Genomic DNA, 71,338 nt, shown 5'->3' on the forward strand with positions numbered 1-71,338 from the left:
TTCTGAGGATATCTCCCAGATGCAAGGTGCCCCTACAGGCAACTGTGGCTGGTTTGACAGTGCCAAGTGCCTCCTGCAAACTGACATCAGGAACCTGGCCTGGTGACTTTTGTTTCTCTGGGGAAAGGCCATTGTATAGGTCCAGGGCCCGGTGGCCCGGAGTGGCCAGCTGCCTGCTGAAATTCCAAACGGATCAGGATACCTCTCAGACCGAAGGTACCTCCACAGGCAACAGTGGCTGGTTTGACAGTGCCAAGTGCCTCCTGCAAACTGACATCAGGAACCTGGCCTGGTGACTTTTGTTTCTCGGGGGAAAGGCCATGCTTCATATCTTGGACCCTTAGGCCCAGAGTGACCGGCTGCCTGCTGAAATTCCAAACGGATCAGGATGCCGCCCAGATTCAAGGTGCCCCCACAGACACCTGTGGCTGGTTTGACAGTGCCAAGTGCCTCCTGCAAACTGACATCAGGAACCTGGCCTGGTGACTTTTGTTTCTCTGTGGAGAGGCCACAGTTCGTGCCCAGCGCCGGTCGCCCGTAGTGGACGGCTGCCTCCTGAAATTCCAAACGGTTGAGGATACATCCCAGATGAAATGTGCTCCCACAGGCAACAGTGGCTGGTTTGACAGTGCCAAGTGCCTCCTGCAAACTGACATCAGCAACCTGGCCTGGTGACTTTTGTTTCTCTGGGGAAAGGCCATGGTTCAAGCCCAGTGCCCGGTGGCTAGGAGTGGCCGGCTGCCTGCTGAAATTCCGCACAGATGAGGATACCACCTAGAAGCAAATGCCCCCACAGGCACCAGTGGCTGGTTTGACAGTGCCAAGTGCCTCCTGCAAACTGACATCAGGAACCTGGCCTGCTGACTTTTGTTTCTCAGGGGAAAGGCCATCGTTCCTCTCTAGGGCCCGGTGGCCCCGAGTGGCCGGCTGCCTGCTGAAATTCGAAACGGATCAGGATACATCTCAGACCGAAGGTACCTCCACAGGCAACAGTGGCTGGTTTGAGAGTGCCAAGTGCCTCCTGCAAACTGACATCAGGAACCTGGCCTGGTGACTTTTGTTTCTCTGTGGAAAGGCCATGCTTCATATCCTGGACCCTTAGGCCCGGAGTGGCCAGCTGCCTGCTGAAATTCCGCACGGATCAGGATACTTCCCAGATGCAAGGTGCCCCCACAGGCATCTGTGGCTGGTTTGACAGTGCCAAGTGCCTCCTGCAAACTGACATCAGGAACCTGGCATGTTGACTTTTGTTTCTCTGTGGAAAGGCCATCATTGCTATCCAGGGCCGGGTGGCCTGAATTGGCCGGCTGCCTGCTGAAATTCCGCACGGATCGGGATACCGTCTAGATGAAGGGAGCCCCCACAGGCAACAGTGGCTGGTTTGACAGTGCCAAGTGCCTCCTGCAAACTGACATCAGCAACCTGGCCTGGTGACTTTTGTTTCTCTGGGGACAGGCCATTGTATATGTCCAGGGCCTGGATGCGCTGAATGGCCGTCCGCCTGCTGAAATTCCACACTGCTGAGGATATCTCCCAGATGCAAGGTGCCCCCACAGGCAACTGTGGCTGGTTTGACAGTGCCAAGTGCCTCCTGCAAACTGACATCAGGAACCTGGCCTGGTGACTTTTGTTTCTCAGGGGAAAGGCCATCGTTCGTGTCCAGGGCCGGGTGGCCCGGCCTGCTCGGCTGCCTGCTGAAATTCCGCACGGATCAGGATGCCTCCCAGATGGAATGTGCCCCCACAGGCAACTGTGGCTGGTTTGACAGTGCCAAGTGCCTCCTGCAAACTGACATCAGGAACCTGGCCTGGTGACTTTTGTTTCTCTGGGGAAAGGTCATAGATCGTCTCCAGAGCCTAGCGGCCCTGTGTGCCCTTCTGCCTGCTGAATTACTGTACGGATCAGGATGCCGCCCAGATGCAAGGTGCCCCTACAGGCAACTGTGGCTGGTTTGAGAGTGCCAAGTGCCTCCTGCAAACTGACATCAGGAACCTGGCCTGCTGACTTTTGTTTCTCAGGGGAAAGGCCATTGTATATGTCCAGGGCCGGGAGGCCCTGAGTGGCCCTCCGCCTGCTGAAATTCCGCATGGCTGAGGATATCTCCCAGATGCAAGGTGCCCCCACAGGGAATTGTGGCTGGTTTGACAGTGCCAAATGGCTCCTGCAAACTGACATCAGGAACCTGGCCTGGTGACTTTTGTTTCTCTGGGGAAAGGCCATAGTTCGCGTCCATGGTCTTGCGGCCCGGCGTGCCTGGCTGCCTGCTGAAATTCCGCACGGATCAGGATGCCTCCCAGATGGAAAGTGCCCCCACAGGCAACTGTGGCTGGTTTGACAGTGCCAAGTGCCTCCTGCAAACTGACATCAGGAACCTGGCCTGGTGACTTTTGTTTCTCTGTGGAGAGGCCATAGTTCGTGCCCAGCGCCGGTCGCCCGTAGTGGACGGCTGCCTCCTGAAATTCCAAATGGTTGAGGATACATCCCAGATGAAATGTGCTCCCACAGGCAACAGTGGCTGGTTTGACAGTGCCAAGTGCCTCCTGCAAACTGACATCAGCAACCTGGCCTGGTGACTTTTGTTTCTCGGGGGAAAGGCCATGTTTCACATCCTGGACCCGAAGGCCCGGAGTGGCCAGCTGCCTGCTGAAATTCCGCACGGATCAGGATACCGCCTAGATGAAGGGAGCCCCCACAGGCAACAGTGGCTGGTTTGACAGTGCCAAGTGCCTCCTGCAAACTGACATCAGGAACCTGGCCTGGTGACTTTTGTTTCTCTGGGGACAGGCCATTGTATATGTACAGGGCCTGGATGCCCTGAATGGCCGTCCGCCTGCTGAAATTCCGCACAGATGAGGATATCTCCCAGATGCAAGGTGCCCCCACAGGCATCTGTGGCTGGTTTGACAGTGCCAAGTGCCTCCTGCAAACTGACATCAGGAACCTGGCCTGGTGACTTTTGTTTCTCTGGGGAAAGGCCATTGTACACGTCCAGGGCCCGGTGGCCCGGAGTGGCCAGCTGCCTGCTGAAATTCCAAACGGATCAGGATACCTCTCAGACCGAAGGTACCTCCACAGGCAACAGTGGCTGGTTTGACAGTGCCAAGTGCCTCCTGCAAACTGACATCAGCAACCTGGCCTGGTGACTTTTGTTTCTCGGGGGAAAGGCCATGCTTCATATCCTGGACCCTTAGGCCCAGAGTGACCGGCTGCCTGCTGAAATTCCGAACGGATCAGGATGCCGCCCAGATTCAAGGTGCCCCCACAGACACCTGTGGCTGGTTTGACAGTGCCAAGTGCCTCCTGCAAACTGACATCAGGAACCTGGCCTGGTGACTTTTGTTTCTCTGTGGAGAGGCCATAGTTCGTGCCCAGCGCCGGTCGCCCGTAGTGGACGGCTGCCTCCTGAAATTCCAAACGGTTGAGGATACATCCCAGATGAAATGTGCTCCCACAGGCAACAGTGGCTGGTTTGACAGTGCCAAGTGCCTCCTGCAAACTGACATCAGGAACCTGGCCTGGTGACTTTTGTTTCTCAGGGGAAAGGCCATCGTTCGTGTCCAGGGCCGGGTGGCCCGGCCTGCTCGGCTGCCTGCTGAAATTCCGCACGGATCAGGATGCCTCCCAGATGGAAAGTGCCCCCACAGGCAACTGTGGCTGGTTTGACAGTGCCAAGTGCCTCCTGCAAACTGACATCAGGAACCTGGCTTGGTGACTTTTGTTTCTCTGGGGAAAGGCCATTGTACATGTCCAGGGCCCGGTGGCCCGGAGTGGCCGGCTGCCTGGTTAAATTCCGCATGAATCAGGATAGCCTCCAGATGACAGGAGACCCCACAGGCAACTGTGGCTGGTTTGACAGTGCCAAGTGCCTCCTGCAAACTGACATCAGGAACCTGGCCTGGTGACTTTTGTTTCTCTGTGGAGAGGCCATAGTTCGTGCCCAGCGCCGGTCGCCCGTAGTGCACGGCTGCCTCCTGAAATTCCAAACGGTTGAGGGTACATCCCAGATGAAATGTGCTCCCACAGGCAACAGTGGCTGGATTGACAGTGCCAAGTGCCTCCTGCAAACTGACATCAGCAACCTGGCCTGGTGACTTTTGTTTCTCTGGGGAAAGGCCATGGTTCACATCCTGGACCCGAAGGCCCGGAGTGGCCGGCTGCCTGCTGAAATTCCGCACGGATCAGGATACCTTCCAGATGCAAGGTGCCCCCAAAGGCATCTGTGGCTGGTTTGACAGTGCCAAGTGCCTCCTGAACTGACATCAGGAACCTTACCTTGTGACTTTTGTTTCTGAGGGGAAAGGCTATCGTTCCTCTCTAGGGCCCGGAAGCCCGGAGTGTCCGGCTGCCTGCTGAAATCCGAAACGGATCAGGATACCTCTCAGACCGAAGGTACCTCCACAGGCAACTGTGGCTGGTTTGACAGTGCCAAGTGCCTCCTGCAAACTGACATCAGGAACCTGGCATGGTGACTTTTGTTTCTCTGTGGAAAGGCCATGCTTCATATCCTGGACCCTTAGGCCCGGAGTGGCCAGCTGCCTGCTGAAATTCCGCACGGATCAGGATACTTCCCAGATGCAAGGTGCCCCCACAGGCATCTGTGGCTGGTTTGACAGTGCCAAGTGCCTCCTGCAAACTGACATCAGGAATCTGGCATGGTGACTTTTGTTTTCTGGGGAAAGGCCATCGTTGCTATCCAGGGCTGGGTGGCCTTGATTTGCCGGCTGCCTGCTGAAATTCCGCACGGATCAGGATGCCTCCCAGATGGAAAGTGCCCCCACAGGCAACAGTGGCTGGTTTGACAGTGCCAAGTGCCTCCTGCAAACTGACATCAGGAACCTGGCCTTGTGACTTTTGTTTCTCTGTGGAAAGGCCATGCTTCATATCCTGGACCCTTAGGCCCGGAGTGGCCACCTGCCTGCTGAAATTCCGAATGGATCAGGATGCCGCCCAGATGCAAGGTACACCTACAGGCAACTGTGGCTGGTTTGACAGTGCCAAGTGCCTCCTGCAAACTAACATCAGGAACCTGGCCTGGTGACTTTTGTTTCTCTGGGGAAAGGTCATGGTTCATGTCCAGGGCCCGGTGGCCCGGGGTGGCCGGCTGCCTGGTTAAATTCCGCATGAATCAGGATAGCCCCCAGATGACAGGAGACCCCACAGGCAACAGTGGCTGGTTTGACAGTGCCAAGTGCCTCCTGCAAACTGACATCAGGAACCTGACATGGTGACTTTTGTTTCTCTGGGGAAAGGCCATCGTTGCTACCCAGGGCCGGGTGGCCTGGATTTGCCGGCTGCCTGCTGAAATTCCGCACGGATCAGGATACCGCTGAGATGAAGGGAGCCCTCACAGGCAACAGTGGCTGGTTTGACAGTGCCAAGTGCCTCCTGCAAACTGACATCAGGAACCTGGCCTGGTGACTTTTGTTTCTCAGGGGACAGGCCATTGTATTTGTACAGGGCCTGGATGCCCTGAATGGCCGTCCGCCTGCTGAAATTCCACACGGCTGAGGATATCTCCCAGATGCAAGGTGCCCCTACAGGCAACTGTGGCTGGTTTGACAGTACCAAGTGCCTCCTGCAAACTGACATCAGGAACCTGGCCTGGTGACTTTTGTTTCTCAGGGGAAAGGCCATCGTTCGTGTCCAGGGCCGGGTGGCCCGGCCTGCTCGGCTGCCTGCTGAAATTCCGCACGGATCAGGATGCCTCCCAGATGGAATGTGCCCCCACAGGCAACTGTGGCTGGTTTGACAGTGCCAAGTGCCTCCTGCAAACTGACATCGGGAACCTGGCTTGGTGACTTTTGTTTCTCTGGGGAAAGGCCATTGTACATGTCCAGGGCCCGGTGGCCCGGAGTGGCCAGCTGCCTGCTGAAATTCCAAACGGATCAGGATACCTCTCAGACCGAAGGTACCTCCACAGGCAACAGTGGCTGGTTTGACAGTGCCAAGTGCCTCCTGCAAACTGACATCAGGAACCTGGCCTGGTGACTTTTGTTTCTCTGGGGACAGGCCATTGTATATGTACAAGGCCTGGATGCTCTGAATGGCCGTCCGCCTGCTGAAATTCCACACGGCTGAGGATATCTCCCAGATGTAAGGTGCCCCTACAGGCATCTGTGGCTGGTTTGACAGTGCCAAGTGCCTCCTGCAAACTGACATCAGGAACCTGGCATGGTGACTTTTGTTTCTCTGGGGAAAGGCCATGCTTCATATCCTGGACCCTTAGGCCCGGAGTGGCCACCTGCCTGCTGAAATTCCGAATGGATCAGGATGCCGCCCAGATGGAAGGTACACCTACAGGCAACTGTGGCTGGTTTGACAGAGCCAAGTGCCTCCTGCAAACTGACATCAGGAACCTGGCCTGGTGACTTTTGTTTCTCTGGGGAAAGGCCATTGTATATGTACAGGGCCTGGATGCTCTGAATGGCCGTCCGCCTGCTGAAATTCCACACAGCTGAGGATATCTCCCAGATGCAAGGTGCCCCTACAGGCAGCTGTGGCTGGTTTGACAGTGCCAAGTGCCTCCTGCAAACTGACATCAGCAACCTGGCCTGGTGACTTTTGTTTCTCTGGGGAAAGGCCATCGTTCGTGTCCAGGGCCGGGTGGCCCGGCCTGCTCGGCTGCCTGCTGAAATTCTGCACGGATCAGGATGCCTCCAAGATGGAATGTGCCCCCACAGGCAACTGTGGCTGGTTTGACAGTGCCAAGTGCCTCCTGCAAACTGCCATCAGGAACCTGGCCTTGTGACTTTTGTTTCTCTGTGGAAAGGCCATTGTACATGTCCAGGGCCCGGTGGCCCGGAGTGGCCGGCTGCCTGGTTAAATTCCGCATGAATCAGGATAGCCTCCAGATGACAGGAGACCCCACAGGCAACAGTGGCTGGTTTGACAGTGCCAAGTGCCTCCTGCAAACTGACATCAGCAACCTGGCATGGTGACTTTTGTTTCTCTGTGGAAAGGCCATGCTTCATATCCTGGACCCTTAGGCCCGGAGTGGCCACCTGCCTGCTGAAATTCCGAATGGATCAGGATGCCGCCCAGATGCAAGGTACACCTACAGGCAACAGTGGCTGGTTTGACAGAGCCAAGTGCCTCCTGCAAACTGACATCAGGAACCTGGCCTGGTGACTTTGTTTCTCTGGGGAAAGGTCATGGTTCATGTCCAGGCCCCGGTGGCCCGTGGTGGCCGGCTGCCTGCTGAAATTCCGCACGGATCAGGATACCGCCGAGATGAAGGGAGCCCCCACAGGCAACAGTGGCTGGTTTGACAGTGCCAAGTGCCTCCTGCAAACTGACATCAGGAACCTGGCATGGTGACATTTGTTTCTCAGGGGAAAGGCCATCGTTGCTATCCAGGGCCTGGTGGCCTTGATTTGCCGGCTGCCTGCTGAAATTCCGCACGGATCAGGATACCGCCTAGATGAAGGGAGCCCCCACAGGCAACAGTGGCTGGTTTGACAGTGCCAAGTGCCTCCTGCAAACTGACATCAGGAACCTGGCCTGGTGACTTTTGTTTCTCTGGGGACAGGCCATTGTATATGTACAGGGCCTGGATGCCCTGAATGGCCGTCCGCCTGCTGAAATTCACAATTCTGAGGATATCTCCCAGATGCAAGGTGCCCCTACAGGCAACTGTGGCTGGTTTGACAGTGCCAAGTGCCTCCTGCAAACTGACATCAGGAACCTGGCCTGGTGACTTTTGTTTCTCTGGGGAAAGGCCATTGTATAGGTCCAGGGCCCGGTGGCCCGGAGTGGCCAGCTGCCTGCTGAAATTCCAAACGGATCAGGATACCTCTCAGACCGAAGGTACCTCCACAGGCAACAGTGGCTGGTTTGACAGTGCCAAGTGCCTCCTGCAAACTGACATCAGGAACCTGGCCTGGTGACTTTTGTTTCTCGGGGGAAAGGCCATGCTTCATATCTTGGACCCTTAGGCCCAGAGTGACCGGCTGCCTGCTGAAATTCCAAACGGATCAGGATGCCGCCCAGATTCAAGGTGCCCCCACAGACACCTGTGGCTGGTTTGACAGTGCCAAGTGCCTCCTGCAAACTGACATCAGGAACCTGGCCTGGTGACTTTTGTTTCTCTGTGGAGAGGCCACAGTTCGTGCCCAGCGCCGGTCGCCCGTAGTGGACGGCTGCCTCCTGAAATTCCAAACGGTTGAGGATACATCCCAAATGAAATGTGCTCCCACAGGCAACAGTGGCTGGTTTGACAGTGCCAAGTGCCTCCTGCAAACTGACATCAGCAACCTGGCCTGGTGACTTTTGTTTCTCTGGGGAAAGGCCATGGTTCACATCCTGGACCCGAAGGCCCGGAGTGGCCGGCTGCCTGCTGAAATTCCGCATGGATCAGGATACCTCCCAGATGCAAGGTGCCCCCAAAGGCATCTGTGGCTGGTTTGACAGTGCCAAGTGCCTCCTGCAAACTGACATCAGGAACCTGACCTGGTGACTTTTGTTTCTCAGGGGAAAGGCCATCGTTCCTCTCTAGGGCCCGGTGGCCCAGAGTGGCCGGCTGCCTGCTGAAATTCGAAACGGATCAGGATACCTCTCAGACCGAAGGTACCTCCACAGGCAACAGTGGCTGGTTTGACAGTGCCAAGTGCCTCCTGCAAACTGACATCAGGAACCTGGCCTGGTGACTTTTGTTTCTCAGGGGAAAGGCCATGCTTCATATCCTGGACCCTTAGGCCCGGAGTGGCCAGCTGCCTGCTGAAATTCCGCACGGATCAGGATACTTCCCAGATGCAAGGTGCCCCCACAGGCATCTGTGGCTGGTTTGACAGTGCCAAGTGCCTCCTGCAAACTGACATCAGGAACCTGGCCTGGTGACTTTTGTTTCTCAGGGGAAAGGTCATAGATCGTCTCCAGAGCCTAGCGGCCCTGTGTGCCCTTCTGCCTGCTGAAATACTGTACGGATCAGGATGCCGCCCAGATGCAAGGTGCCCCTACAGGCAACTGTGGCTGGTTTAGAGTGCCAAGTGCCTCCTGCAAACTGACATCAGGAACCTGGCCTGGTGACTTTTGTTTCTCTGGGGAATGGCCATTGTATATGTCCAGGGCCTGGAGGCCCTGAGTGGCCCTCCACCTGCTGAAATTCCGCATGGCTGAGGATATCTCCCAGATGCAAGGTGCCCCCACAGGGAATTGTGGCTGGTTTGACAGTGCCAAATGGCTCCTGCAAACTGACATCAGGAACCTGGCCTGGTGACTTTTGTTTCTCGGGGGAAAGGCCATAGTTCGCGTCCATGGTCTTGCGGCCCGGCGTGCCTGGCTGCCTGCTGAAATTCCGCACGGATCAGGATGCCTCCCAGATGGAAAGTGCCCCCACAGGCAACTGTGGCTGGTTTGACAGTGCCAAATGGCTCCTGCAAACTGACATCAGGAACCTGGCCTGGTGACTTTTGTTTCTCTGTGGAGAGGCCATAGTTCGTGCCCAGCGCCGGTCGCCCGTAGTGGACGGCTGCCTCCTGAAATTCCAAACGGTTGAGGATACATCCCAGATGAAATGTGCTCCCACAGGCAACAGTGGCTGGTTTGACAGTGCCAAGTGCCTCCTGCAAACTGACATCAGCAACCTGGCCTGGTGACTTTTGTTTCTCTGGGGAAAGGCCATGGTTCACATCCTGGACCCAAAGGCCCGGAGTGGCCGGCTGCCTGCTGAAATTCCGCACGGATCAGGATACCTCCCAGATGCAAGGTGCCCCAAAGGCATCTGTGGCTGGTTTGACAGTGCCAAGTGCCTCCTGCAAACTGACATCAGGAACCTGACCTGGTGACTTTTGTTTCTCAGGGGAAAGGCCATCGTTCCTCTCTAGGGCCCGGTGGCCCAGAGTGGCCGGCTGCCTGCTGAAATTCGAAACGGATCAGGATACCTCTCAGACCGAAGGTACCTCCACAGGCAACAGTGGCTGGTTTGACAGTGCCAAGTGCCTCCTGCAAACTGACATCAGGAACCTGGCCTGGTGACTTTTGTTTCTCTGTGGAAAGGCCATGCTTCATATCCTGGACCCTTAGGCCCGGAGTGGCCAGCTGCCTGCTGAAATTCCTCACGGATCAGGATACTTCCCAGATGCAAGGTGCCCCCACAGACACCTGTGGCTGGTTTGACAGTGCCAAGTGCCTCCTGCAAACTGACATCAGGAACCTGGCCTGGTGACTTTTGTTTCTCTGGGGACAGGCCATTGTATATGTACAGGGCCTGGATGCTCTGAATGGCCGTCCGCCTGCTGAAATTCCACACGGCTGAGGATATCTCCCAGATGCAAGGTGCCCCTACAGGCAACTGTGGCTGGTTTGACAGTGCCAAGTGCCTCCTGCAAACTGACATCAGGAACCTGGCCTGGTGACTTTTGTTTCTCAGGGGAAAGGCCATCGTTCGTGTCCAGGGCCGGGTGGCCCGGCCTGCTCGGCTGCCTGCTGAAATTCTGCACGGATCAGGATGCCTCCCAGATGGAAAGTGCCCCCACAGGCAGCTGTGGCTGGTTTGACAGTGCCAAGTGCCTCCTGCAAACTGACATCAGGAACCTGGCTTGGTGACTTTTGTTTCTCTGGGGAAAGGCCATTGTACATGTCCAGTGCCCGGTGGCCCGGAGTGGCCGGCTGCCTGGTTAAATTCCGCATGAATCAGGATAGCCTCCAGATGACAGGAGACCCCACAGGCAACAGTGGCTGGTTTGACAGTGCCAAGTGCCTCCTGCAAACTGACATCAGGAACCTGGCCTGGTGACTTTTGTTTCTCTGGGGACAGGCCATTGTATATGTACAGGGCCTGGATGCCCTGAATGGCCGTCCGCCTGCTGAAATTCCACAATTCTGAGGATATCTCCCAGATGCAAGGTGCCCCTACAGGCAACTGTGGCTGGTTTGACAGTGCCAAGTGCCTCCTGCAAACTGACATCAGGAACCTGGCCTGGTGACTTTTGTTTCTCTGGGGAAAGGCCATTGTATACGTCCAGGGCCCGGTGGCCCGGAGTGGCCAGCTGCCTGCTGAAATTCCAAACGGATCAGGATACCTCTCAGACCGAAGGTACCTCCACAGGCAACAGTGGCTGGTTTGACAGTGCCAAGTGCCTCCTGCAAACTGACATCAGGAACCTGGCCTGGTGACTTTTGTTTCTCGGGGGAAAGGCCATGCTTCATATCCTGGACCCTTAGGCCCAGAGTGACCGGCTGCCTGCTGAAATTCCGCAAGGATCAGGATGCCGCCCAGATTCAAGGTGCCTCCACAGACACCTGTGGCTGGTTTGACAGTGCCTAGTGCCTCCTGCAAACTGACATCAGGAACCTGGCCTGGTGACTTTTGTTTCTCTGTGGAGAGGCCATAGTTCGTGCCCAGCGCCGGTCGCCCGTAGTGGACGGCTGCCTCCTGAAATTCCAAACGGTTGAGGATACATCCCAGATGAAATGTGCTCCCACAGGCAACAGTGGCTGGTTTGACAGTGCCAAGTGCCTCCTGCAAACTGACATCAGCAACCTGACCTGGTGACTTTTGTTTCTCAGGGGAAAGGCCATGGTTCACATCCTGGACCCGAAGGCCCGGAGTGGCCGGCTGCCTGCTGAAATTCCGCACGGATCAGGATACCTCCCAGATGCAAGGTGCCCCCACAGGCATCTGTGGCTGGTTTGACAGTGCCAAATGCCTCCTGCAAACTGACATCAGGAACCTGGCCTGGTAACTTTTGTTTCTCAGGGGAAAGGCCATCGTTCGTGTCCAGGGCCGGGTGGCCCGGCCTGCTCGGCTGCCTGCTGAAATTCCGCACGGATCAGGATGCCTCCCAGATGGAATGTGCCCCCACAGGCAACTGTGGCTGGTTTGACAGTGCCAAGTGCCTCCTGCAAACTGACATCAGGAACCTGGCTTGGTGACTTTTGTTTCTCTGGGGAAAGGCCATTGTACATGTCCAGGGCCCGGTGGCCCGGAGTGGCCGGCTGCCTAGTTAAATTCCGCATGAATCAGGATAGCCTCCAGATGACAGGAGACCCCACAGGCAACAGTGGCTGGTTTGACAGTGCCAAGTGCCTCCTGCAAACTGACATCAGGAACCTGGCATGGTGACTTTTGTTTCTCTGTGGAAAGGCCATGCTTCATATCCTGGACCCTTAGGCCCGGAATGGCCACCTGCCTGCTGAAATTCCGAATGGATCAGGATGCCGCCCAGATGCAAGGTACACCTACAGGCAACTGTGGCTGGTTTGACAGAGCCAAGTGCCTCCTGCAAACTGACATCAGGAACCTGGCCTGGTGACTTTTGTTTCTCGGGGGAAAGGTCATGGTTCATGTCCAGGGCCCGGTGGCCCGTGGTGGCCGGCTGCCTGCTGAAATTCCGCATGAATCAGGATAGCCTCCAGATGACAGGAGACCCCACAGGCAACAGTGGCTGGTTTGACAGTGCCAAGTGCCTCCTGCAAACTGACATCAGGAACCTGGCATGGTGACTTTTGTTTCTCAGGGGAAAGGCCATCGTTGCTATCCAGGGCCTGGTGGCCTTGATTTGCCGGCTGCCTGCTGAAATTCCGCACGGATCAGGATACCGCCTAGATGAAGGGAGCCCCCACAGGCAACAGTGGCTGGTTTGACAGTGCCAAGTGCCTCCTGCAAACTGACATCAGGAACCTGGCCTGGTGACTTTTGTTTCTCTGGGGACAGGCCATTGTATATGTACAGGGCCTGGATGCCCTGAATGGCCGTCCGCCTGCTGAAATTCCACAAATCTGAGGATATCTCCCAGATGCAAGGTGCCCCTACAGGCAACTGTGGCTGGTTTGACAGTGCCAAGTGCCTCCTGCAAACTGACATCAGGAACCTGGCCTGGTGACTTTTGTTTCTCTGGGGAAAGGCCATTGTACACGTCCAGGGCCCGGTGGCCCGGAGTGGCCAGCTGCCTGCTGAAATTCCAAACGGATCAGGATACCTCTCAGACCGAAGGTACCTCCACAGGCAACAGTGCCTGGTTTGACAGTGCCAAGTGCCTCCTGCAAACTGACATCAGGAACCTGGCCTGGTGACTTTTGTTTCTCGGGGGAAAGGCCATGCTTCATATCCTGGACCCTTAGGCCCAGAGTGACCGGCTGCCTGCTGAAATTCCGAACGGATCAGGATGCCGCCCAGATTCAAGGTGCCCCCACAGACACCTGTGGCTGGTTTGACAGTGCCAAGTGCCTCCTGCAAACTGACATCAGGAACCTGGCCTGGTGACTTTTGTTTCTCTGTGGAGAGGCCATAGTTCGTGCCCAGCGCCGGTCGCCCGTAGTGGACGGCTGCCTCCTGAAATTCCAAACGGTTGAGGATACATCCCAGATGAAATGTGCTCCCACAGGCAACAGTGGCTGGTTTGACAGTGCCAAGTGCCTCCTGCAAACTGACATCAGCAACCTGGCCTGGTGACTTTTGTTTCTCTGGGGAAAGGCCAGGTTTCACATCCTGGACCCGAAGGCCCGGAGTGGACGGCTGCCTGCTGAAATTCCGCACGGATCAGGATACCTCCCAGATGCAAGGTGCCCCCAAAGGCATCTGTGGCTGGTTTGACAGAGCCAAGTGCCTCCTGCAAACTGACATCAGGAACCTGACCTGGTGACTTTTGTTTCTCAGGGGAAAGGCCATCGTTCCTCTCTAGGGCCCGGTGGCCCAGAGTGGCCGGCTGCCTGCTGAAATTCGAAACGGATCAGGATCCCTCTCAGACCGAAGGTACCTCCACAGGCAACAGTGGCTGGTTTGACAGTGCCAAGTGCCTCCTGCAAACTGACATCAGGAACCTGGCATGGTGACTTTTGTTTCTCTGTGGAAAGGCCATGCTTCATATCCTGGACCCTTAGGCCCGGAGTGGCCACCTGCCTGCTGAAATTCCGAATGGATCAGGATGCCGCCCAGATGCAAGGTACACCTACAGGCAACTGTGGCTGGTTTGACAGAGCCAAGTGCCTCCTGCAAACTGACATCAGGAACCTGGCCTGGTGACTTTTGTTTCTCTGGGGAAAGGTCATGGTTCATGTCCAGGCCCCGGTGGCCCGTGGTGGCCGGCTGCCTACTGAAATTCCGCACGGATCAGGATACCGCCGAGATGAAGGGAGCCCCCACAGGCAACAGTGGCTGGTTTGACAGTGCCAAGTGCCTCCTGCAAACTGACATCAGGAACCTGGCATGGTGACATTTGTTTCTCAGGGGAAAGGCCATCGTTGCTATCCAGGGCCTGGTGGCCTTGATTTGCCGGCTGCCTGCTGAAATTCCGCACGGATCAGGATACCGCCTAGATGAAGGGAGCCCCCACAGGCAACAGTGGCTGGTTTGACAGTGCCAAGTGCCTCCTGCAAACTGACATCAGGAACCTGGCCTGGTGACTTTTGTTTCTCTGGGGACAGGCCATTGTATATGTACAGGGCCTGGATGCCCTGAATGGCCGTCCGCCTGCTGAAATTCCACACGGCTGAGGATATCTCCCAGATGCAAGGTGCCCCTACAGGCAACTGTGGCTGGTTTGACAGTGCCAAGTGCCTCCTGCAAACTGACATCAGGAACCTGGCCTGGTGACTTTTGTTTCTCTGGGGAAAGGCCATTGTATAGGTCCAGGGCCCGGTGGCCCGGAGTGGCCAGCTGCCTGCTGAAATTCCAAACGGATCAGGATACCTCTCAGACCGAAGGTACCTCCACAGGCAACAGTGGCTGGTTTGACAGTGCCAAGTGCCTCCTGCAAACTGACATCAGGAACCTGGCCTGGTGACTTTTGTTTCTCGGGGGAAAGGCCATGCTTCATATCTTGGACCCTTAGGCCCAGAGTGACCGGCTGCCTGCTGAAATTCCAAACGGATCAGGATGCCGCCCAGATTCAAGGTGCCCCCACAGACACCTGTGGCTGGTTTGACAGTGCCAAGTGCCTCCTGCAAACTGACATCAGGAACCTGGCCTGGTGACTTTTGTTTCTCTGTGGAGAGGCCACAGTTCGTGCCCAGCGCCGGTCGCCCGTAGTGGACGGCTGCCTCCTGAAATTCCAAACGGTTGAGGATACATCCCAGATGAAATGTGCTCCCACAGGCAACAGTGGCTGGTTTGACAGTGCCAAGTGCCTCCTGCAAACTGACATCAGCAACCTGGCCTGGTGACTTTTGTTTCTCTGGGGAAAGGCCATGGTTCAAGTCCAGTGCCAGGTGGCTAGGAGTGGCCGGCTGCCTGCTGAAATTCCGCACAGATGAGGATACCACCTAGAAGCAAATGCCCCCACAGGCACCAGTGGCTGGTTTGACAGTGCCAAGTGCCTCCTGCAAACTGACATCAGGAACCTGGCCTGCTGACTTTTGTTTCTCAGGGGAAAGGCCATCGTTCCTCTCTAGGGCCCGGTGGCCCAGAGTGGCCACCTGCCTGCTGAAATTCGAAACGGAGCAGGATACATCTCAGACCGAAGGTACCTCCACAGGCAACAGTGGCTGGTTTGACAGTGCCAAGTGCCTCCTGCAAACTGACATCAGGAACCTGGCCTGGTGACTTTTGTTTCTCTGTGGAAAGGCCATGCTTCATATCCTGGACCCTTAGGCCCGGAGTGGCCAGCTGCCTGCTGAAATTCCGCACGGATCAGGATACTTCCCAGATGCAAGGTGCCCCCACAGGCATCTGTGGCTGGTTTGACAGTGCCAAGTGCCTCCTGCAAACTGACATCAGGAACCTGGCCTGGTGACTTTTGTTTCTCTGTGGAAAGGCCATCATTGCTATCCAGGGCCGGGTGGCCTGAATTGGCCGGCTGCCTGCTGAAATTCCGCACGGATCGGGATACCGTCTAGATGAAGGGAGCCCCCACAGGCAACAGTGGCTGGTTTGACAGTGCCAAGTGCCTCCTGCAAACTGACATCAGGAACCTGACCTGGTGACTTTTGTTTCTCTGGGGACAGGCCATTGTATATGTCCAGGGCCTGGATGCGCTGAATGGCCGTCCGCCTGCTGAAATTCCACACTGCTGAGGATATCTCCCAGATGCAAGGTGCCCCCACAGGCAACTGTGGCTGGTTTGACAGTGCCAAGTGCCTCCTGCAAACTGACATCAGGAACCTGGCCTGGTGACTTTTGTTTCTCAGGGGAAAGGCCATCGTTCGTGTCCAGGGCCGGGTGGCCCGGCCTGCTCGGCTGCCTGCTGAAATTCCGCACGGATCAGGATGCCTCCCAGATGGAAAGTGCCCCAAAAGGCAACTGTGGCTGATTTGACAGTGCCAAGTGCCTCCTGCAAACTGACATCAGGAACCTGGCCTGGTGACTTTTGTTTCTCTGGGGAATGGTCATAGATCGTCTGCAGAGCCTAGCGGCCCTGTGTGCCCTTCTGCCTGCTGAAATACTGTACGGATCAGGATGCCGCCCAGATGCAAGGTGCCCCTACAGGCAACTGTGGCTGGTTTGAGAGTGCCAAGTGCCTCCTGCAAACTGACATCAGGAACCTGGCCTGGTGACTTTTGTTTCTCTGGGGAAAGGCCATTGTATATGTCCAGGGCCGGGAGGCCCTGAGTGGCCCTCCGCCTGCTGAAATTCCGCATGGCTGAGGATATCTCCCAGATGCAAGGTGCCCCCACAGGGAATTGTGGCTGGTTTGACAGTGCCAAATGGCTCCTGCAAACTGACATCAGGAACCTGGCCTGGTGACTTTTGTTTCTCTGGGGAAAGGCCATAGTTCGCGTCCATGGTCTTGCGGCCCGGCGTGCCTGGCTGCCTGCTAAAATTCCGCACGGATCAGGATGCCTCCCAGATGGAAAGTGCCCCCACAGGCAACTGTGGCTGGTTTGACAGTGCCAAGTGCCTCCTGCAAACTGACATCAGGAACCTGGCCTGGTGACTTTTGTTTCTCTGTGGAGAGGCCATAGTTCGTGCCCAGCGCCGGTCGCCCGTAGTGGACGGCTGCCTCCTGAAATTCCAAACGGTTGAGGATACATCCCAGATGAAATGTGCTCCCACAGGCAACAGTGGCTGGTTTGACAGTGCCAAGTGCCTCCTGCAAACTGACATCAGCAACCTGGCCTGGTGACTTTTGTTTCTCTGGGGAAAGGCCATGTTTCACATCCTGGACCCGAAGGCCCGGAGTGGCCAGCTGCCTGCTGAAATTCCGCACGGATCAGGATACCGCCTAGATGAAGGGAGCCCCCACAGGCAACAGTGGCTGGTTTGACAGTGCCAAGTGCCTCCTGCAAACTGACATCAGGAACCTGGCCTGGTGACTTTTGTTTCTCTGGGGACAGGCCATTGTATATGTACAGGGCCTGGATGCCCTGAATGGCCGTCCGCCTGCTGAAATTCCACAATTCTGAGGATATCTCCCAGATGCAAGGTGCCCCCACAGGCATCTGTGGCTGGTTTGACAGTGCCAAGTGCCTCCTGCAAACTGACATCAGGAACCTGGCCTGGTGACTTTTGTTTCTCTGGGGAAAGGCCATTGTACACGTCCAGGGCCCGGTGGCCCGGAGTGGCCAGCTGCCTGCTGAAATTCCAAACGGATCAGGATGCCGCCCAGATTCAAGGTGCCCCCACAGACACCTGTGGCTGGTTTGACAGTGCCAAGTGCCTCCTGCAAACTGACATCAGGAACCTGGCCTGGTGACTTTTGTTTTTCTGTGGAGAGGCCATAGTTCGTGCCCAGCGCCGGTCGCCCGTAGTGGACGGCTGCCTCCTGAAATTCCAAACGGTTGAGGATACATCCCAGATGAAATGTGCTCCCACAGGCAACAGTGGCTGGTTTGACAGTGCCAAGTGCCTCCTGCAAACTGACATCAGCAACCTGGCCTGGTGACTTTTGTTTCTCAGGGGAAAGGCCATGGTTCACATCCTGGACCCGAAGGCCCGGAGTGGCCGGCTGCCTGCTGAAATTCCGCACGGATCAGGATACCTCCCAGATGCAAGGTGCCCCCAAAGGCATCTGTGGCTGGTTTGACAGTGCCAAGTGCCTCCTGCAAACTGACATCAGGAACCTGACCTGGTGACTTTTGTTTCTCAGGGGAAAGGCCATCGTTCCTCTCTAGGGCCCGGTGGCCCAGAGTGGCCGGCTGCCTGCTGAAATTCGAAACGGATCAGGATCCCTCTCAGACCGAAGGTACCTCCACAGGCAACAGTGGCTGGTTTGACAGTGCCAAGTGCCTCCTGCAAACTGACATCAGGAACCTGGCCTGGTGACTTTTGTTTCTCTGTGGAAAGGCCATGCTTCATATCCTGGACCCTTAGGCCCGGAGTGGCCAGCTGCCTGCTGAAATTCCGCACGGATCAGGATACTTCCCAGATGCAAGGTGCCCCCACAGGCATCTGTGGCTGGTTTGACAGTGCCAAGTGCCTCCTGCAAACTGACATCACGAACCTGGCATGTTGACTTTTGTTTCTCTGGGGAAAGGCCATCGTTGCTATCCAGGGCCGGGTGGCCTGGATTGGCCGGCTGCCTGCTGAAATTGCGCACGGATCAGGATACCGCCTAGATGAAGGGAGCCCCCACAGGCAACAGTGGCTGGTTTGACAGTGCCAAGTGCCTCCTGCAAACTGACATCAGGAACCTGGCCTGGTGACTTTTGTTTCTCTGGGGACAGGCCATTGTATATGTACAGGGCCTGGATGCCCTGAATGGCCGTCCGCCTGCTGAAATTCCACAATTCTGAGGATATCTCCCAGATGCAAGGTGCCCCCACAGGCATCTGTGGCTGGTTTGACAGTGCCAAGTGCCTCCTGCAAACTGACATCAGGAACCTGGCCTGGTGACTTTTGTTTCTCTGGGGAAAGGCCATTGTACACGTCCAGGGCCCGGTGGCCCGGAGTGGCCAGCTGCCTGCTGAAATTCCAAACGGATCAGGATGCCGCCCAGATTCAAGGTGCCCCCACAGACACCTGTGGCTGGTTTGACAGAGCCAAGTGCCTCCTGCAAACTGACATCAGGAACCTGGCCTGGTGACTTTTGTTTTTCTGTGGAGAGGCCATAGTTCGTGCCCAGCGCCGGTCGCCCGTAGTGGACGGCTGCCTCCTGAAATTCCAAACGGTTGAGGATACATCCCAGATGAAATGTGCTCCCACAGGCAACAGTGGCTGGTTTGACAGTGCCAAGTGCCTCCTGCAAACTGACATCAGCAACCTGGCCTGGTGACTTTTGTTTCTCTGGGGAAAGGCCATGGTTCACATCCTGGACCCGAAGGCCCGGAGTGGCCGGCTGCCTGCTGAAATTCCGCACGGATCAGGATACCTCCCAGATGCAAGGTGCCCCCAAAGGCATCTGTGGCTGGTTTGACAGTGCCAAGTGCCTCCTGCAAACTGACATCAGGAACCTGACCTGGTGACTTTTGTTTCTCAGGGGAAAGGCCATCGTTCCTCTCTAGGGCCCGGTGGCCCAGAGTGGCCGGCTGCCTGCTGAAATTCGAAACGGATCAGGATCCCTCTCAGACCGAAGGTACCTCCACAGGCAACAGTGGCTGGTTTGACAGTGCCAAGTGCCTCCTGCAAACTGACATCAGGAACCTGGCCTGGTGACTTTTGTTTCTCTGTGGAAAGGCCATGCTTCATATCCTGGACCCTTAGGCCCGGAGTGGCCAGCTGCCTGCTGAAATTCCGCACGGATCAGGATACTTCCCAGATGCAAGGTGCCCCCACAGGCATCTGTGGCTGGTTTGACAGTGCCAAGTGCCTCCTGCAAACTGACATCAGGAACCTGGCCTGGTGACTTTTGTTTCTCTGGGGAAAGGCCATCGTTGCTATCCAGGGCCGGGTGGCCTGGATTGGCCGGCTGCCTGCTGAAATTCCAAACGGATCAGGATACCGCCTAGATGAAGGGAGCCCCCACAGACACCTGTGGCTGGTTTGACAGTGCCAAGTGCCTCCTGCAAACTGACATCAGGAACCTGGCCTTGTGACTTTTGTTTCTCTGTGGAAAGGCCATGCTTCATATCCTGGACACTTAGGCCCGGAGTGGCCACCTGCCTGCTGAAATTCCGAATGGATCAGGATGCCGCCCAGATGCAAGGTACACCTACAGGCAACTGTGGCTGGTTTGACAGAGCCAAGTGCCTCCTGGAAACTAACATCAGGAACCTGGCCTGGTGACTTTTGTTTCTCTGGGGAAAGGTCATGGTTCATGTCCAGGGCCCGGTGGCCCGGGGTGGCCGGCTGCCTGGTTAAATTCCGCATGAATCAGGATAGCCCCCAGATGACAGGAGACCCCACAGGCAACAGTGGCTGGTTTGACAGTGCCAAGTGCCTCCTGCAAACTGACATCAGGAACCTGACATGGTGACTTTTGTTTCTCTGGGGAAAGGCCATCGTTGCTACCCAGGGCCGGGTGGCCTGGATTTGCCGGCTGCCTGCTGAAATTCCGCACGGATCAGGATACCGCCTAGATGAAGGGAGCCCTCACAGGCAACAGTGGCTGGTTTGACAGTGCCAAGTGCCTCCTGCAAACTGACATCAGGAACCTGGCCTGGTGACTTTTGTTTCTCTGGGGACAGGCCATTGTATATGTACAGGGCCTGGATGCCCTGAATGGCCGTCCGCCTGCTGAAATTCCACAATTCTGAGGATATCTCCCAGATGCAAGGTGCCCCTACAGGCAACTGTGGCTGGTTTGACAGTGCCAAGTGCCTCCTGCAAACTGACATCAGGAACCTGGGCTGGTGACTTTTGTTTCTCTGGGGAAAGGCCATTGTACACGTCCAGGGCCCGGTGGCCCGGAGTGGCCAGCTGCCTGCTGAAATTCCAAACGGATCAGGATACCTCTCAGACCGAAGGTACCTCCACAGGCAACAGTGCCTGGTTTGACAGTGCCAAGTGCCTCCTGCAAACTGACATCAGGAACCTGGCCTGGTGACTTTTGTTTCTCAGGGGAAAGGCCATGCTTCATATCCTGGACCCTTAGGCCCAGAGTGACCGGCTGCCTGCTGAAATTCCGCAAGGATCAGGATGCCGCCCAGATTCAAGGTGCCCCCACAGACACCTGTGGCTGGTTTGACAGTGCCAAGTGCCTCCTGCAAACTGACATCAGGAACCTGGCCTGGTGACTTTTGTTTCTCTGTGGAGAGGCCATAGTTCGTGCCCAGCGCCGGTCGCCCGTAGTGGACGGCTGCCTCCTGAAATTCCAAACGGTTGAGGATACATCCCAGATGAAATGTGCTCCCACAGGCAACAGTGGCTGGTTTGACAGTGCCAAGTGCCTCCTGCAAACTGACATCAGCAACCTGGCCTGGTGACTTTTGTTTCTCTGGGGAAAGGCCAGGTTTCACATCCTGGACCCGAAGGCCCGGAGTGGACGGCTGCCTGCTGAAATTCCGCACGGATCAGGATACCTCCCAGATGCAAGGTGCCCCCAAAGGCATCTGTGGCTGGTTTGACAGTGCCAAGTGCCTCCTGCAAACTGACATCAGGAACCTGACCTGGTGACTTTTGTTTCTCAGGGGAAAGGCCATCGTTCCTCTCTAGGGCCCGGTGGCCCAGAGTGGCCGGCTGCCTGCTGAAATTCGAAACGGATCAGGATCCCTCTCAGACCGAAGGTACCTCCACAGGCAACAGTGGCTGGTTTGACAGTGCCAAGTGCCTCCTGCAAACTGACATCAGGAACCTGGCATGGTGACTTTTGTTTCTCTGTGGAAAGGCCATGCTTCATATCCTGGACCCTTAGGCCCGGAGTGGCCACCTGCCTGCTGAAATTCCGAATGGATCAGGATGCCGCCCAGATGCAAGGTACACCTACAGGCAACTGTGGCTGGTTTGACAGAGCCAAGTGCCTCCTGCAAACTGACATCAGGAACCTGGCCTGGTGACTTTTGTTTCTCTGGGGAAAGGTCATGGTTCATGTCCAGGCCCCGGTGGACCGTGGTGGCCGGCTGCCTGCTGAAATTCCGCACGGATCAGGATACCGCCGAGATGAAGGGAGCCCCCACAGGCAACAGTGGCTGGTTTGACAGTGCCAAGTGCCTCCTGCAAACTGACATCAGGAACCTGGCCTGGTGACTTTTGTTTCTCTGGGGACAGGCCATTGTATATGTACAGGGCCTGGATGCCCTGAATGGCCGTCCGCCTGCTGAAATTCACAATTCTGAGGATATCTCCCAGATGCAAGGTGCCCCTACAGGCAACTGTGGCTGGTTTGACAGTGCCAAGTGCCTCCTGCAAACTGACATCAGGAACCTGGCCTGGTGACTTTTGTTTCTCTGGGGAAAGGCCATTGTATAGGTCCAGGGCCCGGTGGCCCGGAGTGGCCAGCTGCCTGCTGAAATTCCAAACGGATCAGGATACCTCTCAGACCGAAGGTACCTCCACAGGCAACAGTGGCTGGTTTGACAGTGCCAAGTGCCTCCTGCAAACTGACATCAGGAACCTGGCCTGGTGACTTTTGTTTCTCGGGGGAAAGGCCATGCTTCATATCTTGGACCCTTAGGCCCAGAGTGACCGGCTGCCTGCTGAAATTCCGCAAGGATCAGGATGCCGCCCAGATTCAAGGTGCCCCCACAGACACCTGTGGCTGGTTTGACAGTGCCAAGTGCCTCCTGCAAACTGACATCAGGAACCTGGCCTGGTGACTTTTGTTTCTCTGTGGAGAGGCCACAGTTCGTGCCCAGCGCCGGTCGCCCGTAGTGGACGGCTGCCTCCTGAAATTCCAAACGGTTGAGGATACATCCCAGATGAAATGTGCTCCCACAGGCAACAGTGGCTGGTTTGACAGTGCCAAGTGCCTCCTGCAAACTGACATCAGCAACCTGGCCTGGTGACTTTTGTTTCTCTGGGGAAAGGCCATGGTTCAAGTCCAGTGCCAGGTGGCTAGGAGTGGCCGGCTGCCTGCTGAAATTCCGCACAGATGAGGATACCACCTAGAAGCAAATGCCCCCACAGGCACCAGTGGCTGGTTTGACAGTGCCAAGTGCCTCCTGCAAACTGACATCAGGAACCTGGCCTGCTGACTTTTGTTTCTCAGGGGAAAGGCCATCGTTCCTCTCTAGGGCCCGGTGGCCCAGAGTGGCCACCTGCCTGCTGAAATTCGAAACGGAGCAGGATACATCTCAGACCGAAGGTACCTCCACAGGCAACAGTGGCTGGTTTGACAGTGCCAAGTGCCTCCTGCAAACTGACATCAGGAACCTGGCCTGGTGACTTTTGTTTCTCTGTGGAAAGGCCATGCTTCATATCCTGGACCCTTAGGCCCGGAGTGGCCAGCTGCCTGCTGAAATTCCGCACGGATCAGGATACTTCCCAGATGCAAGGTGCCCCCACAGGCATCTGTGGCTGGTTTGACAGTGCCAAGTGCCTCCTGCAAACTGACATCAGGAACCTGGCCTGGTGACTTTTGTTTCTCTGTGGAAAGGCCATCATTGCTATCCAGGGCCGGGTGGCCTGAATTGGTCGGCTGCCTGCTGAAATTCCGCACGGATCGGGATACCGTCTAGATGAAGGGAGCCCCCACAGGCAACAGTGGCTGGTTTGACAGTGCCAAGTGCCTCCTGCAAACTGACATCAGCAACCTGTCCTGGTGACTTTTGTTTCTCTGGGGACAGGCCATTGTATATGTCCAGGGCCTGGATGCGCTGAATGGCCGTCCGCCTGCTGAAATTCCACACTGCTGAGGATATCTCCCAGATGCAAGGTGCCCCCACAGGCAACTGTGGCTGGTTTGACAGTGCCAAGTGCCTCCTGCAAACTGACATCAGGAACCTGGCCTGGTGACTTTTGTTTCTCAGGGGAAAGGCCATCGTTCGTGTCCAGGGCCGGGTGGCCCGGCCTGCTCGGCTGCCTGCTGAAATTCCGCACGGATCAGGATGCCTCCCAGATGGAAAGTGCCCCCACAGGCAACTGTGGCTGGTTTGACAGTGCCAAGTGCCTCCTGCAAACTGACATCAGGAACCTGGCCTGGTGACTTTTGTTTCTCTGGGGAAAGGTCATAGATCGTCTCCAGAGCCTAGCGGCCCTGTGTGCCCTTCTGCCTGCTGAAATACTGTACGGATCAGGATGCCGCCCAGATGCAAGGTGCCCCTACAGGCAACTGTGGCTGGTTTGAGAGTGCCAAGTGCCTCCTGCAAACTGACATCAGGAACCTGGCCTGGTGACTTTTGTTTCTCTGGGGAAAGGCCATTGTATATGTCCAGGGCCGGGAGGCCCTGAGTGGCCCTCCGCCTGCTGAAATTCCGCATGGCTGAGGATATCTCCCAGATGCAAGGTGCCCCCACAGGGAATTGTGGCTGGTTTGACAGTGCCAAATGGCTCCTGCAAACTGACATCAGGAACCTGGCCTGGTGACTTTTGTTTCTCTGGGGAAAGGCCATAGTTCGCGTCCATGGTCTTGCGGCCCGGCGTGCCTGGCTGCCTGCTAAAATTCCGCACGGATCAGGATGCCTCCCAGATGGAAAGTGCCCCCACAGGCAACTGTGGCTGGTTTGACAGTGCCAAGTGCCTCCTGCAAACTGACATCAGGAACCTGGCCTGGTGACTTTTGTTTCTCTGTGGAGAGGCCATAGTTCGTGCCCAGCGCCGGTCGCCCGTAGTGGACGGCTGCCTCCTGAAATTCCAAACGGTTGAGGATACATCCCAGATGAAATGTGCTCCCACAGGCAACAGTGGCTGGTTTGACAGTGCCAAGTGCCTCCTGCAAACTGACATCAGCAACCTGGCCTGGTGACTTTTGTTTCTCTGGGGAAAGGCCATGGTTCACATCCTGGACCCGAAGGCCCGGAGTGGCCGGCTGCCTGCTGAAATTCCGCACGGATCAGGATACCTCCCAGATGCAAGGTGCCCCCAAAGGCATCTGTGGCTGGTTTGACAGTGCCAAGTGCCTCCTGCAAACTGACATCAGGAACCTGACCTGGTGACTTTTGTTTCTCAGGGGAAAGGCCATCGTTCCTATCTAGGGCCCGGTGGCCCAGAGTGGCCGGCTGCCTGCTGAAATTCGAAACGGATCAGGATCCCTCTCAGACCGAAGGTACCTCCACAGGCAACAGTGGCTGGTTTGACAGTGCCAAGTGCCTCCTGCAAACTGACATCAGGAACCTGGCCTGGTGACTTTTGTTTCTCTGTGGAAAGGCCATGCTTCATATCCTGGACCCTTAGGCCCGGAGTGGCCAGCTGCCTGCTGAAATTCCGCACGGATCAGGATACTTCCCAGATGCAAGGTGCCCCCACAGGCATCTGTGGCTGGTTTGACAGTGCCAAGTGCCTCCTGCAAACTGACATCAGGAACCTGGCATGTTGACTTTTGTTTCTCTGGGGAAAGGCCATCGTTGCTATCCAGGGCCGGGTGGCCTGGATTGGCCGGCTGCCTGCTGAAATTCCGCACGGATCAGGATACCGCCTAGATGAAGGGAGCCCCCACAGGCAACAGTGGCTGGTTTGACAGTGCCAAGTGCCTCCTGCAAACTGACATCAGGAACCTGGCCTTGTGACTTTTGTTTCTCTGGGGAAAGGCCATGCTTCATATCCTGGACCCTTAGGCCCGGAGTGGCCACCTGCCTGCTGAAATTCCGAATGGATCAGGATGCCGCCCAGATGCAAGGTACACCTACAGGCAACTGTGGCTGGTTTGACAGAGCCAAGTGCCTCCTGCAAACTGACATCAGGAACCTGGCCTGGTGACTTTTGTTTCTCTGGGGAAAGGTCATGGTTCATGTCCAGGGCCCGGTGGCCCGGGGTGGCCGGCTGCCTGGTTAAATTCCGCATGAATCAGGATAGCCCCCAGATGACAGGAGACCCCACAGGCAACAGTGGCTGGTTTGACAGTGCCAAGTGCCTCCTGCAAACTGACATCAGGAACCTGACATGGTGACTTTTGTTTCTCTGGGGAAAGGCCATCGTTGCTACCCAGGGCCGGGTGGCCTGGATTTGCCGGCTGCCTGCTGAAATTCCGCACGGATCAGGATACCGCTGAGATGAAGGGAGCCCTCACAGGCAACAGTGGCTGGTTTGACAGTGCCAAGTGCCTCCTGCAAACTGACATCAGGAACCTGGCCTGGTGACTTTTGTTTCTCTGGGGACAGGCCATTGTATTTGTACAGGGCCTGGATGCCCTGAATGGCCGTCCGCCTGCTGAAATTCCACACGGCTGAGGATATCTCCCAGATGCAAGGTGCCCCTACAGGCAACTGTGGCTGGTTTGACAGTACCAAGTGCCTCCTGCAAACTGACATCAGGAACCTGGCCTGGTGACTTTTGTTTCTCTGGGGAAAGGCCATTGTACATGTCCAGGGCCCGGTGGCCCGGAGTGGCCAGCTGCCTGCTGAAATTCCAAACGGATCAGGATACCTCTCAGACCGAAGGTACCTCCACAGGCAACAGTGGCTGGTTTGACAGTGCCAAGTGCCTCCTGCAAACTGACATCAGCAACCTGGCCTGGTGACTTTTGTTTCTCTGGGGACAGGCCATTGTATATGTACAGGGCCTGGATGCTCTGAATGGCCGTCCGCCTGCTGAAATTCCACACGGCTGAGGATATCTCCCAGATGTAAGGTGCCCCTACAGGCATCTGTGGCTGGTTTGACAGTGCCAAGTGCCTCCTGCAAACTGACATCAGGAACCTGGCATGTTGACTTTTGTTTCTCTGGGGAAAGACCATCGTTGCTATCCAGGGCCGGGTGGCCTGGATTGGCCGGCTGCCTGCTGAGATTCCGCACGGATCAGGATACCGCCTAGATGAAGGGAGCCCCCACAGGCAACAGTGGCTGGTTTGACAGTGCCAAGTGCCTCCTGCAAACTGACATCAGGAACCTGGCCTGGTGACTTTTGTTTCTCTGGGGAAAGGCCATTGTATATGTCCAGGGCCGGGAGGCCCTGAGTGGCCCTCCGCCTGCTGAAATTCCGCATGGCTGAGGATATCTCCCAGATGCAAGGTGCCCCCACAGGGAATTGTGGCTGGTTTGACAGTGCCAAATGGCTCCTGCAAACTGACATCAGGAACCTGGCCTGGTGACTTTTGTTTCTCTGGGGAAAGGCCATAGTTCGCGTCCATGGTCTTGCGGCCCGGCGTGCCTGGCTGCCTGCTAAAATTCCGCACGGATCAGGATGCCTCCCAGATGGAAAGTGCCCCCACAGGCAACTGTGGCTGGTTTGACAGTGCCAAGTGCCTCCTGCAAACTGACATCAGGAACCTGGCCTGGTGACTTTTGTTTCTCTGTGGAGAGGCCATAGTTCGTGCCCAGCGCCGGTCGCCCGTAGTGGACGGCTGCCTCCTGAAATTCCAAACGGTTGAGGATACATCCCAGATGAAATGTGCTCCCACAGGCAACAGTGGCTGGTTTGACAGTGCCAAGTGCCTCCTGCAAACTGACATCAGCAACCTGGCCTGGTGACTTTTGTTTCTCTGGGGAAAGGCCATGGTTCACATCCTGGACCCGAAGGCCCGGAGTGGCCGGCTGCCTGCTGAAATTCCGCACGGATCAGGATACCTCCCAGATGCAAGGTGCCCCCAAAGGCATCTGTGGCTGGTTTGACAGTGCCAAGTGCCTCCTGCAAACTGACATCAGGAACCTGACCTGGTGACTTTTGTTTCTCAGGGGAAAGGCCATCGTTCCTATCTAGGGCCCGGTGGCCCAGAGTGGCCGGCTGCCTGCTGAAATTCGAAACGGATCAGGATCCCTCTCAGACCGAAGGTACCTCCACAGGCAACAGTGGCTGGTTTGACAGTGCCAAGTGCCTCCTGCAAACTGACATCAGGAACCTGGCCTGGTGACTTTTGTTTCTCTGTGGAAAGGCCATGCTTCATATCCTGGACCCTTAGGCCCGGAGTGGCCAGCTGCCTGCTGAAATTCCGCACGGATCAGGATACTTCCCAGATGCAAGGTGCCCCCACAGGCATCTGTGGCTGGTTTGACAGTGCCAAGTGCCTCCTGCAAACTGACATCAGGAACCTGGCATGTTGACTTTTGTTTCTCTGGGGAAAGGCCATCGTTGCTATCCAGGGCCGGGTGGCCTGGATTGGCCGGCTGCCTGCTGAAATTCCGCACGGATCAGGATACCGCCTAGATGAAGGGAGCCCCCACAGGCAACAGTGGCTGGTTTGACAGTGCCAAGTGCCTCCTGCAAACTGACATCAGGAACCTGGCCTTGTGACTTTTGTTTCTCTGGGGAAAGGCCATGCTTCATATCCTGGACCCTTAGGCCCGGAGTGGCCACCTGCCTGCTGAAATTCCGAATGGATCAGGATGCCGCCCAGATGCAAGGTACACCTACAGGCAACTGTGGCTGGTTTGACAGAGCCAAGTGCCTCCTGCAAACTGACATCAGGAACCTGGCCTGGTGACTTTTGTTTCTCTGGGGAAAGGTCATGGTTCATGTCCAGGGCCCGGTGGCCCGGGGTGGCCGGCTGCCTGGTTAAATTCCGCATGAATCAGGATAGCCCCCAGATGACAGGAGACCCCACAGGCAACAGTGGCTGGTTTGACAGTGCCAAGTGCCTCCTGCAAACTGACATCAGGAACCTGACATGGTGACTTTTGTTTCTCTGGGGAAAGGCCATCGTTGCTACCCAGGGCCGGGTGGCCTGGATTTGCCGGCTGCCTGCTGAAATTCCGCACGGATCAGGATACCGCTGAGATGAAGGGAGCCCTCACAGGCAACAGTGGCTGGTTTGACAGTGCCAAGTGCCTCCTGCAAACTGACATCAGGAACCTGGCCTGGTGACTTTTGTTTCTCTGGGGACAGGCCATTGTATTTGTACAGGGCCTGGATGCCCTGAATGGCCGTCCGCCTGCTGAAATTCCACACGGCTGAGGATATCTCCCAGATGCAAGGTGCCCCTACAGGCAACTGTGGCTGGTTTGACAGTACCAAGTGCCTCCTGCAAACTGACATCAGGAACCTGGCCTGGTGACTTTTGTTTCTCTGGGGAAAGGCCATTGTACATGTCCAGGGCCCGGTGGCCCGGAGTGGCCAGCTGCCTGCTGAAATTCCAAACGGATCAGGATACCTCTCAGACCGAAGGTACCTCCACAGGCAACAGTGGCTGGTTTGACAGTGCCAAGTGCCTCCTGCAAACTGACATCAGGAACCTGGCCTGGTGACTTTTGTTTCTCTGGGGACAGGCCATTGTATATGTACAGGGCCTGGATGCTCTGAATGGCCGTCCGCCTGCTGAAATTCCACACGGCTGAGGATATCTCCCAGATGTAAGGTGCCCCTACAGGCATCTGTGGCTGGTTTGACAGTGCCAAGTGCCTCCTGCAAACTGACATCAGGAACCTGGCATGTTGACTTTTGTTTCTCTGGGGAAAGACCATCGTTGCTATCCAGGGCCGGGTGGCCTGGATTGGCCGGCTGCCTGCTGAGATTCCGCACGGATCAGGATACCGCCTAGATGAAGGGAGCCCCCACAGGCAACAGTGGCTGGTTTGACAGTGCCAAGTGCCTCCTGCAAACTGACATCAGGAACCTGGCATGGTGACTTTTGTTTCTCTGTGGAAAGGCCATGCTTCATATCCTGGACCCTTAGGCCCGGAGTGGCCACCTGCCTGCTGAAATTCCGAATGGATCAGGATGCCGCCCAGATGGAAGGTACACCTACAGGCAACTGTGGCTGGTTTGACAGAGCCAAGTGCCTCCTGCAAACTGACATCAGGAACCTGGCCTGGTGACTTTTGTTTCTCTGGGGAAAGGCCATTGTATATGTACAGGGCCTGGATGCTCTGAATGGCCGTCCGCCTGCTGAAATTCCACACAGCTGAGGATATCTCCCAGATGCAAGGTGCCCCTACAGGCAGCTGTGGCTGGTTTGACAGTGCCAAGTGCCTCCTGCAAACTGACATCAGGAACCTGGCCTGGTGACTTTTGTTTCTCTGGGGAAAGGCCATCGTTCGTGTCCAGGGCCGGGTGGCCCGGCCTGCTCGGCTGCCTGCTGAAATTCTGCACGGATCAGGATGCCTCCAAGATGGAATGTGCCCCCACAGGCAACTGTGGCTGGTTTGACAGTGCCAAGTGCCTCCTGCAAACTGCCATCAGGAACCTGGCCTTGTGACTTTTGTTTCTCTGTGGAAAGGCCATTGTACATGTCCAGGGCCCGGTGGCCCGGAGTGGCCGGCTGCCTGGTTAAATTCCGCATGAATCAGGATAGCCTCCAGATGACAGGAGACCCCACAGGCAACAGTGGCTGGTTTGACAGTGCCAAGTGCCTCCTGCAAACTGACATCAGGAACCTGGCATGGTGACTTTTGTTTCTCTGTGGAAAGGCCATGCTTCATATCCTGGACCCGAAGGCCCGGAGTGGCCACCTGCCTGCTGAAATTCCGAATGGATCAGGATGCCGCCCAGATGCAAGGTACACCTACAGGCAACTGTGGCTGGTTTGACAGAGCCAAGTGCCTCCTGCAAACTGACATCAGGAACCTGGCCTGGTGACTTTTGTTTCTCGGGGGAAAGGTCATGGTTCATGTCCAGGCCCCGGTGGCCCGTGGTGGCCGGCTGCCTGCTGAAATTCCGCACGGATCAGGATACCGCCGAGATGAAGGGAGCCCCCACAGGCAACAGTGGCTGGTTTGACAGTGCCAAGTGCCTCCTGCAAACTGACATCAGGAACCTGGCCTGGTGACTTTTGTTTCTCTGGGGACAGGCCATTGTATATGTACAGGGCCTGGATGCCCTGAATGGCCGTCCGCCTGCTGAAATTCACAATTCTGAGGATATCTCCCAGATGCAAGGTGCCCCTACAGGCAACTGTGGCTGGTTTGACAGTGCCAAGTGCCTCCTGCAAACTGACATCAGGAACCTGGCCTGGTGACTTTTGTTTCTCTGGGGAAAGGCCATTGTATACGTCCAGGGCCCGGTGGTCCGGAGTGGCCAGCTGCCTGCTGAAATTCCAAACGGATCAGGATACCTCTCAGACCGAAGGTACCTCCACAGGCAACAGTGGCTGGTTTGACAGTGCCAAGTGCCTCCTGCAAACTGACATCAGGAACCTGGCCTGGTGACTTTTGTTTCTCGGGGGAAAGGCCATGCTTCATATCTTGGACCCTTAGGCCCAGAGTGACCGGCTGCCTGCTGAAATTCCAAACGGATCAGGATGCCGCCCAGATTCAAGGTGCCCCCACAGACACCTGTGGCTGGTTTGACAGTGCCAAGTGCCTCCTGCAAACTGACATCAGGAACCTGGCCTGGTGACTTTTGTTTCTCTGTGGAGAGGCCACAGTTCGTGCCCAGCGCCGGTCGCCCGTAGTGGACGGCTGCCTCCTGAAATTCCTAACTGTTGAGGATACATCCCAGATGAAATGTGCTCCCACAGGCAACAGTGGCTGGTTTGACAGTGCCAAGTGCCTCCTGCAAACTGACATCAGCAACCTGGCCTGGTGACTTTTGTTTCTCTGGGGAAAGGCCATGGTTCACATCCTGGACCCGAAGGCCCGGAGTGGCCGGCTGCCTGCTGAAATTCCGCACGGATCAGGATACCTCCCAGATGCAAGGTGCCCCCAAAGGCATCTGTGGCTGGTTTGACAGTGCCAAGTGCCTCCTGCAAACTGACATCAGGAACCTGACCTGGTGACTTTTGTTTCTCAGGGGAAAGGCCATCGTTCCTCTCTAGGGCCCGGTGGCCCAGAGTGGCCGGCTGCCTGCTGAAATTCGAAACGGATCAGGATACCTCTCAGACCGAAGGTACCTCCACAGGCAACAGTGGCTGGTTTGACAGTGCCAAGTGCCTCCTGCAAACTGACATCAGCAACCTGGCCTGGTGACTTTTGTTTCTCAGGGGAAAGGCCATGCTTCATATCCTGGACCCTTAGGCCCGGAGTGGCCAGCTGCCTGCTGAAATTCCACACGGATCAGGATACTTCCCAGATGCAAGGTGCCCCCACAGGCATCTGTGGCTGGTTTGACAGTGCCAAGTGCCTCCTGCAAACTGACATCAGGAACCTGGCCTGGTGACTTTTGTTTCTCAGGGGAAAGGTCATAGATCGTCTCCAGAGCCTAGCGGCCCTGTGTGCCCTTCTGCCTGCTGAAATACTGTACGGATCAGGATGCCGCCCAGATGCAAGGTGCCCCTACAGGCAACTGTGGCTGGTTTGAGAGTGCCAAGTGCCTCCTGCAAACTGACATCAGGAACCTGGCCTGGTGACTTTTGTTTCTCTGGGGAATGGCCATTGTATATGTCCAGGGCCTGGAGGCCCTGAGTGGCCCTCCGCCTGCTGAAATTCCGCATGGCTGAGGATATCTCCCAGATGCAAGGTGCCCCCACAGGGAATTGTGGCTGGTTTGACAGTGCCAAATGGCTCCTGCAAACTGACATCAGGAACCTGGCCTGGTGACTTTTGTTTCTCTGCGGAAAGGCCATAGTTCGCGTCCATGGTCTTGCGGCCCGGCGTGCCTGGCTGCCTGCTGAAATTCCGCACGGATCAGGATGCCTCCCAGATGGAAAGTGCCCCCACAGGCAACTGTGGCTGGTTTGACAGTGCCAAATGGCTCCTGCAAACTGACATCAGGAACCTGGCCTGGTGACTTTTGTTTCTCTGGGGAAAGGCCATAGTTCACATCCTGGACCCGAAGGCCCGGAGTGGCCGGCTGCCTGCTGAAATTCCGCACGGATCAGGATACCTCCCAGATGCAAGGTGCCCCCAAAGGCATCTGTGGCTGGTTTGACAGTGCCAAGTGCCTCCTGCAAACTGACATCAGGAACCTGACCTGGTGACTTTTGTTTCTCAGGGGAAAGGCCATCGTTCCTCTCTAGGGCCCGGTGGCCCAGAGTGGCCGGCTGCCTGCTGAAATTCGAAACGGATCAGGATACCTCTCAGACCGAAGGTACCTCCACAGGCAACATTGGCTGGTTTGACAGTGCCAAGTGCCTCCTGCAAACTGACATCAGGAACCTGGCCTGGTGACTTTTGTTTCTCTGTGGAAAGGCCATGCTTCATATCCTGGACCCTTAGGCCCGGAGTGGCCAGCTGCCTGCTGAAATTCCTCACGGATCAGGATACTTCCCAGATGCAAGGTGCCCCCACAGGCATCTGTGGCTGGTTTGAGAGTGCCAAGTGCCTCCTGCAAACTGACATCAGGAACCTGGCCTGGTGACTTTTGTTTCTCTGGGGACAGGCCATTGTATATGTACAGGGCCTGGATGCTCTGAATGGCCGTCCACCTGCTGAAATTCCACACGGCTGAGGATATCTCCCAGATGCAAGGTGCCCCTACAGGCAACTGTGGCTGGTTTGACAGTGCCAAGTGCCTCCTGCAAACTGACATCAGGAACCTGGGCTGGTGACTTTTGTTTCTCTGGGGAAAGGCCATTGTACATGTCCAGTGCCCGGTGGCCCGGAGTGGCCGGCTGCCTGGTTAAATTCCGCATGAATCAGGATAGCCTCCAGATGACAGGAGACCCCACAGGCAACAGTGGCTGGTTTGACAGTGCCAAGTGCCTCCTGCAAACTGACATCAGCAACCTGGCCTGGTGACTTTTGTTTCTCAGGGGAAAGGCCATGCTTCATATCCTGGACCCTTAGGCCCGGAGTGGCCAGCTGCCTGCTGAAATTCCGAATGGATCAGGATGCCGCCCAGATGCAAGGTACACCTACAGGCAACTGTGGCTGGTTTGACAGAGCCAAGTGCCTCCTGCAAACTGACATCAGGAACCTGGCCTGGTGACTTTTGTTTCTCTGGGGAAAGGTCATGGTTCATGTCCAGGGCCCGGTGGCCCTTGGTGGCCGGCTGCCTGGTTAAATTCCGCATGAATCAGGATAGCCTCCAGATGACAGGAGACCCCACAGGCAACTGTGGCTGGTTTGACAGTGCCAAGTGCCTCCTGCAAACTGACATCAGGAACCTGGCATGGTGACTTTTGTTTCTCTGGGGAAAGGCCATCGTTGCTATCCAGGGCCTGGTGGCCTTGATTTGCCGGCTGCCTGCTGAAATTCCGCACGGATCAGGATACCGCCTAGATGAAGGGAGCCCCCACAGGCAACAGTGGCTGGTTTGACAGTGCCAAGTGCCTCCTGCAAACTGACATCAGGAACCTGGCCTGGTGACTTTTGTTTCTCTGGGGACAGGCCATTGTATATGTACAGGGCCTGGATGCCCTGAATGGCCGTCCGCCTGCTGAAATTCCACAAATCTGAGGATATCTCCCAGATGCAAGGTGCCCCTACAGGCAACTGTGGCTGGTTTGACAGTGCCAAGTGCCTCCTGCAAACTGACATCAGGAACCTGGCCTGGTGACTTTTGTTTCTCTGGGGAAAGGCCATTGTACACGTCCAGGGCCCGGTGGCCCGGAGTGGCCAGCTGCCTGCTGAAATTCCAAACGGATCAGGATACCTCTCAGACCGAAGGTACCTCCACAGGCAACAGTGGCTGGTTTGACAGTGCCAAGTGCCTCCTGCAAACTGACATCAGCAACCTGGCCTGGTGACTTTTGTTTCTCTGGGGAAAGGCCATGCTTCATATCCTGGACCCTTAGGCCCAGAGTGACCGGCTGCCTGCTGAAATTCCGAACGGATCAGGATGCCGCCCAGATTCAAGGTGCCCCCACAGACACCTGTGGCTGGTTTGACAGTGCCAAGTGCCTCCTGCAAACTGACATCAGGAACCTGGCCTGGTGACTTTTGTTTCTCTGTGGAGAGGCCACAGTTCGTGCCCAGCGCCGGTCGCCCGTAGTGGACGGCTGCCTCCTGAAATTCCAAACGGATCAGGATACTTCCCAGATGAAATGTGCTCCCACAGGCAACAGTGGCTGGTTTGACAGTGCCAAGTGCCTCCTGCAAACTGACATCAGCAACCTGGCATGGTGACTTTTGTTTCTCTGGGGAAAGGCCATGCTTCATATCCTGGACCCTTAGGCCCGGAGTGGCCAGCTGCCTGCTGAAATTCCGCACGGATCAGGATACTTCCCAGATGCAAGGTGCCCCCACAGGCATCTGTGGCTGGTTTGACAGTGCCAAGTGCCTCCTGCAAACTGACATCAGGAACCTGGCCTGGTGACTTTTGTTTCTGTGGGGACAGGCCATTGTATATGTACAGGGCCTGGATGCTCTGAATGGCCGTCCGCCTGCTGAAATTCCACACGGCTGAGGGTATCTCCCAGATGCAAGGTGCCCCTACAGGCAACTGTGGCTGGTTTGACAGTGCCAAGTGCCTCCTGCAATCTGACATCAGGAACCTGGCCTGGTGACTTTTGTTTCTCAGGGGAAAGGCCATCGTTCGTGTCCAGGGCCGGGTGGCCCGGCCTGCTCGGCTGCCTGCTGAAATTCGAAACGGATCAGGATGCCTCCCAGATGGAAAGTGCCCCCACAGGCAACTGTGGCTGGTTTGACAGTGCCAAGTACCTCCTGCAAACTGACATCAGGAACCTGGCTTGGTGACTTTTGTTTCTCTGGGGAAAGGCCATTGTACATGTCCAGGGCCCGGTGGCCCGGAGTGGCCGGCTGCCTGGTTAAATTCCGCATGAATCAGGATAGCCTCCAGATGACAGGAGACCCCACAGGCAACAGTGGCTGGTTTGACAGTGCCAAGTGCCTCCTGCAAACTGACATCAGGAACCTGGCCTGGTGACTTTTGTTTCTCTGTGGAAAGGCCATGCTTCATATCCTGGACCCTTAGGCCCAGAGTGGCCACCTGCCTGCTGAAATTCCGAATGGATCAGGATGCCGCCCAGATGCAAGGTACACCTACAGGCAACTGTGGCTGGTTTGACAGAGCCAAGTGCCTCCTGCAAACTGACATCAGGAACCTGGCCTGGTGACTTTTGTTTCTCTGGGGAAAGGTCATGGTTCATGTCCAGGGCCCGGTGGCCCTTGGTGGCCGGCTGCCTGGTTAAATTCCGCATGAATCAGGATAGCCTCCAGATGACAGGAGCCCCCACAGGCAACAGTGGCTGGTTTGACAGTGCCAAGTGCCTCCTGCAAACTGACATCAGGAACCTGGCCTGGTGACTTTTGTTTCTCTGGGGACAGGCCATTGTATATGTATAGGGCCTGGATGCCCTGAATGGCCGTCCGCCTGCTGAAATTCCACAATTCTGAGGATATCTCCCAGATGCAAGGTGCCCCTACAGGCAACTGTGGCTGGTTTGACAGTGCCAAGTGCCTCCTGCAAACTGACATCAGGAACCTGGCCTGGTGACTTTTGTTTCTCTGGGGAAAGGCCATTGTACATGTCCAGGGCCCGGTGGCCCGGAGTGGCCAGCTGCCTGCTGAAATTCCAAACGGATCAGGATACCTCTCAGACCGAAGGTACCTCCACAGGCAACAGTGGCTGGTTTGACAGTGCCAAGTGCCTCCTGCAAACTGACATCAGGAACCTGGCCTGGTGACTTTTGTTTCTCGGGGGAAAGGCCATGCTTCATATCCTGGACCCTTAGGCCCAGAGTGACCGGCTGCCTGCTGAAATTCCGAACGGATCAGGATGCCGCCCAGATTCAAGGTGCCTCCACAGACACCTGTGGCTGGTTTGACAGTGCCTAGTGCCTCCTGCAAACTGACATCAGGAACCTGGCCTGGTGACTTTTGTTTCTCTGTGGAGAGGCCATAGTTCGTGCCCAGCGCCGGTCGCCCGTAGTGGACGGCTGCCTCCTGAAATTCCAAACGGTTGAGGATACATCCCAGATGAAATGTGCTCCCACAGGCAACAGTGGCTGGTTTGACAGTGCCAAGTGCCTCCTGCAAACTGACATCAGCAACCTGGCCTGGTGACTTTTGTTTCTCAGGGGAAAGGCCATGGTTCACATCCTGGACCCGAAGGCCCGGAGTGGCCGGCTGCCTGCTGAAATTCCGCACGGATCAGGATACCTCCCAGATGCAAGGTGCCCCCACAGGCATCTGTGGCTGGTTTGACAGTGCCAAGTGCCTCCTGCAAACTGACATCAGGAACCTGGCCGGGTAACTTTTGTTTCTCAGGGGAAAGGCCATCGTTCGTGTCCAGGGCCGGGTGGCCCGGCCTGCTCGGCTGCCTGCTGAAATTCCGCACGGATCAGGATGCCTCCCAGATGGAAAGTGCCCCCACAGGCAACTGTGGCTGGTTTGACAGTGCCAAGTGCCTCCTGCAAACTGACATCAGGAACCTGGCTTGGTGACTTTTGTTTCTCTGGGGAAAGGCCATTGTACATGTCCAGGGCCCGGTGGCCCGGAGTGGCCGGCTGCCTGGTTAAATTCCGCATGAATCAGGATAGCCTCCAGATGACAGGAGACCCCACAGGCAACAGTGGCTGGTTTGACAGTGCCAAGTGCCTCCTGCAAACTGACATCAGGAACCTGGCATGGTGACTTTTGTTTCTCTGTGGAAAGGCCATGCTTCATATCCTGGACCCTTAGGCCCGGAGTGGCCACCTGCCTGCTGAAATTCCGAATGGATCAGGATGCCGCCCAGATGCAAGGTACACCTACAGGCAACTGTGGCTGGTTTGACAGTGCCAAGTGCCTCCTGCAAACTGACATCAGGAACCTGGCCTGGTGACTTTTGTTTCTCTGGGGAAAGGTCATGGTTCATGTCCAGGGCCCGGTGGCCCGTGGTGGCCGGCTGCCTGGTTAAATTCCGCATGAATCAGGATAGCCTCCAGATGACAGGAGACCCCACAGGCAACAGTGGCTGGTTTGACAGTGCCAAGTGCCTCCTGCAAACTGACATCAGGAACCTGGCATGGTGACTTTTGTTTCTCAGGGGAAAGGCCATCGTTGCTATCCAGGTCCTGGTGGCCTTGATTTGCCGGCTGCCTGCTGAAATTCCGCACGGATCAGGATACCGCCTAGATGAAGGGAGCCCCCACAGGCAACAGTGGCTGGTTTGACAGTGCCAAGTGCCTCCTGCAAACTGACATCAGGAACCTGGCCTGGTGACTTTTGTTTCTCTGGGGACAGGCCATTGTATATGTACAGGGCCTGGATGCCCTGAATGGCCGTCCGCCTGCTGAAATTCCACAATTCTGAGGATATCTCCCAGATGCAAGGTGCCCCTACAGGCAACTGTGGCTGGTTTGACAGTGCCAAGTGCCTCCTGCAAACTGACATCAGGAACCTGGCCTGGTGACTTTTGTTTCTCTGGGGAAAGGCCATTGTACACGTCCACGGCCCGGTGGCCCGGAGTGGCCAGCTGCCTGCTGAAATTCCAAACGGATCAGGATACCTCTCAGACCGAAGGTACCTCCACAGGCAACAGTGGCTGGTTTGAGAGTGCCAAGTGCCTCCTGCAAACTGACATCAGGAACCTGGCCTGGTGACTTTTGTTTCTCTGGGGAAAGGCCATTGTATATGTCCAGGGCCTGGAGGCCCTGAGTGGCCCTCCACCTGCTGAAATTCCGCATGGCTGAGGATATCTCCCAGATGCAAGGTGCCCCCACAGGGAATTGTGGCTGGTTTGACAGTGCCAAATGGCTCCTGCAAACTGACATCAGGAACCTGGCCTGGTGACTTTTGTTTCTCTGGGGAAAGGTCATGGTTCATGTCCAGGCCCCGGTGGCCCGTGGTGGCCGGCTGCCTGCTGAAATTCCGCACGGATCAGGATACCGCCGAGATGAAGGGAGCCCCCACAGGCAACAGTGGCTGGTTTGACAGTGCCAAGTGCCTCCTGCAAACTGACATCAGGAACCTGGCATGGTGACATTTGTTTCTCAGGGGAAAGGCCATCGTTGCTATCCAGGGCCTGGTGGCCTTGATTTGCCGGCTGCCTGCTGAAATTCCGCACGGATCAGGATACCGCCTAGATGAAGGGAGCCCCCACAGGCAACAGTGGCTGGTTTGACAGTGCCAAGTGCCTCCTGCAAACTGACATCAGGAACCTGGCCTGGTGACTTTTGTTTCTCTGGGGACAGGCCATTGTATATGTACAGGGCCTGGATGCCCTGAATGGCCGTCCGCCTGCTGAAATTCACAATTCTGAGGATACCTCCCAGATGCAAGGTGCCCCCAAAGGCAACTGTGGCTGGTTTGACAGTGCCAAGTGCCTCCTGCAAACTGACATCAGGAACCTGGCCTGGTGACTTTTGTTTCTCTGGGGAAAGGCCATTGTATACGTCCAGGGCCCGGTGGCCCGGAGTGGCCAGCTGCCTGCTGAAATTCCAAACGGATCAGGATACCTCTCAGACCGAAGGTACCTCCACAGGCAACAGTGGCTGGTTTGACAGTGCCAAGTGCCTCCTGCAAACTGACATCAGGAACCTGGCCTGGTGACTTTTGTTTCTCGGGGGAAAGGCCATGCTTCATATCTTGGACCCTTAGGCCCAGAGTGACCGGCTGCCTGCTGAAATTCCAAACGGATCAGGATGCCGCCCAGATTCAAGGTGCCCCCACAGACACCTGTGGCTGGTTTGACAGTGCCAAGTGCCTCCTGCAAACTGACATCAGGAACCTGGCCTGGTGACTTTTGTTTCTCTGTGGAGAGGCCACAGTTCGTGCCCAGCGCCGGTCGCCCGTAGTGGACGGCTGCCTCCTGAAATTCCAAACGGTTGAGGATACATCCCAGATGAAATGTGCTCCCACAGGCAACAGTGGCTGGTTTGACAGTGCCAAGTGCCTCCTGCAAACTGACATCAGCAACCTGGCCTGGTGACTTTTGTTTCTCTGGGGAAAGGCCATGGTTCAAGTCCAGTGCCAGGTGGCTAGGAGTGGCCGGCTGCCTGCTGAAATTCCGCACAGATGAGGATACCACCTAGAAGCAAATGCCCCCACAGGCACCAGTGGCTGGTTTGACAGTGCCAAGTGCCTCCTGCAAACTGACATCAGCAACCTGGCATGGTGACTTTTGTTTCTCTGGGGACAGGCCATTGTATATGTACAGGGCCTGGATGCTCTGAATGGCCGTCCGCCTGCTGAAATTCCACACGGCTGAGGATATCTCCCAGATGCAAGGTGCCCCTACAGGCAACTGTGGCTGGTTTGACAGTGCCAAGTGCCTCCTGCAAACTGACATCAGGAACCTGGGCTGGTGACTTTTGTTTCTCAGGGGAAAGGCCATCGTTCGTGTCCAGGGCCGGGTGGCCCGGCCTGCTCGGCTGCCTGCTGAAATTCCGAACGGATCAGGATGCCTCCCAGATGGAAAGTGCCCCCACAGGCAACTGTGGCTGGTTTGACAGTGCCAAGTGCCTCCTGCAAACTGACATCAGGAACCTGGCTTGGTGACTTTTGTTTCTCTGGGGAAAGGCCATTGTACATGTCCAGTGCCCGGTGGCCCGGAGTGGCCGGCTGCCTGGTTAAATTCCGCATGAATCAGGATAGCCTCCAGATGACAGGAGACCCCACAGGCAACAGTGGCTGGTTTGACAGTGCCAAGTGCCTCCTGCAAACTGACATCAGGAACCTGGCCTGGTGACTTTTGTTTCTCTGGGGAAAGGCCATGCTTCACATCCTGGACCCTTAGGCCCGGAGTGGCCAGCTGCCTGCTGAAATTCCGAATGGATCAGGATGCCGCCCAGATGCAAGGTACACCTACAGGCAACTGTGGCTGGTTTGACAGAGCCAAGTGCCTCCTGCAAACTGACATCAGGAACCTGGCCTGGTGACTTTTGTTTCTCTGGGGAAAGGTCATGGTTCATGTCCAGGGCCCGGTGGCCCGTGGTGGCCGGCTGCCTGGTTAAATTCCGCATGAATCAGGATAGCCTCCAGATGACAGGAGACCCCACAGGCAACAGTGGCTGGTTTGACAGTGCCAAGTGCCTCCTGCAAACTGACATCAGGAACCTGGCATGGTGACTTTTGTTTCTCTGGGGAAAGGCCATCGTTGCTATCCAGGGCCTGGTGGCCTTGATTTGCCGGCTGCCTGCTGAAATTACGCACGGATCAGGATACCGCCTAGATGAAGGGAGCCCCCACAGGCAACAGTGGCTGGTTTGACAGTGCCAAGTGCCTCCTGCAAACTGACATCAGGAACCTGGCCTGGTGACTTTTGTTTCTCTGGGGACAGGCCATTGTATATGTACAGGGCCTGGATGCCCTGAATGGCCGTCCGCCTGCTGAAATTCCACAAATCTGAGGATATCTCCCAGATGCAAGGTGCCCCTACAGGCAACTGTGGCTGGTTTGACAGTGCCAAGTGCCTCCTGCAAACTGACATCAGGAACCTGGCCTGGTGACTTTTGTTTCTCTGGGGAAAGGCCATTGTACACGTCCAGGGCCCGGTGGCCCGGAGTGGCCAGCTGCCTGCTGAAATTCCAAACGGATCAGGATACCTCTCAGACCGAAGGTACCTCCACAGGCAACAGTGGCTGGTTTGACAGTGCCAAGTGCCTCCTGCAAACTGACATCAGGAACCTGGCCTGGTGACTTTTGTTTCTCGGGGGAAAGGCCATGCTTCATATCCTGGACCCTTAGGCCCAGAGTGACCGGCTGCCTGCTGAAATTCCGCAAGGATCAGGATGCCGCCCAGATTCAAGGTGCCCCCACAGACACCTGTGGCTGGTTTGACAGTGCCAAGTGCCTCCTGCAAACTGACATCAGGAACCTGGCCTGGTGACTTTTGTTTCTCTGTGGAGAGGCCACAGTTCGTGCCCAGCGCCGGTCGCCCGTAGTGGACGGCTGCCTCCTGAAATTCCAAACGGATCAGGATACATCCCAGATGAAATGTGCTCCCACAGGCAACAGTGGCTGGTTTGACAGTGCCAAGTGCCTCCTGCAAACTGACATCAGCAACCTGGCATGGTGACTTTTGTTTCTCTGGGGAAAGGCCATGCTTCATATCCTGGACCCTTAGGCCCGGAGTGGCCAGCTGCCTGCTGAAATTCCGCACGGATCAGGATACTTCCCAGATGCAAGGTGCCCCCACAGGCATCTGTGGCTGGTTTGACAGTGCCAAGTGCCTCCTGCAAACTGACATCAGGAACCTGGCCTGGTGACTTTTGTTTCTCTGGGGACAGGCCATTGTATATGTACAGGGCCTGGATGCTCTGAATGGCCGTCCGCCTGCTGAAATTCCACACGGCTGAGGATATCTCCCAGATGCAAGGTGCCCCTACAGGCAACTGTGGCTGGTTTGACAGTGCCAAGTGCCTCCTGCAATCTGACATCAGGAACCTGGCCTGGTGACTTTTGTTTCTCTGGGGAAAGGCCATTGTACATGTCCAGGGCCCGGTGGCCCGGAGTGGCCGGCTGCCTGGTTAAATTCCGCATGAATCAGGATAGCCTCCAGATGACAGGAGACCCCACAGGCAACAGTGGCTGGTTTGACAGTGCCAAGTGCCTCCTGCAAACTGACATCAGGAACCTGGCCTGGTGACTTTTGTTTCTCTGTGGAAAGGCCATGCTTCATATCCTGGACCCTTAGGCCCGGAGTGGCCAGCTGCCTGCTGAAATTCCGAATGGATCAGGATGCCGCCCAGATGCAAGGTACACCTACAGGCAACTGTGGCTGGTTTGACAGAGCCAAGTGCCTCCTGCAAACTGACATCAGGAACCTGGCCTGGTGACTTTTGTTTCTCTGGGGAAAGGTCATGGTTCATGTCCAGGGCCCGGTGGCCCGTGGTGGCCGGCTGCCTGGTTAAATTCCGCATGAATCAGGATAGCCTCCAGATGACAGGAGACCCCACAGGCAACAGTGGCTGGTTTGACAGTGCCAAGTGCCTCCTGCAAACTGACATCAGGAACCTGGCATGGTGACTTTTGTTTCTCAGGGGAAAGGCCATCGTTGCTATCCAGGGCCTGGTGGCCTTGATTTGCCGGCTGCCTGCTGAAATTCCGCACGGATCAGGATACCGCCTAGATGAAGGGAGCCCCCACAGGCAACAGTGGCTGGTTTGACAGTGCCAAGTGCCTCCTGCAAACTGACATCAGGAACCTGGCCTGGTGACTTTTGTTTCTCTGGGGACAGGCCATTGTATATGTACAGGGCCTGGATGCCCTGAATGGCCGTCCGCCTGCTGAAATTCCACAAATCTGAGGATATCTCCCAGATGCAAGGTGCCCCTACAGGCAACTGTGGCTGGTTTGACAGTGCCAAGTGCCTCCTGCAAACTGACATCAGGAACCTGGCCTGGTGACTTTTGTTTCTCTGGGGAAAGGCCATTGTACACGTCCAGGGCCCGGTGGCCCGGAGTGGCCAGCTGCCTGCTGAAATTCCAAACGGATCAGGATACCTCTCAGACCGAAGGTACCTCCACAGGCAACAGTGGCTGGTTTGACAGTGCCAAGTGCCTCCTGCAAACTGACATCAGGAACCTGGCCTGGTGACTTTTGTTTCTCGGGGGAAAGGCCATGCTTCATATCCTGGACCCTTAGGCCCAGAGTGACCGGCTGCCTGCTGAAATTCCGAACGGATCAGGATGCCGCCCAGATTCAAGGTGCCCCCACAGACACCTGTGGCTGGTTTGACAGTGCCAAGTGCCTCCTGCAAACTGACATCAGGAACCTGGCCTGGTGACTTTTGTTTCTCTGTGGAGAGGCCACAGTTCGTGCCCAGCGCCGGTCGCCCGTAGTGGACGGCTGCCTCCTGAAATTCCAAACGGTTGAGGATACATCCCAGATGAAATGTGCTCCCACAGGCAACAGTGGCTGGTTTGACAGTGCCAAGTGCCTCCTGCAAACTGACATCAGCAACCTGGCATGGTGACTTTTGTTTCTCTGCGGAAAGGCCATGCTTCATATCCTGGACCCTTAGGCCCGGAGTGGCCAGCTGCCTGCTGAAATTCCGAACGGATCAGGATACTTCCCAGATGCAAGGTGCCCCCACAGGCATCTGTGGCTGGTTTGACAGTGCCAAGTGCCTCCTGCAAACTGACATCAGGAACCTGGCCTGGTGACTTTTGTTTCTCTGGGGACAGGCCATTGTATATGTACAGGGCCTGGATGCTCTGAATGGCCGTCCGCCTGCTGAAATTCCACACGGCTGAGGATATCTCCCAGATGCAAGGTGCCCCTACAGGCAACTGTGGCTGGTTTGACAGTGCCAAGTGCCTCCTGCAAACTGACATCAGGAACCTGGCCTGGTGACTTTTGTTTCTCAGGGGAAAGGCCATCGTTCGTGTCCAGGGCCGGGTGGCCCGGCCTGCTCGGCTGCCTGCTGAAATTCCGAACGGATCAGGATGCCTCCCAGATGGAAAGTGCCCCCACAGGCAACTGTGGCTGGTTTGACAGTGCCAAGTGCCTCCTGCAAACTGACATCAGGAACCTGGCTTGGTGACTTTTGTTTCTCTGGGGAAAGGCCATTGTACATGTCCAGGGCCCGGTGGCCCGGAGTGGCCGGCTGCCTGGTTAAATTCCGCATGAATCAGGATAGCCTCCAGATGACAGGAGACCCCACAGGCAACAGTGGCTGGTTTGACAGTGCCAAGTGCCTCCTGCAAACTGACATCAGGAACCTGGCCTGGTGACTTTTGTTTCTCTGTGGAAAGGCCATGCTTCATATCCTGGACCCTTAGGCCCGGAGTGGCCACCTGCCTGCTGAAATTCCGAATGGATCAGGATGCCGCCCAGATGCAAGGTACACCTACAGGCAACTGTGGCTGGTTTGACAGAGCCAAGTGCCTCCTGCAAACTGACATCAGGAACCTGGCCTGGTGACTTTTGTTTCTCTGGGGAAAGGTCATGGTTCATGTCCAGGGCCCGGTGGCCCGTGGTGGCCGGCTGCCTGGTTAAATTCCGCATGAATCAGGATAGCCTCCAGATGACAGGAGACCCCACAGGCAACAGTGGCTGGTTTGACAGTGCCAAGTGCCTCCTGCAAACTGACATCAGGAACCTGGCATGGTGACTTTTGTTTCTCTGGGGAAAGGCCATCGTTGCTATCCAGGGCCTGGTGGCCTTGATTTGCCGGCTGCCTGCTGAAATTCCGCACGGATCAGGATACCGCCTAGATGAAGGGAGCCCCCACAGGCAACAGTGGCTGGTTTGACAGTGCCAAGTGCCTCCTGCAAACTGACATCAGGAACCTGGCCTGGTGACTTTTGTTTCTCTGGGGACAGGCCATTGTATATGTACAGGGCCTGGATGCCCTGAATGGCCGTCCGCCTGCTGAAATTCCACAAATCTGAGGATATCTCCCAGATGCAAGGTGCCCCTACAGGCAACTGTGGCTGGTTTGACAGTGCCAAGTGCCTCCTGCAAACTGACATCAGGAACCTGGCCTGGTGACTTTTGTTTCTCTGGGGAAAGGCCATTGTACACGTCCAGGGCCCGGTGGCCCGGAGTGGCCAGCTGCCTGCTGAAATTCCAAACGGATCAGGATACCTCTCAGACCGAAGGTACCTCCACAGGCAACAGTGGCTGGTTTGACAGTGCCAAGTGCCTCCTGCAAACTGACATCAGGAACCTGGCCTGGTGACTTTTGTTTCTCGGGGGAAAGGCCATGCTTCATATCCTGGACCCTTAGGCCCAGAGTGACCGGCTGCCTGCTGAAATTCCGCAAGGATCAGGATGCCGCCCAGATTCAAGGTGCCCCCACAGACACCTGTGGCTGGTTTGACAGTGCCAAGTGCCTCCTGCAAACTGACATCAGGAACCTGGCCTGGTGACTTTTGTTTCTCTGTGGAGAGGCCACAGTTCGTGCCCAGCGCCGGTCGCCCGTAGTGGACGGCTGCCTCCTGAAATTCCAAACGGATCAGGATACATCCCAGATGAAATGTGCTCCCACAGGCAACAGTGGCTGGTTTGACAGTGCCAAGTGCCTCCTGCAAACTGACATCAGCAACCTGGCATGGTGACTTTTGTTTCTCTGGGGAAAGGCCATGCTTCATATCCTGGACCCTTAGGCCCGGAGTGGCCAGCTGCCTGCTGAAATTCCGCACGGATCAGGATACTTCCCAGATGCAAGGTGCCCCCACAGGCATCTGTGGCTGGTTTGACAGTGCCAAGTGCCTCCTGCAAACTGACATCAGGAACCTGGCCTGGTGACTTTTGTTTCTCTGGGGACAGGCCATTGTATATGTACAGGGCCTGGATGCTCTGAATGGCCGTCCGCCTGCTGAAATTCCACACGGCTGAGGATATCTCCCAGATGCAAGGTGCCCCTACAGGCAACTGTGGCTGGTTTGACAGTGCCAAGTGCCTCCTGCAAACTGACATCAGGAACCTGGCCTGGTGACTTTTGTTTCTCAGGGGAAAGGCCATCGTTCGTGTCCAGGGCCGGGTGGCCCGGCCTGCTCGGCTGCCTGCTGAAATTCCGCACGGATCAGGATGCCTCCCAGATGGAAAGTGCCCCCACAGGCAACTGTGGCTGGTTTGACAGTGCCAAGTGCCTCCTGCAAACTGACATCAGGAACCTGGCTTGGTGACTTTTGTTTCTCTGGGGAAAGGCCATTGTACATGTCCAGGGCCCGGTGGCCCGGAGTGGCCGGCTGCCTGGTTAAATTCCGCATGAATCAGGATAGCCTCCAGATGACAGGAGACCCCACAGGCAACAGTGGCTGGTTTGACAGTGCCAAGTGCCTCCTGCAAACTGACATCAGGAACCTGGCCTGGTGACTTTTGTTTCTCTGTGGAAAGGCCATGCTTCATATCCTGGACCCTTAGGCCCGGAGTGGCCAGCTGCCTGCTGAAATTCAGAATGGATCAGGATGCCGCCCAGATGCAAGGTACACCTACAGGCAACTGTGGCTGGTTTGACAGAGCCAAGTGCCTCCTGCAAACTGACATCAGGAACCTGGCCTGGTGACTTTTGTTTCTCTGGGGAAAGGTCATGGTTCATGTCCAGGGCCCGGTGGCCCGTGGTGGCCGGCTGCCTGGTTAAATTCCGCATGAATCAGGATAGCCTCCAGATGACAGGAGACCCCACAGGCAACTGTGGCTGGTTTGACAGTGCCAAGTGCCTCCTGCAAACTGACATCAGGAACCTGGCATGGTGACTTTTGTTTCTCTGGGGAAAGGCCATCGTTGCTATCCAGGGCCTGGTGGCCTTGATTTGCCGGCTGCCTGCTGAAATTCCGCACGGATCAGGATACCGCCTAGATGAAGGGAGCCCCCACAGGCAACAGTGGCTGGTTTGACAGTGCCAAGTGCCTCCTGCAAACTGACATCAGGAACCTGGCCTGGTGACTTTTGTTTCTCTGGGGACAGGCCATTGTATATGTACAGGGCCTGGATGCCCTGAATGGCCGTCCGCCTGCTGAAATTCCACAAATCTGAGGATATCTCCCAGATGCAAGGTGCCCCTACAGGCAACTGTGGCTGGTTTGACAGTGCCAAGTGCCTCCTGCAAACTGACATCAGGAACCTGGCCTGGTGACTTTTGTTTCTCTGGGGAAAGGCCATTGTACACGTCCAGGGCCCGGTGGCCCGGAGTGGCCAGCTGCCTGCTGAAATTCCAAACGGATCAGGATACCTCTCAGACCGAAGGTACCTCCACAGGCAACAGTGGCTGGTTTGACAGTGCCAAGTGCCTCCTGCAAACTGACATCAGGAACCTGGCCTGGTGACTTTTGTTTCTCGGGGGAAAGGCCATGCTTCATATCCTGGACCCTTAGGCCCAGAGTGACCGGCTGCCTGCTGAAATTCCGAACGGATCAGGATGCCGCCCAGATTCAAGGTGCGCCCACAGACACCTGTGGCTGGTTTGACAGTGCCAAGTGCCTCCTGCAAACTGACATCAGGAACCTGGCCTGGTGACTTTTGTTTCTCTGTGGAGAGGCCACAGTTCGTGCCCAGCGCCGGTCGCCTGTAGTGGACGGCTGCCTCCTGAAATTCCAAACGGATCAGGATACATCCCAGATGAAATGTGCTCCCACAGGCAACAGTGGCTGGTTTGACAGTGCCAAGTGCCTCCTGCAAACTGACATCAGCAACCTGGCATGGTGACTTTTGTTTCTCTGGGGAAAGGCCATGCTTCATATCCTGGACCCTTAGGCCCGGAGTGGCCAGCTGCCTGCTGAAATTCCGCACGGATCAGGATACTTCCCAGATGCAAGGTGCCCCCACAGGCATCTGTGGCTGGTTTGACAGTGCCAAGTGCCTCCTGCAAACTGACATCAGGAACCTGGCCTGGTGACTTTTGTTTCTCTGGGGACAGGCCATTGTATATGTACAGGGCCTGGATGCTCTGAATGGCCGTCCGCCTGCTGAAATTCCACACGGCTGAGGATATCTCCCAGATGCAAGGTGCCCCTACAGGCAACTGTGGCTGGTTTGACAGTGCCAAGTGCCTCCTGCAAACTGACATCAGGAACCTGGCCTGGTGACTTTTGTTTCTCAGGGGAAAGGCCATCGTTCGTGTCCAGGGCCGGGTGGCACCGCCTGCTCGGCTGCCTGCTGAAATTCCGCACGGATCAGGATGCCTCCCAGATGGAAAGTGCCCCCACAGGCAACTGTGGCTGGTTTGACAGTGCCAAGTGCCTCCTGCAAACTGACATCAGGAACCTGGCTTGGTGACTTTTGTTTCTCTGGGGAAAGGCCATTGTACATGTCCAGGGCCCGGTGGCCCGGAGTGGCCGGCTGCCTGGTTAAATTCCGCATGAATCAGGATAGCCTCCAGATGACAGGAGACCCCACAGGCAACAGTGGCTGGTTTGACAGTGCCAAGTGCCTCCTGCAAACTGACATCAGGAACCTGGCCTGGTGACTTTTGTTTCTCTGTGGAAAGGCCATGCTTCATATCCTGGACCCTTAGGCCCGGAGTGGCCACCTGCCTGCTGAAATTCCGAATGGATCAGGATGCCGCCCAGATGCAAGGTACACCTACAGGCAACTGTGGCTGGTTTGACAGAGCCAAGTGCCTCCTGCAAACTGACATCAGGAACCTGGCCTGGTGACTTTTGTTTCTCTGGGGAAAGGTCATGGTTCATGTCCAGGGCCCGGTGGCGCTTGGTGGCCGGCTGCCTGGTTAAATTCCGCATGAATCAGGATAGCCTCCAGATGACAGGAGCCCCCACAGGCAACAGTGGCTGGTTTGACAGTGCCAAGTGCCTCCTGCAAACTGACATCAGGAACCTGGCCTGGTGACTTTTGTTTCTCTGGGGACAGGCCATTGTATATGTACAGGGCCTGGATGCTCTGAATGGCCGTCCGCCTGCTGAAATTCCACACGGCTGAGGATATCTCCCAGATGCAAGGTGCCCCTACAGGCAACTGTGGCTGGTTTGACAGTGCCAAGTGCCTCCTGCAAACTGACATCAGGAACCTGGCCTGGTGACTTTTGTTTCTCAGGGGAAAGGCCATCGTTCGTGTCCAGGGCCGGGTGGCCCGACCTGCTCGGCTGCCTGCTGAAATTCCGAACGGATCAGGATGCTTCCCAGATGGAAAGTGCCCCCACAGGCAACTGTGGCTGGTTTGACAGTGCCAAGTGCCTCCTGCAAACTGACATCAGGAACCTGGCTTGGTGACTTTTGTTTCTCTGGGGATAGGCCATTGTACATGTCCAGTGCCCGGTGGCCCGGAGTGGCCAGCTGCCTGGTTAAATTCCGCATGAATCAGGATAGCCTCCAGATGACAGGAGACCCCACAGGCAACAGTGGCTGGTTTGACAGTGCCAAGTGCCTCCTGCAAACTGACATCAGGAACCTGGCCTGGTGACTTTTGTTTCTCTGTGGAAAGGCCATGCTTCATATCCTGGACCCTTAGGCCCGGAGTGGCCAGCTGCCTGCTGAAATTCCGAATGGATCAGGATGCCGCACAGATGCAAGGTACACCTACAGGCAACTGTGGCTGGTTTGACAGAGCCAAGTGCCTCCTGCAAACTGACATCAGGAACCTGGCCTGGTGACTTTTGTTTCTCTGGGGAAAGGTCATGGTTCATGTCCAGGGCCCGGTGGCCCGTGGTGGCCGGCTGCCTGGTTAAATTCCGCATGAATCAGGATAGCCTCCAGATGACAGGAGACCCCACAGGCAACTGTGGCTGGTTTGACAGTGCCAAGTGCCTCCTGCAAACTGACATCAGGAACCTGGCATGGTGACTTTTGTTTCTCTGGGGAAAGGCCATCGTTGCTATCCAGGGCCTGGTGGCCTTGATTTGCCGGCTGCCTGCTGAAATTCCGCACGGATCAGGATACCGCCTAGATGAAGGGAGCCCCCACAGGCAACAGTGGCTGGTTTGACAGTGCCAAGTGCCTCCTGCAAACTGACATCAGGAACCTGGCCTGGTGACTTTTGTTTCTCTGGGGACAGGCCATTGTATATGTACAGGGCCTGGATGCCCTGAATGGCCGTCCGCCTGCTGAAATTCCACAAATCTGAGGATATCTCCCAGATGCAAGGTGCCCCTACAGGCAACTGTGGCTGGTTTGACAGTGCCAAGTGCCTCCTGCAAACTGACATCAGGAACCTGGCCTGGTGACTTTTGTTTCTCTGGGGACAGGCCATTGTATATGTACAGGGGCTGGATGTCCTGAATGGCCGTCCGCCTGCTGAAATTCCACAATTCTGAGGATATCTCCCAGATGCAAGGTGCCCCTACAGGCAACTGTGGCTGGTTTGACAGTGCCAAGTGCCTCCTGCAAACTGACATCAGGAACCTGGCCTGGTGACTTTTGTTTCTCTGGGGAAAGGCCATTGTACACGTCCAGGGCCCGGTGGCCCGGAGTGGCCAGCTGCCTGCTGAAATTCCAAACGGATCAGGATACCTCTCAGACCGAAGGTACCTCCACAGGCAACAGTGGCTGGTTTGACAGTGCCAAGTGCCTCCTGCAAACTGACATCAGGAACCTGGCCTGGTGACTTTTGTTTCTCGGGGGAAAGGCCATGCTTCATATCCTGGACCCTTAGGCCCAGAGTGACCGGCTGCCTGCTGAAATTCCGAACGGATCAGGATGCCGCCCAGATTCAAGGTGCCCCCACAGACACCTGTGGCCGGTTTGACAGTGCCAAGTGCCTCCTGCAAACTGACATCAGGAACCTGGCCTGGTGACTTTTGTTTCTCTGTGGAAAGGCCACAGTTCGTGCCCAGCGCCGGTCGCCTGTAGTGGACGGCTGCCTCCTGAAATTCCAAACGGATCAGGATACATCCCAGATGAAATGTGCTCCCACAGGCAACAGTGGCTGGTTTGACAGTGCCAAGTGCCTCCTGCAAACTGACATCAGCAACCTGGCATGGTGACTTTTGTTTCTCTGGGGAAAGGCCATGCTTCATATCCTGGACCCTTAGGCCCGGAGTGGCCAGCTGCCTGCTGAAATTCCGCACGGATCAGGATACTTCCCAGATGCAAGGTGCCCCCACAGGCATCTGTGGCTGGTTTGACAGTGCCAAGTGCCTCCTGCAAACTGACATCAGGAACCTGGCCTGGTGACTTTTGTTTCTCTGGGGACAGGCCATTGTATATGTACAGGGCCTGGATGCTCTGAATGGCCGTCCGCCTGCTGAAATTCCACACGGCTGAGGATATCTCCCAGATGCAAGGTGCCCCTACAGGCAACTGTGGCTGGTTTGACAGTGCCAAGTGCCTCCTGCAAACTGACATCAGGAACCTGGCCTGGTGACTTTTGTTTCTCAGGGGAAAGGCCATCGTTCGTGTCCAGGGCCGGGTGGCCCGGCCTGCTCGGCTGCCTGCTGAAATTCCGCACGGATCAGGATGCCTCCCAGATGGAAAGTGCCCCCACAGGCAACTGTGGCTGGTTTGACAGTGCCAAGTGCCTCCTGCAAACTGACATCAGGAACCTGGCTTGGTGACTTTTGTTTCTCTGGGGAAAGGCCATTGTACATGTCCAGGGCCGGGTGGCCCGGAGTGGCCGGCTGCCTGGTTAAATTCCGCATGAATCAGGATAGCCTCCAGATGACAGGAGACCCCACAGGCAACAGTGGCTGGTTTGACAGTGCCAAGTGCCTCCTGCAAACTGACATCAGGAACCTGGCCTGGTGACTTTTGTTTCTCTGTGGAAAGGCCATGCTTCATATCCTGGACCCTTAGGCCCGGAGTGGCCACCTGCCTGCTGAAATTCCGAATGGATCAGGATGCCGCCCAGATGCAAGGTACACCTACAGGCAACTGTGGCTGGTTTGACAGAGCCAAGTGCCTCCTGCAAACTGACATCAGGAACCTGGCCTGGTGACTTTTGTTTCTCTGGGGAAAGGTCATGGTTCATGTCCAGGGCCCGGTGGCCCGTGGTGGCCGGCTGCCTGGTTAAATTCCGCATGAATCAGGATAGCCTCCAGATGACAGGAGACCCCACAGGCAACAGTGGCTGGTTTGACAGTGCCAAGTGCCTCCTGCAAACTGACATCAGGAACCTGGCCTGGTGACTTTTGTTTCTCTGGGGACAGGCCATTGTATATGTACAGGGCCTGGATGCCCTGAATGGCCGTCCGCCTGCTGAAATTCCACAATTCTGAGGATATCTCCCAGATGCAAGGTGCCCCTACAGGCAACTGTGGCTGGTTTGACAGTGCCAAGTGCCTCCTGCAAACTGACATCAGGAACCTGGCCTGGTGACTTTTGTTTCTCTGGGGAAAGGCCATTGTATACGTCCAGGGCCCGGTGGCCCGGAGTGGCCAGCTGCCTGCTGAAATTCCAAACGGATCAGGATATCTCTCAGACCGAAGGTACCTCCACAGGCAACAGTGGCTGGTTTGACAGTGCCAAGTGCCTCCTGCAAACTGACATCAGGAACCTGGCCTGGTGACTTTTGTTTCTCGGGGGAAAGGCCATGCTTCATATCCTGGACCCTTAGGCCCAGAGTGACCGGCTGCCTGCTGAAATTCCGAACGGATCAGGATGCCGCCCAGATTCAAGGTGCCTCCACAGACACCTGTGGCTGGTTTGACAGTGCCTAGTGCCTCCTGCAAACTGACATCAGGAACCTGGCCTGGTGACTTTTGTTTCTCTGTGGAGAGGCCATAGTTCGTGCCCAGCGCCGGTCGCCCGTAGTGGACGGCTGCCTCCTGAAATTCCAAACGGTTGAGGATACATCCCAGATGAAATGTGCTCCCACAGGCAACAGTGGCTGGTTTGACAGTGCCAAGTGCCTCCTGCAAACTGACATCAGCAACCTGGCCTGGTGACTTTTGTTTCTCAGGGGAAAGGCCATGGTTCACATCCTGGACCCGAAGGCCCGGAGTGGCCGGCTGCCTGCTGAAATACCGCACGGATCAGGATACCTCCCAGATGCAAGGTGCCCCCACAGGCATCTGTGGCTGGTTTGACAGTGCCAAGTGCCTCCTGCAAACTGACATCAGGAACCTGGCCTGGTAACTTTTGTTTCTCAGGGGAAAGGCCATCGTTCGTGTCCAGGGCCGGGTGGCCCGGCCTGCTCGGCTGCCTGCTGAAATTCCGCACGGATCAGGATCCCTCCCAGATGGAAAGTGCCCCCACAGGCAACTGTGGCTGGTTTGACAGTGCCAAGTGCCTCCTGCAAACTGACATCAGCAACCTGGCATGGTGACTTTTGTTTCTCGGGGGAAAGGCCATGCTTCATATCCTGGACCCTTAGGCCTGGAGTGGCGAGCTGCCTGCTGAAATTCCGCACGGATCAGGATACTTCCCAGATGCAAGGTGCCCCCACAGGCAACAGTGGCTGGTTTGACAGTGCCAAGTGCCTCCTGCAAACTGACATCAGGAACCTGGCCTGGTGACTTTTGTTTCTCTGGGGAAAGGTCATAGATCGTCTCCAGAGCCTAGCGGCCCTGTGTGCCCTTCTGCCTGCTGAAATACTGTACGGATCAGGATGCCGCCCAGATGCAAGGTGCCCCTACAGGCAACTGCGGCTGGTTTGAGAGTGCCAAGTGCCTCCTGCAAACTGACATCAGGAACCTGGCCTGGTGACTTTTGTTTCTCTGGGGAAAGGCCATTGTATATGTCCAGGGCCTGGAGGCCCTGAGTGGCCCTCCACCTGCTGAAATTCCGCATGGCTGAGGATATCTCCCAGATGCAAGGTGCCCCCACAGGGAATTGTGGCTGGTTTGACAGTGCCAAATGGCTCCTGCAAACTGACATCAGGAACCTGGCCTGGTGACTTTTGTTTCTCTGGGGAAAGGCCATAGTTCGCGTCCATGGTCTTGCGGCCCGGCGTGCCTGGCTGCCTGCTGAAATTCCGCACGGATCAGGATGCCTCCCAGATGGAAAGTGCCCCCACAGGCAACAGTGGCTGGTTTGACAGTGCCAAGTGCCTCCTGCAAACTGACATCAGGAACCTGGCCTGGTGACTTTTGTTTCTCTGTGGAGAGGCCATAGTTCGTGCCCAGCGCCAGTCGCCCGTAGTGGACGGCTGCCTCCTGAAATTCCAAACGGTTGAGGATACATCCCAGATGAAATGTGCTCCCACAGGCAACAGTGGCTGGTTTGACAGTGCCAAGTGCCTCCTGCAAACTGACATCAGCAACCTGGCTTGGTGACTTTTGTTTCTCTGGGGAAAGGCCATTGTACATGTCCAGGGCCCGGTGGCCCGGAGTGGCCGGCTCCTGGTTAAATTCCGCATGAATCAGGATAGACTCCAGATGACAGGAGACCCCACAGGCAACAGTGGCTGGTTTGACAGTGCCAAGTGCCTCCTGCAAACTGACATCAGGAACCTGGCCTGGTGACTTTTGTTTCTCTGTGGAAAGGCCATGCTTCATATCCTGGACCCTTAGGCCCGGAGTGGCCACCTGCCTGCTGAAATTCCGAATGGATCAGGATGCCGCCCAGATGCAAGGTGCCCCCACAGGCATCTGTGGCTGGTTTGACAGTGCCAAGTGCCTCCTGCAAACTGACATCAGGAACCTGGCCTGGTAACTTTTGTTTCTCAGGGGAAAGGCCATCGTTCGTGTCCAGGGCCGGGTGGCCCGGCCTGCTCGGCTGCCTGCTGAAATTCCGCACGGATCAGGATCCCTCCCAGATGGAAAGTGCCCCCACAGGCAACTGTGGCTGGTTTGACAGTGCCAAGTGCCTCCTGCAAACTGACATCAGCAACCTGGCATGGTGACTTTTGTTTCTCGGGGGAAAGGCCATGCTTCATATCCTGGACCCTTAGGCCTGGAGTGGCGAGCTGCCTGCTGAAATTCCGCACGGATCAGGATACTTCCCAGATGCAAGGTGCCCCCACAGGCAACAGTGGCTGGTTTGACAGTGCCAAGTGCCTCCTGCAAACTGACATCAGGAACCTGGCCTGGTGACTTTTGTTTCTCTGGGGAAAGGTCATAGATCGTCTCCAGAGCCTAGCGGCCCTGTGTGCCCTTCTGCCTGCTGAAATACTGTACGGATCAGGATGCCGCCCAGATGCAAGGTGCCCCTACAGGCAACTGCGGCTGGTTTGAGAGTGCCAAGTGCCTCCTGCAAACTGACATCAGGAACCTGGCCTGGTGACTTTTGTTTCTCTGGGGAAAGGCCATTGTATATGTCCAGGGCCTGGAGGCCCTGAGTGGCCCTCCACCTGCTGAAATTCCGCATGGCTGAGGATATCTCCCAGATGCAAGGTGCCCCCACAGGGAATTGTGGCTGGTTTGACAGTGCCAAATGGCTCCTGCAAACTGACATCAGGAACCTGGCCTGGTGACTTTTGTTTCTCTGGGGAAAGGCCATAGTTCGCGTCCATGGTCTTGCGGCCCGGCGTGCCTGGCTGCCTGCTGAAATTCCGCACGGATCAGGATGCCTCCCAGATGGAAAGTGCCCCCACAGGCAACAGTGGCTGGTTTGACAGTGCCAAGTGCCTCCTGCAAACTGACATCAGGAACCTGGCCTGGTGACTTTTGTTTCTCTGTGGAGAGGCCATAGTTCGTGCCCAGCGCCAGTCGCCCGTAGTGGACGGCTGCCTCCTGAAATTCCAAACGGTTGAGGATACATCCCAGATGAAATGTGCTCCCACAGGCAACAGTGGCTGGTTTGACAGTGCCAAGTGCCTCCTGCAAACTGACATCAGCAACCTGGCTTGGTGACTTTTGTTTCTCTGGGGAAAGGCCATTGTACATGTCCAGGGCCCGGTGGCCCGGAGTGGCCGGCTCCTGGTTAAATTCCGCATGAATCAGGATAGACTCCAGATGACAGGAGACCCCACAGGCAACAGTGGCTGGTTTGACAGTGCCAAGTGCCTCCTGCAAACTGACATCAGGAACCTGGCCTGGTGACTTTTGTTTCTCTGTGGAAAGGCCATGCTTCATATCCTGGACCCTTAGGCCCGGAGTGGCCACCTGCCTGCTGAAATTCCGAATGGATCAGGATGCCGCCCAGATGCAAGGTACACCTACAGGCAACTGTAGCTGGTTTGACAGAGCCAAGTGCCTCCTGCAAACTGACATCAGGAACCTGGCCTGGTGACTTTTGTTTCTCTGTGGAAAGGTCATGGTTCATGTCCAGGGCCCGGTGGCCCGTGGTGGCCGGCTGCCTGGTTAAATTCCGCATGAATCAGGATAGCCTCCAGATGACAGGAGACCCCACAGGCAACAGTGGCTGGTTTGACAGTGCCAAGTGCCTCCTGCAAACTGACATCAGGAACCTGGCATGGTGACTTTTGTTTCTCAGGGGAAAGGCCATCGTTGCTATCCAGGGCCTGGTGGCCTTGATTTGCCGGCTGCCTGCTGAAATTCCGCACGGATCAGGATACCGCCTAGATGAAGGGAGCCCCCACAGGCAACAGTGGCTGGTTTGACAGTGCCAAGTGCCTCCTGCAAACTGACATCAGGAACCTGGCCTGGTGACTTTTGTTTCTCTGGGGACAGGCCATTGTATATGTACAGGGGCTGGATGTCCTGAATGGCCGTCCGCCTGCTGAAATTCCACAATTCTGAGGATATCTCCCAGATGCAAGGTGCCCCTACAGGCAACTGTGGCTGGTTTGACAGTGCCAAGTGCCTCCTGCAAACTGACATCAGGAACCTGGCCTGGTGACTTTTGTTTCTCTGGGGAAAGGCCATTGTACAAGTCCAGGGCCCGGTGGCCCGGAGTGGCCAGCTGCCTGCTGAAATTCCAAACGGATCAGGATACCTCTCAGACCGAAGGTACCTCCACAGGCAACAGTGGCTGGTTTGACAGTGCCAAGTGCCTCCTGCAAACTGACATCAGGAACCTGGCCTGGTGACTTTTGTTTCTCGGGGGAAAGGCCATGCTTCATATCCTGGACCCTTAGGCCCAGAGTGACCGGCTGCCTGCTGAAATTCCGAACGGATCAGGATGCCGCCCAGATTCAAGGTGCCTCCACAGACACCTGTGGCTGGTTTGACAGTGCCTAGTGCCTCCTGCAAACTGACATCAGGAACCTGGCCTGGTGACTTTTGTTTCTCTGTGGAGAGGCCATAGTTCGTGCCCAGCGCCGGTCGCCCGTAGTGGACGGCTGCCTCCTGAAATTCCAAACGGTTGAGGATACATCCCAGATGAAATGTGCTCCCACAGGCAACAGTGGCTGGTTTGACAGTGCCAAGTGCCTCCTGCAAACTGACATCAGCAACCTGGCCTGGTGACTTTTGTTTCTCAGGGGAAAGGCCATGGTTCACATCCTGGACCCGAAGGCCCGGAGTGGCCGGCTGCCTGCTGAAATACCGCACGGATCAGGATACCTCCCAGATGCAAGGTGCCCCCACAGGCATCTGTGGCTGGTTTGACAGTGCCAAGTGCCTCCTGCAAACTGACATCAGGAACCTGGCCTGGTAACTTTTGTTTCTCAGGGGAAAGGCCATCGTTCGTGTCCAGGGCCGGGTGGCCCGGCCTGCTCGGCTGCCTGCTGAAATTCCGCACGGATCAGGATGCCTCCCAGATGGAAAGTGCCCCCACAGGCAACTGTGGCTGGTTTGACAGTGCCAAGTGCCTCCTGCAAACTGACATCAGGAACCTGGCATGGTGACTTTTGTTTCTCGGGGGAAAGGCCATGCTTCATATCCTGGACCCTTAGGCCTGGAGTGGCGAGCTGCCTGCTGAAATTCCGCACGGATCAGGATACTTCCCAGATGCAAGGTGCCCCCACAGGCAACAGTGGCTGGTTTGACAGTGCCAAGTGCCTCCTGCAAACTGACATCAGGAACCTGGCCTGGTGACTTTTGTTTCTCTGGGGAAAGGTCATAGATCGTCTCCAGAGCCTAGCGGCCCTGTGTGCCCTTCTGCCTGCTGAAATACTGTACGGATCAGGATGCCGCCCAGATGCAAGGTGCCCCTACAGGCAACTGCGGCTGGTTTGAGAGTGCCAAGTGCCTCCTGCAAACTGACATCAGGAACCTGGCCTGGTGACTTTTGTTTCTCTGGGGAAAGGCCATTGTATATGTCCAGGGCCTGGAGGCCCTGAGTGGCCCTCCACCTGCTGAAATTCCGCATGGCTGAGGATATCTCCCAGATGCAAGGTGCCCCCACAGGGAATTGTGGCTGGTTTGACAGTGCCAAATGCTCCTGCAAACTGACATCAGGAACCTGGCCTGGTGACTTTTGTTTCTCTGGGGAAAGGCCATAGTTCGCGTCCATGGTCTTGCGGCCCGGCGTGCCTGGCTGCCTGCTGAAATTCCGCACGGATCAGGATGCCTCCCAGATGGAAAGTGCCCCCACAGGCAACAGTGGCTGGTTTGACAGTGCCAAGTGCCTCCTGCAAACTGACATCAGGAACCTGGCCTGGTGACTTTTGTTTCTCTGTGGAGAGGCCATAGTTCGTGCCCAGCGCCAGTCGCCCGTAGTGGACGGCTGCCTCCTGAAATTCCAAACGGTTGAGGATACATCCCAGATGAAATGTGCTCCCACAGGCAACAGTGGCTGGTTTGACAGTGCCAAGTGCCTCCTGCAAACTGACATCAGCAACCTGGCTTGGTGACTTTTGTTTCTCTGGGGAAAGGCCATTGTACATGTCCAGGGCCCGGTGGCCCGGAGTGGCCGGCTCCTGGTTAAATTCCGCATGAATCAGGATAGGCTCCAGATGACAGGAGACCCCACAGGCAACAGTGGCTGGTTTGACAGTGCCAAGTGCCTCCTGCAAACTGACATCAGGAACCTGGCCTGGTGACTTTTGTTTCTCTGTGGAAAGGCCATGCTTCATATCCTGGACCCTTAGGCCCGGAGTGGCCACCTGCCTGCTGAAATTCCGAATGGATCAGGATGCCGCCCAGATGCAAGGTACACCTACAGGCAACTGTAGCTGGTTTGACAGAGCCAAGTGCCTCCTGCAAACTGACATCAGGAACCTGGCCTGGTGACTTTTGTTTCTCTGGGGAAAGGTCATGGTTCATGTCCAGGGCCCGGTGGCCCGTGGTGGCCGGCTGCCTGGTTAAATTCCGCATGAATCAGGATAGCCTCCAGATGACAGGAGACCCCACAGGCAACAGTGGCTGGTTTGACAGTGCCAAGTGCCTCCTGCAAACTGACATCAGGAACCTGGCATGGTGACTTTTGTTTCTCAGGGGAAAGGCCATCGTTGCTATCCAGGGCCTGGTGGCCTTGATTTGCCGGCTGCCTGCTGAAATTCCGCACGGATCAGGATACCGCCTAGATGAAGGGAGCCCCCACAGGCAACAGTGGCTGGTTTGACAGTGCCAAGTGCCTCCTGCAAACTGACATCAGGAACCTGGCCTGGTGACTTTTGTTTCTCTGGGGACAGGCCATTGTATATGTACAGGGGCTGGATGTCCTGAATGGCCGTCAGCCTGCTGAAATTCCACAATTCTGAGGATATCTCCCAGATGCAAGGTGCCCCTACAGGCAACTGTGGCTGGTTTGACAGTGCCAAGTGCCTCCTGCAAACTGACATCAGGAACCTGGCCTGGTGACTTTTGTTTCTCTGGGGAAAGGCCATTGTACACGTCCAGGGCCCGGTGGCCCGGAGTGGCCAGCTGCCTCCTGAAATTCGAAACGGATCAGGATACCTCTCAGACCGAAGGTACCTCCACAGGCAACAGTGGCTGGTTTGACAGTGCCAAGTGCCTCCTGCAAACTGACATCAGGAACCTGGCCTGGTGACTTTTGTTTCTCGGGGGAAAGGCCATGCTTCATATCCTGGACCCTTAGGCCCAGAGTGACCGGCTGCCTGCTGAAATTCCGAACGGATCAGGATGCCGCCCAGATTCAAGGTGCCCCCACAGACACCTGTGGCTGGTTTGACAGTGCCAAGTGCCTCCTGCAAACTGACATCAGGAACCTGGCCAGGTGACTTTTGTTTCTCTGTGGAGAGGCCATAGTTCGTGCCCAGCGCCGGTCGCCCGTAGTGGACGGCTGCCTCCTGAAATTCCAAACGGTTGAGGATACATCCCAGATGAAATGTGCTCCCACAGGCAACAGTGGCTGGTTTGACAGTGCCAAGTGCCTCCTGCAAACTGACATCAGCAACCTGGCCTGGTGAGTTTTGTTTCTCTGGGGAAAGGCCATGGTTCACATCCTGGACCCGAAGGCCTGGAGTGGCCGGCTGCCTGCTGAAATTCCGCACGGATCAGGATACCTCCCAGATGCAAGGTGCCCCCAAAGGCATCTGTGGCTGGTTTGACAGTGCCAAGTGCCTCCTGCAAACTGACATCAGGAACCTGACCTGGTGACTTTTGTTTCTCAGGGGAAAGGCCATCGTTCCTCTCTAGGGCCCGGTGGCCCAGAGTGGCCGGCTGCCTGCTGAAATTCGAAACGGATCAGGATACCTCTCAGACCGAAGGTACCTCCACAGGCAACAGTGGCTGGTTTGACAGTGCCAAGTGCCTCCTGCAAACTGACATCAGGAACCTGGCCTGGTGACTTTTGTTTCTCTGTGGAAAGGCCATGCTTCATATCCTGGACCCTTAGGCCCGGAGTGGCCAGCTGCCTGCTGAAATTCCTCACGGATCAGGATACTTCCCAGATGCAAGGTGCCCCCACAGGCATCTGTGGCTGGTTTGACAGTGCCAAGTGCCTCCTGCAAACTGACATCAGGAACCTGGCCTGGTGACTTTTGTTTCTCTGGGGACAGGCCATTGTATATGTACAGGGCCTGGATGCTCTGAATGGCCGTCCGCCTGCTGAAATTCCACACGGCTGAGGATATCTCCCAGATGCAAGGTGCCCCTACAGGCAACTGTGGCTGGTTTGACAGTGCCAAGTGCCTCCTGCAAACTGACATCAGGAACCTGGGCTGGTGACTTTTGTTTCTCAGGGGAAAGGCCATCGTTCGTGTCCAGGGCCGGGTGGCCCGGCCTGCTCGGCTGCCTGCTGAAATTCCGAACGGATCAGGATGCCTCCCAGATGGAAAGTGCCCCCACAGGCAACTGTGGCTGGTTTGACAGTGCCAAGTGCCTCCTGCAAACTGACATCAGGAACCTGGCTTGGTGACTTTTGTTTCTCAGGGGAAAGGCCATTGTACATGTCCAGTGCCCGGTGGCCCGGAGTGGCCGACTGCCTGGTTAAATTCCGCATGAATCAGGATAGCCTCCAGATGACAGGAGACCCCACAGGCAACAGTGGCTGGTTTGACAGTGCCAAGTGCCTCCTGCAAACTGACATCAGGAACCTGGCCTGGTGACTTTTGTTTCTCTGTGGAAAGGCCATGCTTCATATCCTGGACCCTTAGGCCCGGAGTGGCCACCTGCCTGCTGAAATTCCGAATGGATCAGGATGCCGCCCAGATGCAAGGTACACCTACAGGCAACTGTGGCTGGTTTGACAGAGCCAAGTGCCTCCTGCAAACTGACATCAGGAACCTGGCCTGGTGACTTTTGTTTCTCTGGGGAAAGGTCATGGTTCATGTCCAGGGCCCGGTGGCCCGTGGTGGCCGGCTGCCTGGTTAAATTCCGCATGAATCAGGATAGCCTCCAGATGACAAGAGACCCCACAGGCAACAGTGGCTGGTTTGACAGTGCCAAGTGCCTCCTGCAAACTGACATCAGGAACCTGGCATGGTGACTTTTGTTTCTCTGGGGAAAGGCCATCGTTGCTATCCAGGGCCTGGTGGCCTTGATTTGCCGGCTGCCTGCTGAAATTCCGCACGGATCAGGATACCGCCTAGATGAAGGGAGCCCCCACAGGCAACAGTGGCTGGTTTGACAGTGCCAAGTGCCTCCAGCAAACTGACATCAGGAACCTGGCCTGGTGACTTTTGTTTCTCTGGGGACAGGCCATTGTATATGTACAGGGCCTGGATGCCCTGAATGGCCGTCCGCCTGCTGAAATTCCACAAATCTGAGGATATCTCCCAGATGCAAGGTGCCCCTACAGGCAACTGTGGCTGGTTTGACAGTGCCAAGTGCCTCCTGCAAACTGACATCAGGAACCTGGCCTGGTGACTTTTGTTTCTCTGGGGAAAGGCCATTGTACACGTCCAGGGCCCGGTGGCCCGGAGTGGCCAGCTGCCTGCTGAAATTCCAAACAGATCAGGATACCTCTCAGACCGAAGGTACCTCCACAGGCAACAGTGGCTGGTTTGACAGTGCCAAGTGCCTCCTGCAAACTGACATCAGGAACCTGGCCTGGTGACTTTTGTTTCTCGGGGGAAAGGCCATGCTTCATATCCTGGACCCTTAGGCCCAGAGTGACCGGCTGCCTGCTGAAATTCCGAATGGATCAGGATGCCGCCCAGATTCAAGGTGGCCCCACAGACACCTGTGGCTGGTTTGACAGTGCCAAGTGCCTCCTGCAAACTGACATCAGCAACCTGGCCTGGTGACTTTTGTTTCTCTGTGGAGAGGCCACAGTTCGTGCCCAGCGCCGGTCGCCCGTAGTGGACGGCTGCCTCCTGAAATTCCAAACGGATCAGGATACATCCCAGATGAAATGTGCTCCCACAGGCAACAGTGGCTGGTTTGACAGTGCCAAGTGCCTCCTGCAAACTGACATCAGCAACCTGGCATGGTGACTTTTGTTTCTCTGGGGACAGGCCATTGTATATGTACAGGGCCTGGATGCTCTGAATGGCCGTCCGCCTGCTGAAATTCCACACGGCTGAGGATATCTCCCAGATGCAAGGTGCCCCTACAGGCAACTGTGGCTGGTTTGACAGTGCCAAGTGCCTCCTGCAATCTGACATCAGGAACCTGGCCTGGTGACTTTTGTTTCTCAGGGGAAAGGCCATCGTTCGTGTCCAGGGCCGGGTGGCCCGGCCTGCTCGGCTGCCTGCTGAAATTCCGCACGGATCAGGATGCCTCCCAGATGGAAAGTGCCCCCACAGGCAACTGTGGCTGGTTTGACAGTGCCAAGTGCCTCCTGCAAACTGACATCAGGAACCTGGCTTGGTGACTTTTGTTTCTCTGGGGAAAGGCCATTGTACATGTCCAGGGCCCGGTGGCCCGGAGTGGCCGGCTGCCTGGTTAAATTCCGCATGAATCAGGATAGCCTCCAGATGACAGGAGACCCCACAGGCAACAGTGGCTGGTTTGACAGTGCCAAGTGCCTCCTGCAAACTGACATCAGGAACCTGGCCTGGTGACTTTTGTTTCTCTGTGGAAAGGCCATGCTTCATATCCTGGACCCTTAGGCCCGGAGTGGCCACCTGCCTGCTGAAATTCCGAATGGATCAGGATGCCGCCCAGATGCAAGGTACACCTACAGGCAACAGTGGCTGGTTTGACAGAGCCAAGTGCCTCCTGCAAACTGACATCAGGAACCTGGCCTGGTGACTTTTGTTTCTCTGGGGAAAGGTCATGGTTCATGTCCAGGGCCCGGTGGCACTTGGTGGCCGGCTGCCTGGTTAAATTCCGCATGAATCAGGATAGCCTCCAGATGACAGGAGCCCCCACAGGCAACAGTGGCTGGTTTGACAGTGCCAAGTGCCTCCTGCAAACTGACATCAGGAACCTGGCCTGGTGACTTTTGTTTCTCTGGGGACAGGCCATTGTATATGTACAGGGCCTGGATGCCCTGAATGGCCGTCCGCCTGCTGAAATTCCACAATTCTGAGGATATCTCCCCGATGCAAGGTGCCCCTACAGGCAACTGTGGCTGGTTTGACAGTGCCAAGTGCCTCCTGCAAACTGACATCAGGAACCTGGCCTGGTGACTTTTGTTTCTCGGGGGAAAGGCCATGCTTCATATCCTGGACCCTTAGGCCCAGAGTGACCGGCTGCCTGCTGAAATTCCGAACGGATCAGGATGCCGCCCAGATTCAAGGTGCCTCCACAGACACTTGTGGCTGGTTTGACAGTGCCTAGTGCCTCCTGCAAACTGACATCAGGAACCTGGCCTGGTGACTTTTGTTTCTCTGTGGAGAGGCCATAGTTCGTGCCCAGCGCCGGTCGCCCGTAGTGGACGGCTGCCTCCTGAAATTCCAAACGGTTGAGGATACATCCCAGATGAAATGTGCTCCCACAGGCAACAGTGGCTGGTTTGACAGTGCCAAGTGCCTCCTGCAAACTGACATCAGGAACCTGGCCTGGTGACTTTTGTTTCTCTGTGGAAAGGCCATGCTTCATATCCTGGACCCTTAGGCCCGGAGTGGCCACCTGCCTGCTGAAATTCCGAATGGATCAGGATGCCGCCCAGATGCAAGGTACACCTACAGGCAACTGTGGCTGGTTTGACAGAGCCAAGTGCCTCCTGCAAACTGACATCAGGAACCTGGCCTGGTGACTTTTGTTTCTCTGGGGAAAGGTCATGGTTCATGTCCAGGGCCCGGTGGCCCGTGGTGGCCGGCTGCCTGGTTAAATTCCGCATGAATCAGGATAGCCTCCAGATGACAGGAGACCCCACAGGCAACAGTGGCTGGTTTGACAGTGCCAAGTGCCTCCTGCAAACTGACATCAGGAACCTGGCATGGTGACTTTTGTTTCTCTGGGGAAAGGCCATCGTTGCTATCCAGGGCCTGGTGGCCTTGATTTGCCGGCTGCCTGCTGAAATTCCGCACGGATCAGGATACCGCCTAGATGAAGGGAGCCCCCACAGGCAACAGTGGCTGGTTTGACAGTGCCAAGTGCCTCCAGCAAACTGACATCAGGAACCTGGCCTGGTGACTTTTGTTTCTCTGGGGACAGGCCATTGTATATGTACAGGGCCTGGATGCCCTGAATGGCCGTCCGCCTGCTGAAATTCCACAAATCTGAGGATATCTCCCAGATGCAAGGTGCCCCTACAGGCAACTGTGGCTGGTTTGACAGTGCCAAGTGCCTCCTGCAAACTGACATCAGGAACCTGGCCTGGTGACTTTTGTTTCTCTGGGGAAAGGCCATTGTACACGTCCAGGGCCCGGTGGCCCGGAGTGGCCAGCTGCCTGCTGAAATTCCAAACAGATCAGGATACCTCTCAGACCGAAGGTACCTCCACAGGCAACAGTGGCTGGTTTGACAGTGCCAAGTGCCTCCTGCAAACTGACATCAGGAACCTGGCCTGGTGACTTTTGTTTCTCGGGGGAAAGGCCATGCTTCATATCCTGGACCCTTAGGCCCAGAGTGACCGGCTGCCTGCTGAAATTCCGAATGGATCAGGATGCCGCCCAGATTCAAGGTGCCCCCACAGACACCTGTGGCTGGTTTGACAGTGCCAAGTGCCTCCTGCAAACTGACATCAGCAACCTGGCCTGGTGACTTTTGTTTCTCTGTGGAGAGGCCACAGTTCGTGCCCAGCGCCGGTCGCCCGTAGTGGACGGCTGCCTCCTGAAATTCCAAACGGATCAGGATACATCCCAGATGAAATGTGCTCCCACAGGCAACAGTGGCTGGTTTGACAGTGCCAAGTGCCTCCTGCAAACTGACATCAGCAACCTGGCATGGTGACTTTTGTTTCTCTGGGGACAGGCCATTGTATATGTACAGGGCCTGGATGCTCTGAATGGCCGTCCGCCTGCTGAAATTCCACACGGCTGAGGATATCTCCCAGATGCAAGGTGCCCCTACAGGCAACTGTGGCTGGTTTGACAGTGCCAAGTGCCTCCTGCAATCTGACATCAGGAACCTGGCTTGGTGACTTTTGTTTCTCAGGGGAAAGGCCATCGTTCGTGTCCAGGGCCGGGTGGCCCGGCCTGCTCGGCTGCCTGCTGAAATTCCGCACGGATCAGGATGCCTCCCAGATGGAAAGTGCCCCCACAGGCAACTGTGGCTGGTTTGACAGTGCCAAGTGCCTCCTGCAAACTGACATCAGGAACCTGGCTTGGTGACTTTTGTTTCTCTGGGGAAAGGCCATTGTACATGTCCAGGGCCCGGTGGCCCGGAGTGGCCGGCTGCCTGGTTAAATTCCGCATGAATCAGGATAGCCTCCAGATGACAGGAGACCCCACAGGCAACAGTGGCTGGTTTGACAGTGCCAAGTGCCTCCTGCAAACTGACATCAGGAACCTGGCCTGGTGACTTTTGTTTCTCTGTGGAAAGGCCATGCTTCATATCCTGGACCCTTAGGCCCGGAGTGGCCACCTGCCTGCTGAAATTCCGAATGGATCAGGATGCCGCCCAGATGCAAGGTACACCTACAGGCAACTGTGGCTGGTTTGACAGAGCCAAGTGCCTCCTGCAAACTGACATCAGGAACCTGGCCTGGTGACTTTTGTTTCTCTGGGGAAAGGTCATGGTTCATGTCCAGGGCCCGGTGGCACTTGGTGGCCGGCTGCCTGGTTAAATTCCGCATGAATCAGGATAGCCTCCAGATGACAGGAGCCCCCACAGGCAACAGTGGCTGGTTTGACAGTGCCAAGTGCCTCCTGCAAACTGACATCAGGAACCTGGCCTGGTGACTTTTGTTTCTCTGGGGACAGGCCATTGTATATGTACAGGGCCTGGATGCCCTGAATGGCCGTCCGCCTGCTGAAATTCCACAATTCTGAGGATATCTCCCCGATGCAAGGTGCCCCTACAGGCAACTGTGGCTGGTTTGACAGTGCCAAGTGCCTCCTGCAAACTGACATCAGGAACCTGGCCTGGTGACTTTTGTTTCTCGGGGGAAAGGCCATGCTTCATATCCTGGACCCTTAGGCCCAGAGTGACCGGCTGCCTGCTGAAATTCCGAACGGATCAGGATGCCGCCCAGATTCAAGGTGCCTCCACAGACACTTGTGGCTGGTTTGACAGTGCCTAGTGCCTCCTGCAAACTGACATCAGGAACCTGGCCTGGTGACTTTTGTTTCTCTGTGGAGAGGCCATAGTTCGTGCCCAGCGCCGGTCGCCCGTAGTGGACGGCTGCCTCCTGAAATTCCAAACGGTTGAGGATACATCCCAGATGAAATGTGCTCCCACAGGCAACAGTGGCTGGTTTGACAGTGCCAAGTGCCTCCTGCAAACTGACATCAGGAACCTGGCCTGGTGACTTTTGTTTCTCTGTGGAAAGGCCATGCTTCATATCCTGGACCCTTAGGCCCGGAGTGGCCACCTGCCTGCTGAAATTCCGAATGGATCAGGATGCCGCCCAGATGCAAGGTACACCTACAGGCAACTGTGGCTGGTTTGACAGAGCCAAGTGCCTCCTGCAAACTGACATCAGGAACCTGGCCTGGTGACTTTTGTTTCTCTGGGGAAAGGTCATGGTTCATGTCCAGGGCCCGGTGGCCCGTGGTGGCCGGCTGCCTGGTTAAATTCCGCATGAATCAGGATAGCCTCCAGATGACAGGAGACCCCACAGGCAACAGTGGCTGGTTTGACAGTGCCAAGTGCCTCCTGCAAACTGACATCAGGAACCTGGCATGGTGACTTTTGTTTCTCTGGGGAAAGGCCATCGTTGCTATCCAGGGCCTGGTGGCCTTGATTTGCCGGCTGCCTGCTGAAATTCCGCACGGATCAGGATACCGCCTAGATGAAGGGAGCCCCCACAGGCAACAGTGGCTGGTTTGACAGTGCCAAGTGCCTCCAGCAAACTGACATCAGGAACCTGGCCTGGTGACTTTTGTTTCTCTGGGGACAGGCCATTGTATATGTACAGGGCCTGGATGCCCTGAATGGCCGTCCGCCTGCTGAAATTCCACAAATCTGAGGATATCTCCCAGATGCAAGGTGCCCCTACAGGCAACTGTGGCTGGTTTGACAGTGCCAAGTGCCTCCTGCAAACTGACATCAGGAACCTGGCCTGGTGACTTTTGTTTCTCTGGGGAAAGGCCATTGTACACGTCCAGGGCCCGGTGGCCCGGAGTGGCCAGCTGCCTGCTGAAATTCCAAACAGATCAGGATACCTCTCAGACCGAAGGTACCTCCACAGGCAACAGTGGCTGGTTTGACAGTGCCAAGTGCCTCCTGCAAACTGACATCAGGAACCTGGCCTGGTGACTTTTGTTTCTCGGGGGAAAGGCCATGCTTCATATCCTGGACCCTTAGGCCCAGAGTGACCGGCTGCCTGCTGAAATTCCGAATGGATCAGGATGCCGCCCAGATTCAAGGTGCCCCCACAGACACCTGTGGCTGGTTTGACAGTGCCAAGTGCCTCCTGCAAACTGACATCAGCAACCTGGCCTGGTGACTTTTGTTTCTCTGTGGAGAGGCCACAGTTCGTGCCCAGCGCCGGTCGCCCGTAGTGGACGGCTGCCTCCTGAAATTCCAAACGGATCAGGATACATCCCAGATGAAATGTGCTCCCACAGGCAACAGTGGCTGGTTTGACAGTGCCAAGTGCCTCCTGCAAACTGACATCAGCAACCTGGCATGGTGACTTTTGTTTCTCTGGGGACAGGCCATTGTATATGTACAGGGCCTGGATGCTCTGAATGGCCGTCCGCCTGCTGAAATTCCACACGGCTGAGGATATCTCCCAGATGCAAGGTGCCCCTACAGGCAACTGTGGCTGGTTTGACAGTGCCAAGTGCCTCCTGCAATCTGACATCAGGAACCTGGCTTGGTGACTTTTGTTTCTCAGGGGAAAGGCCATCGTTCGTGTCCAGGGCCGGGTGGCCCGGCCTGCTCGGCTGCCTGCTGAAATTCCGCACGGATCAGGATGCCTCCCAGATGGAAAGTGCCCCCACAGGCAACTGTGGCTGGTTTGACAGTGCCAAGTGCCTCCTGCAAACTGACATCAGGAACCTGGCTTGGTGACTTTTGTTTCTCTGGGGAAAGGCCATTGTACATGTCCAGGGCCCGGTGGCCCGGAGTGGCCGGCTGCCTGGTTAAATTCCGCATGAATCAGGATAGCCTCCAGATGACAGGAGACCCCACAGGCAACAGTGGCTGGTTTGACAGTGCCAAGTGCCTCCTGCAAACTGACATCAGGAACCTGGCCTGGTGACTTTTGTTTCTCTGTGGAAAGGCCATGCTTCATATCCTGGACCCTTAGGCCCGGAGTGGCCACCTGCCTGCTGAAATTCCGAATGGATCAGGATGCCGCCCAGATGCAAGGTACACCTACAGGCAACAGTGGCTGGTTTGACAGAGCCAAGTGCCTCCTGCAAACTGACATCAGGAACCTGGCCTGGTGACTTTTGTTTCTCTGGGGAAAGGTCATGGTTCATGTCCAGGGCCCGGTGGCACTTGGTGGCCGGCTGCCTGGTTAAATTCCGCATGAATCAGGATAGCCTCCAGATGACAGGAGCCCCCACAGGCAACAGTGGCTGGTTTGACAGTGCCAAGTGCCTCCTGCAAACTGACATCAGGAACCTGGCCTGGTGACTTTTGTTTCTCTGGGGACAGGCCATTGTATATGTACAGGGCCTGGATGCCCTGAATGGCCGTCCGCCTGCTGAAATTCCACAATTCTGAGGATATCTCCCCGATGCAAGGTGCCCCTACAGGCAACTGTGGCTGGTTTGACAGTGCCAAGTGCCTCCTGCAAACTGACATCAGGAACCTGGCCTGGTGACTTTTGTTTCTCGGGGGAAAGGCCATGCTTCATATCCTGGACCCTTAGGCCCAGAGTGACCGGCTGCCTGCTGAAATTCCGAACGGATCAGGATGCCGCCCAGATTCAAGGTGCCTCCACAGACACTTGTGGCTGGTTTGACAGTGCCTAGTGCCTCCTGCAAACTGACATCAGGAACCTGGCCTGGTGACTTTTGTTTCTCTGTGGAGAGGCCATAGTTCGTGCCCAGCGCCGGTCGCCCGTAGTGGACGGCTGCCTCCTGAAATTCCAAACGGTTGAGGATACATCCCAGATGAAATGTGCTCCCACAGGCAACAGTGGCTGGTTTGACAGTGCCAAGTGCCTCCTGCAAACTGACATCAGCAACCTGGCCTGGTGACTTTTGTTTCTCAGGGGAAAGGCCATGGTTCACATCCTGGACCCGAAGGCCCGGAGTGGCCGGCTGCCTGCTGAAATTCCGCACGGATCAGGATACCTCCCAGATGCAAGGTGCCCCCACAGGCATCTGTGGCTGGTTTGACAGTGCCAAGTGCCTCCTGCAAACTGACATCAGGAACCTGGCCTGGTAACTTTTGTTTCTCAGGGGAAAGGCCATCGTTCGTGTCCAGGGCCGGGTGGCCCGGCCTGCTCGGCTGCCTCCTGAAATTCCGCACGGATCAGGATGCCGCCCAGATGCAAGGTACACCTACAGGCAACTGTGGCTGGTTTGACAGAGCCAAGTGCCTCCTGCAAACTGACATCAGGAACCTGGCCTGGTGACTTTTGTTTCTCTGTGGAAAGGTCATGGTTCATGTCCAGGGCCCGGTGGCCCGTGGTGGCCGGCTGCCTGGTTAAATTCCGCATGAATCAGGATAGCCTCCAGATGACAGGAGACCCCACAGGCAACAGTGGCTGGTTTGACAGTGCCAAGTGCCTCCTGCAAACTGACATCAGGAACCTGGCATGGTGACTTTTGTTTCTCAGGGGAAAGGCCATCTTTGCTGTCCAGGGCCTGGTGGCCTTGATTTGCCGGCTGCCTGCTGAAATTCGAAACGGATCAGGATACCGCCTAGATGAAGGGAGCCCCCACAGGCAACAGTGGCTGGTTTGACAGTGCCAAGTGCCTCCTGCAAACTGACATCAGGAACCTGGCCTGGTGACTTTTGTTTCTCTGGGGACAGGCCATTGTATATGTACAGGGCCTGGATGCCCTGAATGGCCGTCCGCCTGCTGAAATTCCACAATTCTGAGGATATCTCCCAGATGCAAGGTGCCCCTACAGGCAACTGTGGCTGGTTTGACAGTGCCAAGTGCCTCCTGCAAACTGACATCAGGAACCTGGCCTGGTGACTTTTGTTTCTCTGGGGAAAGGCCATTGTACACGTCCAGGGCCCGGTGGCCCGGAGTAGCCAGCTGCCTGCTGAAATTCCAAACGGATCAGGATACCTCTCAGACCGAAGGTACCTCCACAGGCAACAGTGGCTGGTTTGACAGTGCCAAGTGCCTCCTGCAAACTGACATCAGGAACCTGGCCTGGTGACTTTTGTTTCTCGGGGGAAAGGCCATGCTTCATATCCTGGACCCTTAGGCCCAGAGTGACCGGCTGCCTGCTGAAATTCCGAACGGATCAGGATGCCGCCCAGATTCAAGGTGCCCCCACAGACACCTGTGGCTGGTTTGACAGTGCCAAGTGCCTCCTGCAAACTGACATCAGGAACCTGGCCTGGTGACTTTTGTTTCTCTGTGGAGAGGCCATAGTTCGTGCCCAGCGCCGGTCGCCCGTAGTGCACGGCTGCCTCCTGAAATTCCAAACGGTTGAGGATACATCCCAGATGAAATGTGCTCCCACAGGCAACAGTGGCTGGTTTGACAGTGCCAAGTGCCTCCTGCAAACTGACATCAGCAACCTGGCCTGGTGACTTTTGTTTCTCTGGGGAAAGACCATGGTTCACATCCTGGACCCGAAGGCCCGGAGTGGCCGGCTGCCTGCTGAAATTCCGCACGGATCAGGATACCTCCCAGATGCAAGGTGCCCCCAAAGGCATCTGTGGCTGGTTTGACAGTGCCAAGTGCCTCCTGCAAACTGACATCAGGAACCTGACCTGGTGACTTTTGTTTCTCAGGGGAAAGGCCATCGTTCCTCTCTA

This window comes from Passer domesticus, chromosome 6 (genome assembly GCF_036417665.1).
Source record: "Passer domesticus isolate bPasDom1 chromosome 6, bPasDom1.hap1, whole genome shotgun sequence".
NCBI lineage: Eukaryota > Metazoa > Chordata > Aves > Passeriformes > Passeridae > Passer > Passer domesticus.